Raw genomic sequence first — 60,948 nt, 5'->3', positions numbered from 1 at the left:
TGAACTGAACAGAGAATTCTCAACAGAAGAAGTTAAAATGGCCAAAAGATACTTAAGGTCATGCTCAACCTTCTTAGCGATCAGAGAAATGCAAATCAAAACAACTTTGAGATATCATCTTACACCTGTCAGAATGGTACATATATATTTCTAAGTACATATATGTACCCTGCTCAGTTTGTGTACTGTTGCCAAGATTATTTTGAAACATGGGTTCTGGGGACCTTACTCTGGTCTTCATGCAGCAAGCATGTATCGACTCAAGCCCTGTGCCTGAGCTTTGAACTCCCTGGGGCAGCATTGGGTACACAAAGTTCATATTTGATTGATTGTAGTTATAAGCCTGGAAACATGAATGGAAGGTGAAGCTACTTCTGTTCTTCCCTGAGGTGCAGTTCTGCATGGAACTGACTTATAAATCAGGATTCAGCCAGTTTCCTTTTCCTGTGATGTGGGGGATGGAACTAAAGGCCACCGCAACATCTGACCACCAGAGCTGCACCCAGCCTGGACTCCCCTTCAGCTCTAGAACCCCGATACCTCTCTCTTGTTACAGTTTTATCATTTCAGAGAAGTTATGTAAGTGTGCTTTAGTGTGATTGTAGTGCTCCATGTGGGAGGTGTGGAAACTGTGTACTCATGTGTGGCTGTAGTGCTCCACATGGGAGGCGTGGAAACTCTGTGTCCTCTAGTGTGGCTGTAGTGCTCCACACAGGAGGTGTGGAAACTCTGTGTACTCGTGTGTGGCTGTAGTGCTCCACGTGGGAGGTATGGAAACTCTGTGTACTGGAGCACGATTGTAGTGCTTCACATGGGAGGCTGAGTCAGGAGGACAGTGAGTGTGGGCCCCATATGCAAAACAAAGAGCTTATTTCAACTTACAGTTTTTAGTACGTCAGGTGGGAACTCAAGTCAGGAACATGGAGGAGGGGGTTGATACATAGGCCATGGAGTAGTGCTGTTTACTGGCTTGCTCCTCATGACTTGTTCAGCCTACTTTCTTTTTTTTCTTCAAGATACAATATATTTTATTAACAGTTCCTAAGAATGGAATATAAGATTTCTATAAAAATTATCAGTTGTTCCAACAATCCAAGTCTGTTTTTTAGAAAAATTTTAATAAAAACCTTTTTAATGTGAGAGATTATGCATACTAGATGATTCAAATTAAATGTTCACGAAAAATATATGGGGCATGCCTTCTTAAAGAACCCAGGATCACCAGTCCAGAGATAGCACAGTGGTCTGGACCTTCTCGCATTAACCATCAATCAAGAACATTCACTACAGACTTGCCTGCAGACAGTTTGATGAAGACATTTTCTCAGCTGAGGTTTCTCTTCCCAGATGGCTCCATCTTGTGTTAAGTTGACCAAAAAAAGTAGTACAGCAATTGTTTTATTTTCTCAGTGTACACACACGTGAGAATGCACATGTGCACGTATGCATGTGCACACACACACACACACACACGGTCAAACTGTCTGTCGAGCACTAACCAAGAAGTTTAGTATACTGAATAAACATTAAGTGTTTGATTCTGGATCTCTAAAGTTAAATGCAGGATTTAAAAGCTGATTTTATTCATGTATTTCTTTTCTTCTGTGGTCAGGTCTTCTGCAGATGTCCACTGTTGCTGTCGTTGCCATGGTGATGTTGTATCTGGCAGCAACATTTCATGAAGCTCTCCCCCGCATTCCAGCTCTTTCGTTCTTTCTGTCCCCTCATCTGAATGTTCCCTGGGTGTTGGGATAGAGATATGACATACGTGTCCTGTCTTGGGTTGAGTGTTTATCATTCATTTATTCTTAGTGCTCCAGCCTGATATGAGTCTATGAAGTACATATCAAATGCTGTTGTTTCTATGCCTCACTAGATAGGACACGAATGTTAGTTCATAACTCTCTCTCCTTAGCGCATGCAGGTGCCGTGTGGCTTGTTCACACACGTGGCTTCACACAGCATTCTTCCCTAGTGGTTCTGTCGGGAACTATGTGACTGAATTCCATGTTCAAATTGTTAAGCAACTTCTTGAGAACTTAATATTTCAAAAAACAATTTAAATGATTACCACAGAGGGAGGTTTTTTGCGATATTTTCCAGTGTGTCTGGAGAGATTAATCCATAGAAGAAGCTTCTAGGTCAAACAGCATGTGGAGTATAAACTGGCTCAGGCACCGGCTTGCTGTGGCCTGCAAAGGTGAGACTGGGCTTAAATATTCCTAATGGGGCCCTGAAGTCTAGAAATGGAACTGAGCAGATGCCACTTTTGGCTCTTTTTGTTTATGAGACAGGGTCTCTCTGTCACTCAAAATAGCCTTTAATGGCTATGTAGCCCAGGACCCACTAGTATTGTAAGAGACCGCCTTTTTGTTCCTGACTGCTCAGCCCCAAAATAACCACATAGAAACTGTATTAATTAAATCACTGTTTGGCCTATTACCTCTAGCTTCTTTTTGGCTATCTCTTACATCTTAGTTTAACCCATTTCTATTAATCTGTGTATTGCCACATGGCTGTGGCTTACAGGCAAGGTTCCATTCAGTGTCTATCTCTGGGGGAGCTACATGGATTCTGTCTGACTCCACCTTCTTCCTCCTAGAATTCAGTTCAGTCTTCCCCACCTACCTCTATACTGGCCTATCACAGGCCCAAGACAGATTCTTTATTAACCAATGGTATACACAGCTTACAGAGGAGAATCCCATATCACCTCCCATTTTCCGTCTAAATAAAAAGGAAGGTTTTAATTTCAACATAGTAAAATTATGTATAACAAAACAGGTATCAAGCAAGAATTATAGTTACAATATTTATATCTACTTTATCTTTTATCTTAACTGAGGGAAACTATAACTACCGATTCTTCAACTACATCAAGACTCCAGAAGGACATAATATTACCTAAGCAAACATGAAGTGCATTGTAAGCAACTTCCAAAACTCTAGAATTGACAGAGACATCTCCCTGCCTGGACAGTCACCCAAAGTTCTTCTGTACCATTGGGGCATCCATCTTCAGCCTACAGGCCCATAGTATCCAGCAGAGTTTTCCATGAAGCAGGAAATTTCAAAGACAGTTCAGCCTATATTGACAGTTTGTCAGTTACTTTCTTCTGTGTCCTGTAGAATGTCTGGCAGTCTCTTTCATGAAGCAGGAATCCCAAAGGACTCTTTCCCCTATAGGCCAGTTAAGCAGTCATTTTTCTGTGTGTCCTGCAAGTCCAGTTTATACATCATAATATCAAGCAGTCCAGGCAGAGCAGTTTCTTGCCCAAATGGCGAACAAACTCCATGAAGAACCTCTTTGATGCCCATCTTTCTCTTGAAGTAATTGGTGCTGCCAGGAGCAGCTGTGTCTCACTGTCATGAAAAGTCCTAAGTTCGTAAAACATTTTAAATGCCATATTTCATAGGTCTTTGAAAGGTTTGAAGATTATCTATCTAACTGAAATATATCTCTATATATCTAGAAAACCTAACATGACTACAAAGCTTGACTAGTATAGATGATTATCTATTAACATATTTCTTAATTATACATTACATTTTTTTGAGACAGGCTTTCTCTGTAGCTTTGGAACCTGTCCTGGAACTAGCTCTGGTAGACCAGGCTGGCCTCGGACTTACAGAAATCTGCCTGCCTCTGCCTCCTAGTGCTGGGATTAAAGGTGTGCGCCACCACCGTGCGGCTTACATTACATTTTTTTTTTTGATTTTTTTGAGACAGGGTTTCTCCGTAGCTTTTGGTTCCTGTCCTGGAACTAGCTCTTGTAGACCAGGCTGGCCTCGAACTCACAGAGATCCACCTGTCTCTGCCTCCCGAGTGCTGGGATTAAAGGACCACCGCCCGGCTTACATTACATTTTTAAATGAGCTACACAAACACAATACCTCAATCAAGAACAGAAATATACATATAACAAAACTGGCCTAAAATTTGTATCAATAGACCAAGATCTACACCAATGCAAACCTCTATAGCACACTAGCCCCAGTATTCTGTGTCCTGTGATTTCAGAACTATGATACCACACTTAGTAGCTTTTCCTTCTGCCCCATCCTCAACCTTCTCTCCTAGTGCTAAAGATGACATAGGTTATTTTGATAACTAGAGAAGGGGAGGAGCAGGAGCAGGAGAATATGGAGGAGGAGTGGGGGAGGGAGAGGAGTAGAAGAAGGATGGGAGTGAGAAGGGGAAGAGCAGGGAGAGAAAGGGGAGGAGGAGGATCAGGAAGGGGAGGAGTTGGGAAGAAGGGAGGAAGGAGGAGAAGAAAAAAGAGGTATGGGAGGAGCAAGAAGAGGAGGAACCTAGGGAGGAGGAGGAGTGGGGGTGGAAAAGGAGCAGGGGAAAGAGCAGGGGGAAGAGCAGGAGGAAGAGGGACAGAAGGAGCCAGGGGAGGAGGAAAAGGAGGAGTGGGAGGGGTGAAAACATTAGGAAATGTTTCTTTGCAGAGTGCAGCTATGAGTATCTCCCTTGTGCTGGAGCAAGTACCCATGCAGACTGAGATCAGCAGAGAGGAGACATCAGCCCTGGGCACTATCATGCTGGAGACTTTGGAAAGTGCCATGTTGGCCACACTTCTGACACCCTCTGGAAACGTCAGAGAGACCATTTGGACAGAAAACCTAGGTACTGCATAGCCTTGGGGGCCAGGCTGATTTTCAGGGACAGCATAGTTGGATTCTCATGACTTTCACCAACATGCCAAACCTCTAATGCACAGCAAGGCAGGTCCATATATTAGTGACATTGACAATTTATCAATCACTTGGCCAGGATTAGAGAGGACACCAAGTGTGTGTCCTTAATACATTCAATGCACATTTGTGGGATGTCTACTATATGATTTAAGATGTGATAATCATTTTCTTGTTTAGCTATTTCCAGTTTTCCCTGCCAAGATAATGGTGGATTATACTCCTTGATGTGGTATTAGGAAGGAATTTGTGACTATCACAAATTTTCGAATATTCTTTTCCTTTCCCTTAGTGACTGAGCATCTTAGCACCACAGCCATTCCACCCTCTCGTGTCTTAGAGTAAAAATAGGGTGCAAATAAATTCATGAAGGACCCAAAGAATTATCGAGAAATATGTGTTATTTTTAATCCTGGAAGACTTGGGGGCTCTTTGTTACCGCACCATGGCTCATCCTTCTCTGACTGATACATGCTTGATTGCTGACCACTTGGGGATATTGGATGCCACTGATCTTTGTATGCACTTCTCACTCCAGTTATCCGTTCTTGTGTTGGTCAGTCCCATGGATATCAGAAATTCTTTTTTAATCACTGCTCTGATTCAGGCATAAGAATGTAGGTAGTATTTTATCAGCTTTAGGAATTTAGACATCTGATATATGTGATATAGATAAAATGTTATCAAGAATAAATCCCATAGACTGAGGAAATTATGAACTAAGATATTCTATGTAGTGTAATCAGGGACTATGACCAGGGCAGTGTGGTGGCAAATTGTGACTGACAAAGCACTTTCTTGGTGTATCTTCCATGGCATCTCTCGAGGTGTCTTGGTTTGTGGGAAGGCAGTGGGCGGGTCAGGCCCCCTTGGAGTGAGGGTGGGGCTGTATAGCAGCTGACGGTGCCCATTGGTTCAAACAGGAGAAGGAAGGGGCAGTTTGCAGGCATGGGCTTTCTCACTCTTTCCCTTTGACTCCCGACTTCCACAATGGCTCAAACCCTTGAAGCCAGTGTTTCTTGCTTTAAACTGGTTCTCTCAGAAATCCTTCACTTGGCTAACACAGGATGGATATCAGGGACAGGAGGAAGGTGGGGTGTGGAGGAGCTGGGGGTGCTAGTGCTTCTCTTGAACTGAGGTGGCTAGGTTTGGGTTTCCATTCCTAGAGGTGGCATTCCAATCACAGCTCCATGTGGGTAGGTGGCTAAAAAGCCTCAAGCAAACAGCTTTTTTCAGAAATCGGTGCCCCACAAATGAAGCATGATTAATAAAAACTCAGAGAGAGGAATTGGGGTTCAATCTGAAGATCCCAAAAGCAAAATAGCAGGCCACTGGCTCTTACCTCTACCTCACTCTGAAGTGGCGATCCTGCCTCCAGGAATCTCAGAATGAGACTGAGACTAAGAGCTGTTTCTTTCCATTTTATAATCTTCTCTAGGACTAGGATTAAAGGTGTGCACCACTGGAATTGAAGGCATGTACCACCCAGTTTCTATGGCAACTAATGTTACTACTGGGATTAAAGGTGTGTGTTACCACTGCCTGGTCTGTAAGGCTGACCAGTGGGTCTCTTTCACTCTGTAATCCTCGGCAAGTTTTGTTTATTAAAATACAAATAAATGCCCCTCATTAAACAACAATGTACATACAGGAAGTCCAATTTATTCAGCTCACTCCGTACCCCTGACTGGCCTCAAATTCATTGAGAGCTGCATGCTTCAGCCTCCTGCATCCCGAGATTAAAGACACACACCACCACACTTTCAAGATGAGTGATTTCCAAAATAGCTGAAGCTGTAAGGAGCAGTCAAGAGGTCAGTGTGACTGAAGCAGAGTGGGCAGTGGTGGTTTTGTAGGAGAAAGACTCATGGAAAAGGAGGGAGAAAGTACTGAAAGTTTTGTTGAAGTGAGATGTTGGGCAGCACTGGAGAATTTGGGGGTAGGGATGGCATTTACTCACTCTGGCATTGGTACTGACTTTTGATGCTATTGGTGTATCAGTCAGCTTTCTGTTACTGCAACAAATTCCTGAGATACATCAACTTTATAATGGAAAGGTTTGATTATGGCACATGTTTTCAGAGGTTTTATCCATGGTTGGTTTGGGTCTGTGGAAACACAGCACATTATGGAAGAGTGTAGATTGAAGAGGCATCTCACTTCATGGTTATGGGAACGAGTGGGAGAGAAAGGGTGAGCACAAGAGTAATAGTTCTCTAAGGGATGCCAGTAATGACCTAACTTTGTCCCAGGCTCCCAGCTTAAGATTTCCACCACTTATTACTGGTGTCACGAATGGGGGACCAAGCCTTCAATGTAAGTATTCTTAGGGGGAAATTCCACAATCAAATTATTGCAGCTGACTTCAACTCTATTGCTCTCTGATGCATCCCCTTAAAATATGATTGCTCCCCTCTCTTTGTCTTCATGTGTGTGCAGGTATGAATGTGTATATGTGCATGCAAGTAAAGGCCAGAATACATGTTAGGCTTTAATTTTTCTCAGGCGCTCTGTATGTTTCTTTGAAGCAGGATCTCTCCCTGCCCTGAAACTCACTGTATGCTTAAGATGGCCAATAGGCCCTAGTGCCATTTGCAAGTGTGTACCGCCATCTCTGCATGTCTCTTATTTGAGGCTTCTGGGAACGGAACCCAAGTTTCCATGATTGTGAGGTGAGCGCTATGCCTACTGAGCTATGGTCCCAAATGGGAAAAACCCCTTCTGAAGTTACAGCGAGGCTTCTCACTACTTTGTTATAAAACCTGCATAATACAGATGAATGAATTGTTCTGTGCTGTTTAAGCTTACTGAGCCAGCTGTGGAGGTGGGATGGGATCCCCTTCAGACTCAAACATGTTTGGGATAGGTTGCCCTCCAGCACCCTTTGTCCAGGATGGTCCCCCAACTCTGCGAGAAGGGAAATTGAGAATTAAAAGAACAAGAAAAAATTAGCCCAAGTAGAAATACCATGTCTCTAGAACAGAAAGAGTTACTGCTACAGTGTCTTGAATATGGCTGGGTTGGGGTGTAGCATTCTCAGGCACCTCCCATGGTGGAAGCATCAATTACTGTTCAGCCGGTGATAGAAAGATGTCTGTGGTAGAGATGGCCAGGGGACACTCTCACCCAGGAGAAGATGCCCCCCATGGTACCCTGTGCTATTCAAGACTGGGACTGGCTGTTTAGTTCTCAGACCTGCTGGTGCGGACGTATCCGATCTGGTCTCTACTGTTCCACTCTTTGTTTTATCATTTTATGTCTGTTTGCTGTGCACTTCGTAAGCGAACTGACTCAAAGCCCAAATCACAGCTACGGTGAATTGTCCTACAAACGTAAGACTTCCCATCATCCATCAGGACTCAAGAGTTTCCCTACAATGAACTTGTTTTCCATGGTTTCTTTTGCTTTCAACTATATATTTGTGTATTTTCTTTTTTAAAGATCTACTTTTCATTATTTTATTTTATTTTTTTGATTTTTTTTTATTGAAAAAAAATTTTTTCTGCTTCCTCCCCGCCTCCCATTTCCCTCCCCCTCCTCCCGCCCCTCTCCCCTCCCCCCACTCCTCTTTTCCTCCCTCTCCAGTCCCAAGAGTAGTCAGGGTTCCCTGCCTGTGGAAAGTTCAAGGTCCTCCCCCCTCCATCCAGGTCTAGTAAGGTGACCATCCAAACTGTCTAGGCTCCCACAAAGCCAGAACATGAAGTAGGATCAAAACCCCGTGCCATTGTCCTTGGCCTCTCATCAGCTCTCATTGTCCGCCATGTTCAGAGAGTCCGGTTTTATCCCATGCTTTTTCAGTCACAGTCCAGCTGGCCTTGGTGAGCTCCCAATAGATCGGCCCCCTTTTCATTATTTTAAATTATGTGTCTTGGTGTGTCTATTTGTGGGTATGTACATGTGAGTGCAGGTGCCTGTGAAGGCCAGAAGAGGGCACTGGATCCCCTGGAGATGCAGGTGGTTCAGGGAACTGACCCTGGGTCCCATGAAAGAGCAGCAAGTGATCTTCATCACTGAACCACGCCACCAGTCCCTGTGCATCTTCGCTGGGCAGAAATCAAATTCAAGATAGATATACTTTCTGCATGTCTTAACAAAAACACTCCGTTTTCCTTTTAGACATCGAAAGCAGAGTTATCAATGAAGAATGCAATGATGAGAATGTCTCCTTTAACTTGAAAGCCAGAGGTGATGAGATGAATGTTAGCTGTTTCATCATTGAGGAATCAGAATCCACAGGTACAGTCATCCTGAGCACCAAGGTAGTGGAGCATCAGTCCACCTGCCCTACAAATCATCCATAGTCTTGCAAGGCAGATATGGATGGTGGAGAACAGATGACAGGAGAGGCAGGGATAGCACTATGCACTCAGAGTTTTCTACATGGCAGGAATTTCGAACATTAAGGGCATGACATGGAGCATGGTGCTGTCTCCACCCAGTAGAGTGTGGCCACCAGCCATGTGGGACTCTTGATCTCTTGAGCTGTGGTGAGCCCTCAATCTGGATCATTCTACTGTGAAGCATTCCACTGAGTTCTAAAATTTGATTTTTTGGGGGATCCTCTTTTCTATCATATCACTGTGATGCTGCCAGTGTTTCGTTTATTGACTGTGTCTTTTGTGGTCAGTCTGCCTTTCTTATTTTATCCAGCTGTTTATTTGTATCCTGTTTGGATTCATTGAGTTTATCTGTGTCCTCTTTGACTTTTGTTAAATATTGTTTTACATTTAATGTTTTAAATTTTTAATTGAATTTTACTGAGCTCTACATTTTTCTCTGCTCCCCTTCCTGCCTCTCTTCCCCCTTCAATTATTTTTTGTTGAGAATATTGTGTTTACATACAATGCATTTTGATAAAATCCAGCCATCATTTTCTCCTTTCCAATCCCTTCCCTGCCTCCCACTATTTCCCTTTCTTAACTGTACATTTTTTAAACCCACCAAATTTACTTCATGCTTCCTGTAAGTGCAAGGGTGTAGGTTCATCTGTGAAGATGGGTAGCTTCTCAAGGTACGCATCCATGAAGACAATGACTCTCCAGTAGCCATCAGCTGCAAACAGTTCCTCAGCAGGGGTGGGACTCCATGAGTCTCTCTACATCTAGGATGGGATTTCAGTCTGGCTTGGTCTATGTATGCAGCCATAGCTGCTAAGAGAGTTCATGTGCATCATCTCTGACATGTCTGGAAGATGCTGGCTTTCTGTGGGTGTTCCTTCTCTCTGACTCCTATAATCTCCCTGCCTCCTCGGCTAGGCAGATTCCTGAACTGTGAGGAAAGGGAGGTAATACTGATGTCCCGCTTACAGTTGAGCACTGATGCTCTCATATTTTTGCATTGTTTGTTTGAGATTTCACCCCCTTCACCCCTACTGTCCTCTGCTGTGGAATTGGTAATTTTTGGATTAGCCTCGAGTTTTTCCATCTTTTATGTATTACTAGATTGTTATTTGCACATCCAGGATTAGGTCACAGCAGGGCAAAGAAATGAATAAATGGAAGATAGATAGACAGAGATAGACAGTATACAGATATAGATAGATAGATAATAGATAGATAGATGATAGATAAATAGATAGATGGACAGACAGTAAACATCAGATTGATTCTCAAAAGACTCAGCAGATATTAACTGGGCATACACCACTTAGGCAACCAACTGCGTTTCTCAATCAAGAATGTTCCAGGCAGAGTGGGGTCCCTTAGAGGAGGCTTCCAAGTCAAAGAAAAAATAGCAACACCTAGAAATGACATCACCAAAGTGAACACCCACATTAGGCAGGGACTCACTAGGGAAGTTGAGGCACAATACTGGACTTCCCAACACAGTTCTGTTCTCTTGGGTGGGCCTCCCAACTTTTGGCTTCTCTTTCCTACTTTAGATAGACGCTTCCACATCATAGGATAAACAGAGCAACTTCTGTTGAAAAATGCACACATCTAAATAAAAGAAGAAAAATTAGAGAATAGATAAAAGAAAATTCCACAAATGCAGAGTTAAGGAGTTATTGGGTAAGGGCACATGTCACCAAGCCTGACCACCTGAGTTCATTCCCCAGGACCTACAAAAGAGAGAGTTGACTTCCACATGCTAGTCTCTGACACATACCTCATGGCCTACTCCCACTGTGAGCAGTGGACTCACACCGTAGCAAAAGCATTCAAAGATAAGGGGATGGCATAAAATAGAAATGAAATTCAAACAGAAGTACAAACAATAACAGGAAGAGTGGTTAATGGGACAGCCTTGTGTTGGGGATGTCCTTGCCCGTGTGGAATGTAGCTTCAGGTTCTGCACCTACGAGCATCTTGGTTTCTTTCCCAAGTTGTGTGGTTGATGTCAGTCTGGGAGCCTACATGAATCTCTTTTCCCTTGTCCAGCTCTAGGCTGTTTCTGCAAAACTAGACGGTGTAGTTTGTGAACCTGTCAGTAGCAGATTTTCTGTTTTTTATGGGGGTAGGGACAGTGCCTTATGTAGTTTTAGATGTCCTAGAACTACCTCAAGGAGATCCTCCTGCCTCTGCCTCCTAAGTGCTGGATTAAAGGCCTGTGCCACTATGCCTGGCTTTACATATTTAAGAACTTTTTGTTTCATGTCAAAAATTCCAGAATGGGGAGAGACCGCCAGGTGAGGAGCTATTAGCAGCTGGGGAAGGAACGTCAGTTTGCTTCAGGATGTGGCCCTGGGTAGAGTGCCCAGGACCCATCAGATGGCCGTATACTCGGGCAGTATAAGCTGATTCTATGGGTTGGAATATCTCCCTCTCCCCTGTCTTTCCTTCCTCTCCCTTTCTCACCCCTTCCTCCAAGTCTTGCTTTTGTGACTTAAAATCCATGCTTTTGTGACTTAAAATCTGTGCTTTCTAGATTTAATTACTCACTTCTCACAGCCTAGTATCATCTGGGAAGAGTTAATGAGAGACTGACTAGGTCAGGATGGCCCGTGCCTGTGTCTGTGGGGGTTTGTCTTACATTAGTTGATTGGGAAGACCCAGTTGTGGGTGGCACTGATCCATGGACTGTGGAAGAACAGAGAAGCAAGCTGAGCAGTTCAGAGAGCAAGCAGGCTAAAACGTGCACTCTCTCTTTGCTCTTGACTATGAATTCAGTGTGACTAACTACTTGAATACCTGCTCTGACAAATTTTTAGAGAATAGTGGATTTATTAAGACAACAGTAAGTAGATTAAATTAGACAGATAGAGGCAGAGGGAGAGACAGAGAACCTTTTAAACATCTTTTCCATCCATCTCTCCATCCGTCCGTCCATCCATCCATCTACTTGTGACAGTATATTCGTATATGAACATATCAAGGCACAAAATGACAGTTGGAGACAACTTTTGGGAGTCAGTTCAGTTCCCTTCTTCACTGTGTGGGGGAATTTATGGAACTTAGGTCTTCAGGCTTGGTGACAAACACCTTCCTCTGATGAGACATCTTTCCAGTCCAGGTGTCTTTACAATGACTGTGTATGTTATCCGGTGGCTTCTAAGTTACATTGATCAATGGCATAATTTGCAAAACAATGTATTTTGTATGGCACTAGGTAGTGAGCAGGAGGCCTCACACACATGAACAAGCTCTCTATTGCTGAGTCCCCAGTCCTGTCGCAAGACTTACAGATGAGGCAAATCTAAACTTAAGCACACTTTAAAATTTAAGAAAAATCATGAGGTCTGCTCCATCCACTTCTTGGAAACTACTCTCCTTTGTACACAAAGTCTCTTGGTTTCACAAGCTTCCCTGTTTATATCGGGGATGAATGAGGAGTGTGGATGGGATTCATTTCCTTTCTCATGCCTCAGTTGATCTGCAAGTTCTCTGGTATTTCAACCTTAGAGTAAATCGGGGAGAGTCTGTCTATGTGCATGTCATATGTGTTGCCTGTGTGTGCACATGTTGCCTGTGCTCACATGTTGACCATGTGCCTGTTGTGCTCATGTGCCATCTATATTATCAACAGAACAAGCAATTCTATTTTGTTTTATTTTGGGGACATACAGGGACCACAGGAGTGGCTTTTGTCTCCTTTGCAAACATGGAATCGGTTTTAGATGAACGCTTCTTCGAAGATGGTCTGGCCTCCTGGAAGCTGAAGATGAATTCCCGTGTTGTTGGTGGCATTGTGACAGAGGAGAAGAAGGAGGGCTTCTCCAAGACTGTTGTCTACACTCTCCAGCACATCCAGGTTTGTGCAGCATCTACTGAGACCCCTGTCTGTCTACCAAGGAGTCCTGCCACCCCAGCTGTGATGGCACCTGTTTAAGAAACAAGTGATGGTTTTGTTTTGAAACAATGACATATTTGGGTGAAGGAAATGCATTTCCATTTCTTCTTTACTAAGGGAGATCCTGTGTACCCTCTTCCAAGTTTTCTTAGTGGTGACACAGTTCAACTACTGATACAAAAAGTGTTCATGCTCATGTAGATGAATTTGTACAGGTATGTATGAGTGTGTGTGTGTGTGTGTGTGCACTCATGCTCACATATACACAGTCTTGAGCACACGTGGGCGCTAAAGATGATTGTTAGGTGTCTTTATTTCTCTCATTTTATTCTTAAAGATTTACATTTATTATTTACAATTGTGTGTGTGTGTGTGTGTGTGTGCGTATGTGCATACACGTGCAGGTACCCATTGAGTCCAGAGGCATCAGGTTCCACGGAGCTGGAGTTACAAGTGGTTGTGAACCACCTAATATAGATACTAGGAACTCAACTGAGCTCCTCTGGAAGAGCAGGAAGTGTTATTAACCACTGAGCAATCTCTCCAGCCTCCTCTCAACCTTACTTTTTGAGGCCAGATCAGTCAGTAAACCCAGAATTTGTTGACTGAGTCAGGCTATCTGATCAGCAAACCTCGTGGAAACTCTTATCTCTGCTTCCCAAGGCTATAGGCCTATGATTCCACTCTCAGCTTTTATTATGTCCATGATGGGGATTAGAACTCAGTTCCTCATGCATGCACAGCAAGCACTTCTATCTGCTGAGCTATTTCCCCAGCTCTGAAAGGAATTTCCTTGTAACACTAACAGTGTGGTCTAACACCAGATAGAGCAGCACTACAAACTGAAATACAGCCAGTTTTCCATTCCCTGGAAGTTCTGGCTTGAGTTGGTCACACTGAATCCATCCTGGTGAAGTTCTCAGGTGACTGGGACCTCTGATCTTTCAGCCAAAGCAGAAGTCTGAGGGGCCCATCTGTGTCTCTTGGAACCCTAATGTGGAGGATGGGAGATGGACACGCTCAGGCTGTGAGATCACCAAAGCATCTGAGACATACACAGAGTGCAGCTGTAACCGGATGGCAAACTTGGCCATCATCATGGCTTCTCAGGAGCTCACAGTGAGTATTGGCAACTGTTCAGGCTTCCCTGAGTATCTTGACTGAAACTTAATAGGGATGTGTTGATAAAACATCAGTGTTTTCTCCCCATAGTCTTGAGTATTGCATAAAGTAACCACAGAGGGAGAAAGATGTGTGTTGTAGCCCCATGATAGAGGAATTAATGATGTGGTTAAAGCTATGGAACTAAAATACAAAGTCAGATGTAATAGCCCTGCCTTGGTCAGGCTTTCTAAGAGGGACAGGACAGGATAATGATCATGTGTTAGTGGAGCTGTATTATATATTGGTTTGCATGGTATGACCTATGCATTCTACATATTGCTGCCTTCACACTGGAGAGGCCAAGAACTCAGTAAACACTCAGGCCAAGAAGTTGGATATCAGCCTGGCACTAACATTCTGAAGGATATTTGGAGAACTCTGGGTTTCTGTCCACATTGGAAACCTGAAAAATCTGGGCTTTGGTATAATCCAAGGAACACAGCAGCAACAACAATGTCAGAACAGATAAACTTGCCAGCAAGATGTGAAGAAAATGAAATAAAAAGCAAAGCTCTTCCCGAAGACCTCCTTTTTTTTTTGGAGTGCCAACCAGATCTAGGTTGGGTCTTTCACATAGCCTGATCAATAACATTTGTCATGGGTGTGCCCAACAGATGACCATTTGTTGGATTTCAGATTTAACTACCTTGACCATCAAGATGAGCTGTCACAGACTCATACAGGCATACCCAATATATTTCACAGGTTTTGCTCTATGAGCACTTACTTTATGCTGTGACTTTCTGTTCGAAGCTAATTGTTTATTGGTCAAGTTCATGGATAGAAGATTGATGCTTAGTGGCATGCATAATCATGGAATTAGTAAGTGGTGGAGATGGTACCTGAACCTTGAGAAAGCTTTGTTCCCAAATTCTCTTTGTTCTAAACTGTAGACATCAACCACAAATTGAGTTGTAGGAATTTCTGGATACTAGCAAAGGCTGATGATATTCTGACACCCCCCAGTATTCATCCCTCCCCAGAGAATTCTCTGTACTCTGTTCACTAGAAAGATCATCTACAAACTACAGTTCCTAGAATCTCTTGCCATTGAGGTCCTGGATGTAGAGTCTCCATTGAGATATATCCACGGGAGGGACCAAAAAGTGAGCACAGCTGAGTGCATTGACTTAATAGAGAGGGGAGGTGTCTTAACTGTTATGGAAAATGCCCTTGATTGATAAAATATGATTGAGGGTGATGTAGTTATCTAATTATGCTTTATCAATAAAACTTAGGAGTCAGATATCAGGGTAAGTACCTAAATGATGAAGGAAGTGATGGAGAAGGCACCAGTGACTTCCTATTTCTTCAATTCCTCTATCCAAAAGAACTGAGACCCCCCTCTAAGCCCTGCCTCACTACTACCTATCTCCCTAGCTGTTCTCAGTCCTCCAAAACGTCTATGGCTAATTTTGGTCAGCTAGTGGCTAGCTCTACCCTCTGATTCAAAGCAAGCCTTATTGTCAGAATGCAGTCAAAATATCACACATTTCCCCTTTTTGTTTAAATATAAAGGAAAGGCTATAACTCTAACATAATAAAACTATACAAAAAGAACAATTACCAGGTAAGAATTGCATTTACAATGTCCAGTCCATTTGCATTTGGCAAATTCAGAGAAAATACTCTGATATCCTATGTTGATGAATCCAAAGTTTTGTACCTAATTTACTTTCTATCCTAAATTGTATTACCAACCCAAAACTATCCTTTTATGTCTCAAACTTAGACACTTTACACCTCTTTCTGTAGGGCTGGGTTTGTGGATACATATTGTTTAAATCTGTTTTTGTCATGGAATGTCTTGTTTTCTCCATCGATGGTGATTGAAAGCTTTTCTGGGTATCATAGTCTTGGCTTGCATCCGTGGTCTCTTGGTATCTGTAGCATGTCAGCCCAGGACCTTCTGACTTACAATGGAAACTGAGTAGTTGAGTGTAATTTTGATAGGTCTAATTTTGTATGTTACTTGACCTTTTTCTTTTGCAGCTCTTAGTATTCTTTCTTTATTCGGCATGTTTTGCATTTTGATTATTATATGTCAAGGGGATTTTTTTGATCCAATCTGTTTGGTATTATGTAAGCATCTTGTACCTCCATAGGGATATCCTTCTTTAGGTTGGGAAAGTTTTTGTCTATGATTTTGTTAAATATATTTTCTGTGCCTTTGTGCTGAAGATCTTCTTCTATCCCTATTATTTTTTAGGTTTAGTCTTTTCATGGTGTCCAAGATTTCATGGAAGTATTTTTTGGATTTAATGTTTTTTTTTTTTTGATCAATGAGTCTATTTCTTTGTTTGTTTGTTTTGTTTTTTGCTTTTCGAGACAGGGTTTCTCTGTGGTTTTGGAGCCTGTCCTGGAACTAGCTCTTGTAGACCAGGCTGGTCTCGAACTCACAGAGATCCGCCTGCCTCTGCCTCCCAAGTGCTGGGATTAAAGGCGTGCGCCACCACCGCCCGGCCTAATGAGTCTATTTCTTATACAGTATCTTCAACACCCGAGATTCTTTCTTCTATCTCTTGTATTCTGTTGGTTATTCTTGTCTTGTGGTTCCTATTCATTTACTCATATTTTCCATACCCAGAATTCCCTCGGTTGTGTTTTCTTTATTACCTCTGTTTCAGTGTTGCAGTCTTTAACTGTTCGATTTACCTGTTTGTTTGTTTGCTTGGTTTTCTTGGGTTTGTTTGTGGGATTTATTAATTTCTTCCATTTTTTTGTTTCTTTTTCTTTTCTTTTCTTTTTTTTTTTTTTCGAGACAGGGTTTCTCTGTGGCTTTGGAGCCTGTCCTGGAACTAGCTCTTGTAGACCAGGCTGGCCTCGAACTCACAGAGATTCACCTGCCTCTGCCTCCCGAGTGCTGGGATTAAAGGTGTGTGCCACCACCGCCCGGCTAATTTTTTGTTTCTTTTCCTCCATTTCTTTAAGGGAATTTTTCATTTCCTCTTTAAAGGTCTCCGTAATTTTCATAAAGTTACATTTAAAGTCACTTTTTCCCACTTCTTCTGTGTTAGGATGATCAATTTTTCCTGTTGTGTGACCACTGGATTCTGGTGGTACCATGTTGATCTTTAGATTGTCTAATGAATTCTTGCATTGGCGCCTACCCATCTCTTCCTTCAAATGAGTCCACGGGTGTCTTTTCATCTTGGTCCAACCCCTGCAGTAGTTGTCAGAGTGTTTGGGAATTTTCTTGGTCTGTTATACTGTCAATATCTGTGTCACAAGAAACCTCTGAGGTCTCTCTAAGCCTGCTCTCTTAGTCTTTTCTCCTGGTTTGCTCTCTTGGTCCTCTCCTCTTAGTCCCCTCAGTATTGGAGTAAGCTGTGTTTGAGTTCCACCAAAGTTGCAGGACGATACGTGAGTTTGGGGCAGGATAGGGCTAGTAGTTTGTAGGGTCTTGGGGATGGGGTGGGATAAATGCAGGAGCCTACCTGCAGGAAACTCTCCTGCTGGCTGGCTAGAAAAGCTCAGGGGGTTGGAGGAGGGGCTCAGGGTTACATCCTACTTTGGAGGTCCTAGAGAGTGGGGTGTCCCACTGGGTAGTTGTCACTCATCTCTTAAGTCCCCTCAGTATTGGAGCAAGCTGTGTTTCTTATTTGTATTTTCTTTATTGCCCCATTTCAGTTTTCAAGTCTTGAACTGTTTGCTTCATTTGTTTGATTGTTTTTCTATGGTGTTTGTTTGCTTTCTTTAAGAGATTTATTGGTTTCTTCTAATTTTTTGTTTGCCTTTTCCTCCATTTTTTAAACGAAGTTTTTCATTTTCTTTTTAAGGGTCTCTATCATCTTCATAAAGTTATATTTAAGGTCGGTTTCTTCTGATTTTCCTGGGTTAGGATGTTCAGGTCTTCCTGTTTTATGACCACTGGGTTCTGGTGTTGCCATGTTGTTTTTTAGGGTGCAGAATGTATTCCTGCAATGGCATCTACCCATCTCTTCCTCCAACTGGTATTGGAAGTGTCTTTGTCCCTTGGTCCAATCCTCACAGGTGGTGTCTATGTCTCAGGGTTCCTCTCTTGGACTGATCATTGCAATTGCTATCTGTGTCTTAGGTAGTTGCTCTTGGTCTGTTCAGTGCAGTTGCTCTCTGTGTCTCAGGGAGCTGGTGAGGTCTCCATGGATGGGTGGGATTTGGAGCAAAGTAGGACTTGTAGATTACAGGATCTGATTGATGGGTGTGTTTGGAGCAGCCAGCATGCAGATGACTTGCCTACTGACAAACTAGTGAAGCTGAGGTGGGTGGAGGAGCAGCCCAGGGTTTTGACCCAGTTCCTAGGGCCTAGAGACTGGACTGACCACCTAGGGAGCTGGCCACTCACCTCTTGGTCTGCTCTGTGCAGACACAGTCTGTGCCTTAGAGAGCTGCCAAGTTCACTGTAAATGGGTGAGTTTGGGGGCAGAATGGGATTTGTAGCTTACAGGGTCTGATCAATGTGGGAGTGGAGCAGCCTACCTGCAGGAGGCTTACCTGATGCCTGGGTAGTGATGCTGAGGCAGGTAAGGGAGTGGCCCTGGGTTTTGCCTCAGGGCCTAGAGACTGGGATGTCCAGCTTGGGAGCTGGCCACTCACCTCTTGGTCTGCTTTGTGCATTTGCAGTCTGTACATCAGAGGTCCTCTGAGGTCACTGGGCATGGGTGGGTTTGTGGGTGGAGTAGGACTTGTAGCTCACAGGGTCTGTTCTATGTGGGGTTAGAGCTGTTTACCTGCAGGAAGCTTGACTCCTGGAAGGCTAGTGAAGCTGAGGCAGGTTGGGGAGGGGCCTGGGTTTTGCCCCAGGGCCTAGGGCCTAGAGACTGGACTGACTAGTTGGGGAGTTGTTCTCTCACCTCTTGATCCACTCTGTGCCTATCAAATTTTGTTATCAATAAAAAAATCAGGAGTCAGATATGGGAACATGAATGATCAGAGCAGCGGTGGAGAAGCCACCAGTGACCTCCTATCTCTTCAATTCCTGCATCCAAAAAGAATGAGATCCTTTCTAAATCCTGCCTTACCACTTCCCGCCTCTCTATCTGTTCTTAGTCCACTAAACTCTATGGTTATTGTTGTCAAGTAGTGACTAGCTCCACCCTCTGATTCAAAGCAAGCTTTATTGTCAGAATGTGATCAAAATATCACGCAACAGAAGGGCTCTTCCCTACAACAGAGGTACCAAGTCCCTTGTAGAGGACTGTGGGGCTGAGGACTTGCAGTGGGATGATAATAATGTTCCCTTTCAGATTCTGTGGGAGTCATGTTTTTGATTTTGGATAAGCCACTTAGCCTATCTGAGTGGAACCCAGCTCCCATGTAAAGCAGCAAGAAGAAAAAAAAAAAACTAACACACAGGTAACATGATAAGATACATTTATAAGTACTAAGATTATTTATTGTGATTCTATAGAAATGGCCATAAAAAGCAGCCACAGGCTGAAGAGATGGCTGAGTCTGATGAGTGCTTGCCTTGAGACAGGAATATCTGAGTTCATTTCCTAGCACCCATGTCAAAAGTCAGGGGTGGTGACACAGGCTTGGAATCTCCTCAGTGGTGAGAGACAGAGACAATGGACCCCCAGGACTCACTGGTAATCTAGGCTCGTCCAGTCAGTGAGCTCCAGGCTGATGAAACTCCCTGTGGATGATATTCCTTATTGTGACAGCACAGGCTGTCCTCTGGTCTCCATGTGCCTGTGTGAACTTGTACACCTGCACCTGCACATACAATGTATACACACGTGTACACGTGCACACAAAACAAGACAGTTATCTTTATGCTCCTTCTTTTAGTGATTAGCAAGCTGAGGTATTTACGTCTTATCAAAAATTTTTATACCTGTGAGCTTGCAAAATTATGGGCAATTTTCTTTTTTTTTTTTTTTTCTTTTTTTTTATTTATTTTTATTCTTTTTTAATTAAAATTTCCACCTGCTCCCCATTTCCCTCCCCTCCTCCCAAATATTGCCCTCCCCCCACTTCCCTCCCCCTATCCCCACTCCTCTTCTTGGGCAATTTTCTTAACAGTGTATGACAACATTGTGTAGAGGACCCTGACTGGCAATATCTTTAACACACAGAAGGCACCAGGAATTTTATAACTACACATTAATGAATAGTATGACTGTTAGTTTCATTCTAAGCTGAAATGTTTCAGATATCAGCATCTTGGGTAGTGTTCAACCCCAGAGGAAGAAACTGCTTCACATATTTTGAGTGATGAAGGAGATATAGGAGTTTCATGATTCCCTCCCCTCACAGCTCAGTTCAAAGGGCCTAGAAATTGCTAGGGTCATGTATCCTCAGTCTCTAGGCAATGGTGGGGCTAAAGAGTTAGGGTGTAGAGTCTGGCCACAGCTTGCCCATACCTACAGATGGTTGGTAAATTCCTCTTTTTCTACGTTCTCAAATGTCCATATTCCTTGCAGAATCAATACTACATCCAGGATTTCTACAGCAAGCAATTATGGGAATTGTAGTTTGTGGATGTTCTCTCCAGTATGGAAGGCCAACAAACACTGGGGGTGGGTAGTGAGTACTCAGAGATGCTATTGGATTTTTCAGAGTTTCCTGGATAACATTCAGATTATTTTGACTCTAGGGGACAGAAACATTGGGACTCTCCTCCCAGTTCAGGTCTGAATAAGGTGCTCTCTTCTTTCTTTCTGGGGTTGAGGATGAATTTCAGTTCTACTGTGAGGCCAACAATGATTTTCCTTCCTGCTAGATGTAATTCTCCTTGTACGTCATCAGTCACGTGGGTACAGTCATCTCCCTGGTGTGCCTCACCTTAGCCATAGCCACCTTCCTGCTGTGCAGTGCTGTTCAGAACCAGAACACCTACATGCACCTGCACCTTTGTGTGTATCTCTTCCTGGCCAAATTTCTCTTCCTAATGGGTGTAGACAAGACGGACATCCAGGTTAGTGACCCTGTGTTCCAATGCAGCTGCACCATCTTCCCATTTTCCTCTCCTCATCACTATCTAGTCCCCCCCCCCACCCCAGGGCCACTGCCAGTGTCCTGGTTTTCTTTCTGTTGATGTGATAAATACCATGACCAAAAGCAACTTGAGCAGGACAGGGCTTACTCCAGCCTATATTTGATGTCACAGTTCACTGTTTAGAGAATCCAAGAGAGGAAGCAGAGGCCATGGAGGAAAGCTGCTTGCTGGCTTGTTTCTCCTGGCGTACCCAGTCTTCTTTCTTGTACAACTCAGGGCCACCACCCCAGCGATAGTATTGCCCACAATGATTTCCCATCTCAATGCCTCTCACTGTTGCCTACAGGTCAGTCTTATCAAAGTTCCATCACTCCAGTTGAATTTCATTTCTGTCAAGTTGACAGGAAGCTAACCACCATAGTCAGTTTCTCACTGGGTTGACTTCTAGTGACAGTTGTCAGTTTCAAATCAGCTCCTTGATCATGCTATGAATTATTTTGTTTCTTTCTATTGTTCTATTTTTCTTTCTTCTTGTATGTGTCATATGCATGCATGAATGCGTGTTTGCGTGTGTGTGAACACAAGAGTGCATGTGAACTTGGTGTAATGACTCAACCTCAATCACTCTTCCACATTTCCTACTGAGGTGAAGTCTCTCAACCAATCCAGAGCTGGACAATGTGAATAGTATCACTAGCAGGCTTCCTCCCAGAGCTGGAATTGCAGGTGTGCCAGTATGCCCAGTTAGGGCTTATACAGACTCTGGAGATCTGAACTCTGGCCCAGCCCTCACACTCATGTAGCAAGTACTTTAGAAACAGAGGTATCTCACTACCCCTGCTTCCAAATATTGTGCATTATATATTATTTATTTGGGTGTGTATTTGAATGTGTGCACACATGCACATGTCATGGAATACATAGGACAACTTGTAGGAGTTGGTTCTCTCCTTCCATGTGATCAATATTGGGAGCAAGTGCATTGATCAGCTGAGCCATCATTTTGGCCTGACCTTGCTTTTTTGAGACAGGGTCTCTCATTGGTCTGGAACTAAGCAAGTAGGCTCAGCTGGCTAGTTGTAATCCTCAGGCAGCCCCTGTCTCTGTTCCCTACTAGGTGACCACAGGTGTGCAGCCTGGCTCATATCAGGGTGCTGGAAATGGATTTTCTCACTGTGGTGCATGGATTGGGGGAAATACTTTACTGGCTGATGACAAACTAAATCAGGTTCCACATGGGTCCAGTTGGTGAACAAATGTGCATAGTGCTTCCAGAGCACAGATGAAAGGTTATTTACAGGAGTCTGGGGGACTAACAAACAGCTGCATCACTGCATATGTCCCACACCATCATGGATGATGTCTTCATGGAAGCTGCATCATAGAGCCCCTCCCTCCCTTAACCTCTTTCCTTTGCTTATGTACACTAACTTCTAGGGTGACATTCAGCTGAGGGAAACCTGGAGTAAGTAGCACCTGGAGTCCCAGGTTGCTTTCTTTTCTTCCTCTTTCATTAGCTCCATCACCATAGACCTTTCTCTTTTTGTTGCCATGGCTACCTGGCTTGGGTATTCACTATTCCATCATGGTGAAGGAGTGACTACATTATGCTCAGAAAAAAAGAGGCTGGATTGTTTGAGGAACCCCAGTTGAGGCCATCCCACACTTGTTCTTGTCCCTCAACCTTCTGCCCATGTTGGAGGATTCTGAAATGCAGACTTCTCCCCTGCAGACGGCCTGTGCCATCATTGCGGGATTCCTGCACTATCTTTTCCTTGCCTGCTTCTTCTGGATGCTGGTGGAGGCAGTAATGTTCTTCCTGATGGTGAGAAACCTGAAGGTGGTGAATTATTTCAGCTCTCGAAACATCAAGATGCTGCCCTCTGTGCCTTTGGCTATGGGCTTCCAGGCCTGGTTGTCGTGATCTCTGCCAGCGTACAGCCCCAGGGCTTTGGGATGCATAGTATGTGAGTGTCATTTTCTTCTTTTTGAAGATCTTGCTCCAGGCTTTGTGATGATGGCTGTACTAGCTACCTTAATGGTTTCTATGGCAAAGTACCCAAAATAATAATGAAATCAAGGTATAAAGGTTTTACTTAAGAACATTTGAAGGGGAACAGTCTATCATGGCAGAGAAATCAGGGCAGGAACTCAAGGTAGGAACCTGGAGTCAGGGACTAGGGAGACATGATGCTCTCTGGCATGCTTATAGCCATGCTCATTGAGCTGCATTTTATAGCCCAGGGTCACCTGCCTTGAGATAGTGCTGCTCATGGTGGGCTAGGACCTCCTGTATTAATTAGCATTGGAAAATAACCCACACTCATAGCCACAGGCCAATCTAATGGCGGCAATCCCTCAACTGGGATTCCCTTTTCCAAGGTGACTCTAGTTTGTACCGAGTTAACAAACTTTAATGGGCACAACATTCAAATCACAAAAAACCTTATGAAGCCACTAAGAACAGTCATTCTAGCAGTGATGTTACCGATTGACCAGATGGAAACCCTTCACTCTACCCTGAAGGATAATGTGTATAGACAAGGAGAAACTTTCCAGGGTGGAAGGTGTGGGCCCTTGGATGTTCAAGGCTGATGCAGATACCTATAGCTCTAAACCTCAGGAGCTAGGCATCTACAGGTCCAGGGTATAAAAGTCAGAGATTTGAGGCTCAAAGTACTCAGGTTGGAGGCATTATAGTTTCATTTCTCTTGTTCTGACAAAAGGCAACGCAGGAGCGAATAGGATTTATTTTAGCTTGTAGTTCCAGGAGATAGTCCATCATTATGGGGAAGCTAAAAAGCAACATCAAACAGCTGGTCACATGACATCCACAGTGAAGAACAGAGAAATAAGCATGCTCACTTGCTTGTTCTCAGTTACATTTCTCCAGTTACATGGTTTAGGATCCCCAGAATATTGAATGGTTCTGCTTGCAGTGGGATGGGTCTTTCCACAACAATTAAATTACTTCCAATTGACCATGCTGATCTCCATCTTCCCAATGAGGACATCTCAACTTTCATGTCATTTTTGGGTACCCCAATGAGTTTAATTGGGGTTACTTATAACTCTATAAGTTATATGGGTGAGGGATTATTTCTAGGAGTGTGGGTAACTTGCCAGAAACTGCACCACTGAAGAAAGTGTCTCTGTCTCTGTCTCTCTCTCTCCAAGCAACTAATAGCTGCCTACAGATCCTCAGGGAGAGGTAGGGGCTTGTGGTGTACTAAGTTAGCTGTGTTCGCATGAGGGCGTATGCTTGGCTGGTAGTCCATTTCTCAAGGAAGCTGGGGTTCCCAGGAGGTGTGTAATAGCTGTCAATCATATAGTCAACTCAACATGGACACCAATATTTAAACTTATTAAAATATTAAAACGAACCCTTGTAATTGGGGCTTATTATGAATACTAAATGCTGGCTTAATAGCATTTACACTACTCTAACAATGTTCAACTCTTGCTGAGCCATAGGAAGGGGTAGTTTTGTTGGTATCATGGCCACCAAATTGTTCACTACATAGAGGACTCAAAAGTGTGTGAATTTAACTTTCCAGGAAGAGATTATCTAGTTGGGCTATTTTTACTGTTTTCCTAAATGCATAAATAAAACCTGCTCAGACTGCACAGTGCTACTTGTATGCTTGCTTTCAGGACTCGCCATTTAATATTGGATAACCAATTGGTGTGCTCTTTCCTGGAGACTACATCTCCCGCATTTAGCCTTCCTTAGTTGACAGCAGTTCTTTGTGTAGGGGTGAGATCTGGTGGAATTTCCCCCATAGGAAGCCTATGATCCACAACAATGATGCCAGGCAGTATAACCCTACATGCATAACAGTGGTCTCCACACCTTGGTAGTAACCAACAGTTCTCCAAGACCTGTTCTGGACTTAGGACCTGCCCAACAAGAGAGAAATCATGCCTGGTACTAGAACTTTTGTCAGTTTCCTAAAGGCTAGTGAAGTCTCAGATATTGAAGAATAACCAGTACTTTACTAAATCAGCATAATTTCTAACCATATTCTAAATATTTGTCCTTTTGTACACAGATAAATATAATCCTTACTCCTCCTCAAGGAAACCTAAAAACTTACAATAGACAGAACCATTATAGAAAAACCACAACCAATCAAAATGCAGAGTTGTGGGGCCTAGTCCCAACTGAAACATCTACAAAACACTCCTGCACCTAAGGCTCAGGGAACACTGAAGAAGAGGGGGTGGAAAGCTGATAAGACCCTAGTATATTTCTTAGTCAGAAGTGGTGGGTAATCAGCTCTCACTGGAGGAAATGTTGGATGTGTGGTTTGAGTAACAAAGTGTACTAGTGGAGTGCCGCATGGAGGAAGAAAGTTCTGTGAAAGTTATGAACCAGTCGTCAGCCTGAACTCCATTCTAGGTGAAGGTCTCAGGAGTATTTGCCCATGGTATATCTTGGCCCATTTGACACTGGTGTGCCCCACCCCACCAGCAGTGCTTCCATATGCATCTCACCCTGCAGTGTTCTGCAGAAGGCACAATTGCCAGGTTGGTGTGGTGAGACAAATGCTCATGCCTCCTGTGTTTTCCTCTACAGCTGTTGGCTGAATAGAGAGACTGGGTTCATCTGGAGTTTCCTGGGGCCAGTCTTCATGATCATCACGGTAAGGAAAACTGTGTTCAAGGACATTTTGGGAACAAGGAAAGCCAAAGTTAGGAACTGTCACCACACTGCAAAGTCTACTACTCTCAACACTCATATGATTCTTGGTTCTTGAGATTTCGCCCAGGTGGGTGTGATTTCTCTGTCTGTCACTTTTCAATCATGCTTAGGTAAGAAACATCTAGAAGGAACAACAACCCTTCTTATTCATGCTTTGTGTTTTAGGGGAGAAATAGATCCATCAGTCTCTTCTAGGTCTAGATACTGAATGGAAGATAAGGTAAAAAGAATTTAAATACACTTATGATATACAAGCAGGAAGATATCTGTCAGTCTGATGTCAACTTGGTCTACATACAGATTAAGTTTTAGACCAGCTAGGGCTACATTGCAAAATAGAAAGACACTGACCCAAAAGAAAAATAAGGAAGATAAGGAACAAAGTGATGAACAATGGTCATGATTAGAAAAACAGAATTGAGAAATTTTAAGAAAAAAGCAGAAACCTAGTGATATTTGCAGATCCTGAGTACTGTTTTGGCTCCCTTACTGTTGCTGCAGTAAAATGTGTGCAAAAGGTTATCAAGGAGAAAAGGGTTTATTTCAGTCTTCAGATCTATTCTGGCTGGGTTTATGACAATTTGACACATGCTAGAGTCACCTAAAAGGAGGGAGCCTCCATCGAGAAAATGCCTCCATATGATCCTGCTGTAGAATATTTTCTTAATTAGTGATTGATAGGGAAGGCCCACCCCATTGTGGATAGGGTCTTTCCTGGACTGATGGTCCTGAGTTCTATAAGAAAGAAGACTGAGCAAGACGGAGGAGCAAGCCAGTAAGCAGCACCCCCATGGCCTCTGCATCAGCTGCTGCTTCCAGGTTGCTGTGTTGTTTGAGTTCCTGCCCTGACTTCCTTCAAAGATGAACAGGGATGTGGAAGTATAAGTCAAATAAACCCTTTCCTCTGCTACTTGCTTCCTGGCCATGGTGTTTCCTTTCAGCAATAGGAACTTTAAGACAAGGCCATAGTCCATCATTGAAGGAAGTCAAGGTGGGAATGCAAGGAGGCACTTGAAATAGAAGCCTGAAAAGCATTGCCATTTGCTGGTCCAGGTGTGGACTCCTGCTTAGCTTGCTTTCTCAAACATGCCAGGACCATCTGCTGTCAGAATGGTATCTCCCACCCTGGGATGGGCCCCTACAGAAGATAGCAATCAAGACAGTGACGCTCAGACATAGCCACAGGCCAGTCCGACCCAGGCAGCTCCTCAGCTGACACTCTCTCCTGTGGTGACTGTAGACTGTGTTACACTGGCTGTCAAAGTCAAATGTGGCAAACATTATCTCTTCTACTTGCCTTCCATTAAGCCTCTACTTCTTATGAAGTTGTGTTTCTGCTGTCACCCCTGGTTCTTTTTCCTCGAGTCATTGATATCTGATTCCAGATCACAGAACGACTATCCATGATTCTGGATTGGCAGAATTAATGTAGTAAAATGGCTGGGTTTTATTATCAAAAGTAATCTATATATTCAGTGAAATTTCCATAAAATACTTCACAGGTCTATAAAAACCACCCAATAATTTACATAGAACTATAAGACATCAGAAATAACCAAATAAGTCATCAGGAGATGATGACTGGAGTTGTCACAATACCTGACCTCAAATTATAGTGCAGTTGAGGCTGGAGAGATGGCTGCTCTTCCAGAGGTCCCAGGTTCAATTCCCAGAACCCACATGGCAGCTCACATCTGTCTGTAACTTTAGTTTCAGGGCTCTGACACCCTCACATTGACATTGATGCAGGTAAAATAATAATGAACAAGAAACAAAACTAAATTAAATTATATTGCAGAGTCACAGTGACAAAGGCAGCCAGATACTGCTAAACAGCAGACCTCACATACACACACACGCATAAACATGTATGTTTGCATATATGTATATTACAACAACTAACAAAAAAGGCCATGAATTTGAAAGTGAGCAAGGAGGGACTGAAGGGAGGAAATGGAAGGAGAAAATGATTACAATTATAGTGGACCCCCCCCCCAATATACCATTACCAAAGAAACTTAAGGGAGAAAGGACTTATTTGGCTCACAGTTCCAAGTTACAGCCAATCATTGTGAAAAATCAAGACCACAGGAAGTCAAACAACTAGTCACATCACACCCACAGTCGAGACCAATGAGCAATGAGCTCATGCATACTGTGCTCAGTTCAGTTTCTCCACTCTCATATATACACAAGCCTCTGCCTAGGGAATAGTGCCACCCACAGTGGCCGAGTCTTCCCTCTAGTCAAGATACTTCCCACATGTATACTTAGAGATCACCCTTAAACAGTCTCTTACAGGTGTTCCTGGAGGTTTGCCTCCTAGGTGTTGACAATTAATACCATCAAACCACTTTGAGGAGGCTGGGAAAAATCCTTTGAAGAGAATCAACCAACTCTCTTGTGTCATAATCTATAAGATCAACCTTGGCTTCAATTCTAATTTAATGGTGGAAATAAAAAACCATGGGAACAACAAAGACAATTGTTTTATTGTAATACGGGAGGTGTAATAATGTTACAGTGTGGACTCAGGAGCAGGCTGGGAGAGGGACCAGTTTCACTGCATAAGAAGTGTGTTTTGGATGCTGTAGCATGGAGAAGCACCAGGTCAACTAAGTACAAGTGGGGTGTCTCAGTTGGGAGTGATGATGGCTTTCTGATACTCATCCTAAACTGGAAGCAGAGACATCAGTAGGGAAGTCATCTGTAACTGATTCAGTCCTAGTCATTTGGATCTGACAAATCCGGGATTGAAGTCTGGCATCCTGGATGGGTTACTGGAAGCCAGATTTCTAAGTTAGATTGGTTATGATCAGTCTGTGTGTCTGGTCTACCTACCCTCTGCTTGACCTTGCAGATCAACTCTGTTCTCCTCACCTGGACCCTGTGGGTACTAAGGCAGAAGCTCTGTAGCGTCAGCTCAGAAGTCTCAGAACTTAAGGACACCAGGTACAGCCTCTTTCTGACTTTTGTCCCTTTGTCTTCCTTCTTCTGAAAGAGCCTCACCAGTCACTTTTCTGTATATATCGTGTGCCTATGCAGGTACATGCATGCTATGACACACATGTAGGGGTCAGAGGACACCTTGGTATTTTTTCCATCTTGTGTGAGATAGAGTTGCTTGTAGTTCATCACTGTGTATGCTGGGACATCTGGCTCAATCCTCCTGTCTGTTTCTCCCTTCTCAACACAAGGGTATGGGGATTACAGATTACACACTTTGCACTTGACTTTGTGTGGGTCCTCAGGATTTGAACTGAGGTCCTCACATTTGTGCACCAAGCAGCAATTTACCCATTTAGCCACCTGCCGGACTGTGATCACCTTTTGTATATTCATGGTATTCAAGTGATGGGGCTTGTACAGAATAGCAGACTCCAGGTGTCAAACTGCCTATTCCATCAATGCCATTTATGTTTTGTGTGACATTGCATTGGGTACACACCTTCACAAAGCTCAGTTTCTTCATCTGTAGGAAAAGAATAGTGATATGCTTTTCTTTAGGTTGGTAATAAGCATTGCCACAATTGCTGGGAACATCAAGCCTTCTATAGATTGTCAATACATTCAGTGTGAGCACATGCACATGAAAACATGGACATACACGCACAATGCATACACATAAAACATGGACATATATGCATAATGCACACATGCATACATGCTCATACAGATACACATGAAAATATGGGCATTGTCATAGGGTTTTAATTTCTGTGTAGAGACACCATGACCACAGTAACTCTTATAAAGGAAAACATTTAATTGAGGTGGCGTGTTGAGAGGTTTCTGTCCTGCCTGGTCCTTCAGCTGTTTAGTTCCAAAGAAACACACAAAGGTCTACATTAATAATAAACTGGTTGGCCTATTAGCTCAAGCTTCTTACTAACTAACTCTTACATCTTAAATTAATCCATAATTCTTGTCTGTGTTAGCCATGTGGTTTGGTACCTTTATGTCAGTGAGACATTCTCATCTTGCTTCCTCTGCATTTAGGTGATGACTGCAGACCAAGCCTTTCCTCTTCCCAGAATTCTCCTGCCAATACTTCCTGCCTGGCAACTGGCCAATCAGCATTTTACTAAACCAGTACAAGTGACAAAACTTTACAGAATACAAGACCATTGTCCCACAGTAGTGGCGGCTTACAGTTTCAGAGGTTTAGTTCATTATCATCATGGTGGGGAGCATGGAGGTGTGTAGGCAGAAATGGCACTGGAGAAGGAGCTACTACATATTAATCCCGCAGGCAACAGGAAGTAGACTGTGACACTGGAAGTAGCTTGAGCATAGGAGAACTGAAAGCCCACCCCCACATTGACACACATCCTCCAACAAGGCTATATCTACTCCAACAAATTCACACATCCCAATACTACCACAGCCATTGTGGGCTATTTTCTTTCAAACCAACACAGATATGCACACACATGTACACCAACATGGATGTATGCATACATGAACACACATTCTTACACACATGAACTCATGCATGCATACATACTTACAAATGCACACATGAACATAGACAAACATGGACATATGCACAAATATAAGTGTGGATACATGCACATATACATGCAAATAATAAAACATGCACACACATACTCCCACACCCAAGTATACATATACATGCACAACATGCACACACTCTCATGAGCACACATGTACAAACCCATACACTCAAATGTAAATATGCGATGCACATTCACACATGCATTTTCAGCCACACACAAGCACATATATGCGTACAAAATGCACATCCACCCACATGCATGCACACATGAACATACACATGCATACATGCATTCATATACACATGTACACACACCACACACACATGCATACACAGAGATACACACACACCACACAGAAAAGTGAGAAAACACTAATATTTTTAAATGTCTGTCTATTTTGAGACAGATTCTCCTATAGGACAAGCAGGTCTGAAATCCATGATTCTTGGGTGCTAGGGTTACAGGGAGTCATATGGTCTGGCCTGGAATCTCTTTCTCTGGCTAGGGAGACAGTGTGAGCCCCTGAATCATGTGGAAAGTGTGAGGTACAGAGAAGGTGAGTGTCTCACACATGTCTGAAAATTAGTGAATGACGCACTGATTCCCTGATTGGCCCTGAGCCTGGTCCATGCTCAGCACAGCAGGTGGGACTCACTCTCCTTCTCTTTTCCTTCACACTGTTGTCACCCTCATATTACAAAACAGCTCCGACTTTACTTGTTCTCTGTCTCTCTCCTCCTCCATCTGTCTCTCCCAATCCTGCCTTGATATCTAAATAAATTCACATAATAAATGGCATTTGCCTAGATTTTTATTTATTATGAAGTTCATAGGATTTGCCCACATTTGTCAGCTATCAGTGCCTCATGCCTTTTTATGGCAGCATTGAATGGTCATGCTCCATTTTCTTTATTCTACATTTATCTGTTTTATTCTACAGTATGGCCATTAACCATATTGCCATGTCTGATATACCTTATATTTACCTATAATTATTATATTCATTTATATATTGAGGAATATTTGGCTATTGTCTTCCTCAGGAAGGTGAAAAGAGAATAAGTACTTTGCATGTACAGTGTTTCTTTTATTATGTGTGTACATTTCATTTTTAAGATAATAAAAGGATTTGGAACTACATAGTAGTGATGGTCGCATGATGTGTGAGTATACTCAAGTCACAGAATCACAGTTTGTGTTCTCAAAATGGTGAATTTTGCCTGAATGAAAGAAGGAACTCTTAGTATTTTATAACCATGGATTTAGCTTTCATATAATGATGTCTAAGGGTCTGGACAATGGGCTCTTATAGCCATTCACTGCTAAACTAAAATCTATTCAATACACACACCCACAATTTTTTAATCCATATGTATCTTTGGACAACAGCATTTTAGTTGCCCATAGAACTTGATTTTTTCATCCTGTGTCATCAAATTTCACTCTGTCTGCATCCCCAGCATGGTGCTGAGCCAGTTGATGTCATCCTCAGACAGTGCTAGGTGTTTCCATGGAGACCATACCGACTCTTAGGACAATTCCTTCTGTACACAGTAGCTTCCAGGTTGCTTACCTTCAAGGCTGTTGCCCAGATCTTTGTCTTGGGCTGTTCCTGGGTGCTGGGCATTTTCCAGATTGACTCAATGGCAAGCACCATGGCGTACCTGTTAACCATTATCAACAGCCTGCAGGGGGCCTTCATCTTCCTCATTCATTGTCTGCTCAACCGCCAGGTATGGGGATGCTCATTTTCACCTTCCTCTCTGCATAGAACCATCCACTTCCTATGTCTGAAGCAGACCCACTTTCTTATCTAGAATGCTGTGTTGTGTATGCATGTGTGTTGTATGTACTTGTGTGTATGTGCATGTAATTGTGTGTTGTACATGTGTATTCATACATGTGCTCTTGTTTTCCTGGAGACTAGAGACTGACATCGGTGTCTTTCTCCATCATTTCCACCTCTCCTCTAGTACTTTATTTAAATTGATATGTGCATGTGTGTGACCTCCTCTTGGAGAAATTTGACCAAAAGAAAACCAAACGGTGAATTCTCCACTTCCCTGTGTGTGCTTCCTGTCTGTCTTCAGTCCATGGTCTGTGGTCTGCCTGACCTACATGTGCTTGTGTGTGTTGTCTATATGTTGTGCCTCTGTCTAACAAAGGGATCATTCTGTGTTTATTGTACAGCACACACACACACACACACACACACACACACACACACACACACCAGCATGGAAAAAGTCAAGGAATTACTTATAGAAGTCTTTCATGGAGTTTTATAAGGGGAGTAATTACTTTACTGACCACAGCTGACCTAGGAGAGCACACACTCAGAACTGCTGATCTTATCGACCTGTATCTATGTGGTTTTTTCCACATTTAGAAAATGTTTTCAAGTCCAAATGGATTAAAGACCTCAATATCAGTCCAAACACACCGAACCTGATAGAAGAGAAAGTGGGAAGTACTCTACAACACATGGGCACAGGAGAACACTTCCTACGTATAACCCCAGCAGCACAAACACTAAGGACATCATTGAATAAATGGGACCTCCTGAGGCTGAGAAGCTTCTGTAAAGCAAAGGACACTGTCACTAAGACAGAAAGGCAACCCACTGACTGGGAGAAGATCTTCACCAACCCCGCAACTGACAAAGGTCTGATATCCAAAATATACAAAGAACTCAAGAAGTTAGACCGTAAAAGGCTAATCAATCCAATTATAAAATGGGGCACTGAGCTGAACAGAGACTTTTCAACAGAAGAAGTTCAAATGGCCAAAAGACACTTAAGATCGTGCTCAACTTCCTTAGCAATCAGGGAAATGCAAATCAAGACAACATTAAGATACCATCTTACACCTGTCAGAATGGCTAAAATCAAAAACACCAATGATAGCCTCTGCTGAGAGGTTGTGGGAGAAAGGGGGGCACTCTCATCCATTGCTGGTGGAATGCAAACTGTGTGCAACCACTTTGGAAAGCAGTGTGGCGGTTTTCTCAGGAAAGTCGGGTTCAACCTACCTCTCGACCCAGCAATACCACTATTGGGAATATACCCAAGAGATGCCCAAACATACAACAAAAGTATATGCTCAACTATGTTCATTAGCAGCATTGTTTGTAATAGCCAGAACCTGGAAACAACCTAGATGTCCTTCAATGGAAGAATGGATGAAGAAAGTATGGAATATATACATATTAGAGTACTACTCAGCAGTAAAAAACAATGACTTCTTGAATTTTGCATACAAATGGACGGAAATTGAAAACACTATCCTGAGTGAGGTAAGCCAGACCCAAAAAGAGGAACTTGGGATGTACTCACTCATATTTGGTTTCTAGCCATAAATAAAGGACATTGAGACTATAATTCGTGATTCTAGAGAAGCTAAATAAGAAGGTGAACCCAAAGAAAAACATATAAGCATCCCCCTGAATATTAACCTTCATCAGGCGATGAAAGAAGACAGAGACAGAGACCAACATTGGAGCACTGGACTGAAGTCTCATGATCCAAAGGAGGAACAGAAGGAGAGTGAGCACGAGCAAGGAACTCAGGACTGCGGAGGGGTGCACCCACACACTGAGGCAATGGGGATGTTCTATCGGGAACTCACCAAGGCCAGCTGGCGGGGACTGAAAAAGCATGGGACAAAACCGGTCTCGCTGAACATAATGGACAATGAGGACTACTGAGAACTGAAGAACAATGGCAATGGGTTCTTGATCCTATTGCACGTAATGGCTTTGTGGGAGCCCAGGTAGTTTGGATGCTCACCTTAATAGACCTGGATGGAGGTGGGTGGTCCTTGGACCTCCCACAGGGCAGAGAAACCTGCTTGCTCTTTGGGCTGAGGAGGAAGGAAGACTTGATTTGGGGGAGGGGGAGGGGAATGGGAGGTGGTGTCGGGGAAGAGGCAGAAATCTTTAATAATTAAATAAATTAATTAATAAAAAAAAAGAAAATTAAAAAAAATGTATCATAACAAAAATAAAAAAGAAAATGTTTGTTTTTCTTCAGATTATAATTCATCCTGTTTGCTGTTCTCAGCAAATGATCACCACAACACACACACACAACACAACACAACACACAAACACACTATTCTAGGAAAAGGGGAGAACACATAATTTACGATTAAAGCTATGTCTTTGGCTTAGATTTTTTAAAAATGATAACACGGACAATCCAAGACTCAGCAAGGTTAGGCACATTGTCCTCTTAAAGGCAGCATAGAATTAGGCAGGCTTGGCAATGGTAGGGGAGGGTTGAACACACAGTCTTAGATGATTTCAAGGTAAAATTATTACCCTAGTTGGAAGGTTTGGGAAAAGGTCAAGGTCTCCTAAGGCAGAGGGTATTTACAGAAGAATGTTGTCATCATACCTATGCACATGAGCGTAGTGTCTGCAGCAAACAGAGGAGGGCACTGGATCACTTAGAGATGGAGTTGTGGGTGTTTGGGAGCCTCCTGTCATAGGTGTTTACAACCAAACTCGGTCCATCTGCAAGAACAAGGCACACTCTTAACCACTGCGTCTTCTCTCTAGCTCTTCTAGCTTGTCCTTTGAGACAAGGTCTCTTACTGGGTCTCGAACATCAGTTGAGCTAGGCTTGTCAGTCAAGGCCCAGCAAGCATCTTTCTGTCTCTGCCTCCATGTTGATTCCACTCTGAATTTTCTCTATTTTTGACAATTTCATACAAGCACACAATAAACTAGGTTCATATCCCACTCCAATTCTTCCCCCAGATTCTTACATATTCTTCTGAACATGTTATTCAACCAACTTCATGCTTCATGACTTGAAAAACCCTACTAGTCTAGTTAGCGTTTCCATATATGCATGGGTGTGGGGACAATCCACTGGATCACATCCCCAGAGAAGGAAAATTTTCTCTGTCTCAGAAATGATCAACTAGCAATCATTTCTCAGTAAGGGGAGGGGCCTGTAGGTCTTTTTCCCAAATCCATGCTATGATGTGGCCGGCGTTGATCTAGTACAGGCACTGGCAGTTGCTGTGAGTCCATGAGTGTGATAGCCTTGTCATTTCTGGAAGACTGCATTCACAGCACCCTCCTCCAGCTCTTACATTCTTTTTACCTTATCTTCCATGTGTTCCCTGTCCTTGGTGTGTTGGGTGATGTTGTGTCCTGTTTAGGGCTGAGCACCATACTCAGCTTTTTTATGTCGGTGCTGGAGATCCAAACCCAAGATCTCATGTTGTGCAGCAAACTTACTGACTGGCCCCAATACCAGCCTTATTTTCCTTGCTTTGTTGTGTCTCCCTCTCAGGTACGGGATGAATATAGGAAAGTCATCACCAGGAAGACTGAATCTAGCTCCCATTCCCAGACTTCAGGGATCTTACTGACATCTATGCAACCCATTTCCAAGATGGTGAGGGAATGACTATGTGTTTCCCACTGATGTTGACTGGAAGGGGCACATTTGCTCAGCAAACTCAACAGTGTCCAGTACTGCTGGCTGCTAAGTGTGCTCATGCACAACCTGATGGATGGGGATATTAGAGCAGGATGCCTAGATTTACACCCACCTTCTATGACTTATTAGCTGTGCAAACTAACAAGGTGAGATCTATTGGTGCAAAGACAACATACATGTTAAGGATTTTGTCCTAGCCAATGACCTATGAGGCTATCAAGGAGATGTTCTTACTGGTTTAATAGGATGTAATAATTTGCATTCTCAGGATCTGTGGCCAGCCCTTGCTGCCAGGTAACAGATAGGTGGATTAGTCAAAGAAGGTGTCTCGGCTACTTTTTTCTTGTTGCTGGAACAAAATACGTGACAGAAGCAGCTCAAGGAAGGGGGTGTTTATTCTGTCACAGTTCAAGAGTACAGTGCATTATGGAAAATAAATCATAGTAGCAGGAGCATAGGCAACTGGTCACACGGTATCCGAGTTAGGAAAGAAAGAATGAACTGCAGTGTTTGGCTCACGTTCTCACGTTTCTCCTCCAGCCCATGGAAAGGGTCCACCACATGTAGAGTGGGCCTTCCAGTCTCAGTTAATGCAATCTGGATGGTGCATCTCAGGCACAGCCAGAGATTTGTCTCCTGAGTGATTCTAGAATCTGTCATGTTGACAGTCAATGTTAACCATCACAGACGGTATGCACACAGTGGGGTTTTATTCTGCCACCCAAAGGAAATGGGATAATTTTTTCTGAAACATGGTTAGATTGGGTATCATTCTGTTAAGTGAAATAATCCAGAAACAGAAGTACAAATAATCACACGCTGTCTGTCATACATGGAATTCAGGTTAATAAGTGACACAAAATTAAAACTATAACCATTTGGGAGGAAACGATGACCAGTGGGAGTGGAGACTGGTGAAGAACAGGAACAGGCACGTGTGTGATCAAAGTACATGATATGTGTGAATGAAACCATGACAGAGAAACACATTGTTCTGTTCAATACACTAATAAGGACAGAGCGAATACACGCTTACCCCATATATGCACACACACACACTATTTGCTGTATTAAGTGGATTTTGTGTCACTTTTTACCTTATCTTCACACTGTGACTTCTCTATTCACTTAGTGCATATGAATGCTGTGCCATATGGGTCTGTCATAGCTTCACTTTCTGTGGCTCTGACAGAAGACCTTGAAGAAAGCAACTCAGTGGAGAAAGAGTTCATTTTTATCTCACTTCTAGATAATAGTTCATCTTTAGGGACATCATCGGCAGTAGGCCTCATGAAATAGGTCACATTATATCCACAGTCAGGAGCAGAGAGCCATAAACTAAAGCATGTATGCAAGTGCTCAGCATACTCTGTCCACCCTTACAGTTTAGAAACACCTTCCATGGATCAGTACCACTGATGGTAGGTGGCTATTTCCACATCAGTTAATATAGTCAAGGTATAACCATAGGCCAACCTGATCTGAAAATACCACACTGAGCCTCTCTTTCCAGGTGACTCCAGATTGCGTCAAGCTGAAAGATAAAATTAGACATCACAACTTTCCTATTGCTTAGTAGTGTACCACTGATAAATTGCCTATGGTCTAGTAAATCACCAACCCACCATCCTAAAGATCCTCACACAAATAACTAGTTAAACTCAAGAATCACGAAGAAGGAAAAACATGAATAAAATTTCAGTGTTTATACTTGTAGTCTGCTTCTATTGATCTCTGTGTACATGTGAGACTGATGCCCCTGCAGACAAGATATTAAGGATAATTTTTGGGTCAATATGTTTGATTGATGAAGAGGTAGTTGTCTTTTGTGTTTTTCAGGGTTAACATCATTTCTTGCCTTTAAATATACAATGGAGCAACAGTCTGAGGAGATTTCAGGAGCCTATTTTTTAATCGCTTCTCTGGCTTATGGAAATTCAAGATCTCACAAGTGGAGGAACTTTCTTGTTAACTCAAAGCATGGTTGGATGGGACCAAAATGACAAGGGCTTCATGCAGCAAGGAGAAACATGAGTTACTGCCCCAAATTAGTTTGCCTTCGTGCTCTACAGCTGTGAAGCTCCACATGTTTCGAAAAGAGCACGTCCCACTTCAGTGGCACAAATGCTACCATTTTCCTGTCTCCTATGTCGTTAGTTGTGGAACTTCAGGCATTTTTATCTGACATCTATCATGTATTGGGCATAGAATAGCTCTCAATAAATGATTTGGTTGTCTTTCTGAGAAACTTACCTATCTGTTATTTTCTCTTTGTCAATTTCATAGATATATGCATTGATCAGTATCCACCCTAATCCCTCCAACTTCTCTGGGCAAACCAATGTGTTACCTCTTACCTGTACATCCTATTTCTTGTAACACAATGAGTCCAGCTAGTGCTTCTGCCTGCTGGGATGTGGATGGTCATGTTGATATTGTGGCTGATCATGTGCAGTAAGCACAGCTGCTGTGAATTCTTAAGTACACTGGCCATGCCCTGCCCAGAAGACACTGGTTCACATCCCTCCTTCCCATCCTCCATCACAAACATTCTTTCTATCTCCTCTTCCATGTTGTTCCCTGAGTTATAGGTTTCATATAATTCTCTTACTCAGGGTCAAGCATTCAATAGTCATTTCTCTCAGAACTTGAACAAGTTAAGAGTCTCTGCATCTTCCTGATTTGAAGAAATGATCAGGAAAACCATAATGGAACTATCATCATTGGTTAAGAAGTTTTTAGAAAAGGTTGCATGTGACAGCTTGCCAATACCATCCTAAATGAGCAAAAATCAAAGTATCCTCTTTAAGATCAGGGAAACTAAGCATGTACATTCTTTCCACTCTTCAATGTTATGCTTAAAGTCTTAGAGCTCTAAGACAAGGGGAGATAAAGGAAGTTGGGGAAAGATGTCAAGTGTCATACATATACACATGACAGGAGTCTGTACACAAGAGACCCTTAAGTCCACCCCAAATCTCTTAAAGCTGACATTCAGCAAAGTAGAAGGACATAAAATCAACACATACAATGAGCAGCATTCCTATAACCCAGTTACAGACACACTAGACAAAACTTCAGAGGAATATTGAAAAGCAAAACATTTATTTGAGAAAAGATTTTTAGAAGCACTATGGATGCTGTAGAGTGACAGGCAGCAGCATATTGGGGGCTCTACAGTGTGTGGCTGAAGACTGACTGCTGTACCCACAGAATGTGCTTGCAGCCAGGCCACCTCTGGGTCAGCTATGCAGGTTAGAAGACAAGAATATAGAAAATCAACTAATGTTAGTTCTAGGAACCAAATCGTGTTGTTTTGGGAATTTTCATTGTTCAACAAAAATGAATGAGCTTTACAAAATGGTGAGACTGTGACCATTTATAATTCCAGAAACTTTTTCATGACTTGAGCAGAATTCTTCAATAATGTCTTTCAAGTGTTGAAGGTGTGAAAGAGGTGAAAATTCAAATGAGGTTATCGATTTTAAATTAAAACCTATAGAAACCAAATAACCACATGAAGGAAGAGACCTACTCCTATCCATGCTGTGTTACCGCTCTCAACAGAAAGGTATCCTGGTAGTCAGAAGCCAAAGAATGCCTATAGCTCAGAGAGAACCGTATCCTAGCAGCCAGAAGCCAAGGAAAACCTCTAAGTGTTATGTCTCTAAAGGGAAATGTATCCTGGCAGTTGGAGGCCAAGGGATACCTACAGCTCTGAAAGGAAAGGTATCCCCACAGAAGTCTTACAGCTCTGTTCCAGAGTGGGGGGACCGTCTCCCCAGCAAAGTGTTAAAGTCCTTGTTCCCGGAAAGGTTTCCCTGATGCCAGTCTAACAACCTGGTTCCTGCATGAGTGGTTTCTTGAGCAGGGTGGTCACAGTTCTGTTCTTTGCTCTGGAGAGATGTTTGCTCTAGCAGGGGAGGGTTTCCCAGCCGGATTATCATAGCTCTGCTCCACTCTGCTCAGCTTCCTTGGAGTGTAAAAATTGTTACAGTTCTACTCCCCTCTGCTCCACTGTGCTCTGTCCAGAGCCATTACAGCTCTGTTGGGCTCTGGCAAAAGTTGTTACATCTCTACTCTACTCTGTTTTGGTGAAAGAAAATTGTTACAACAAACCTCACTCAAGAGACTTTTTGAGATGGAGGAATACAGGAGAGTGATTTCCTCTGCCAGGAAAGAAAAAGGCAGCCCCAAACTGAACAGGTAAAAGGTTTATATAGAGTTTTTTAGGGGATAAACATTCCAAAGTGAAGATTTTCAGGGTGGGGACTGGTAGGATCGCGTTTCTTGAGCTTGGAATGAGCTCAGAGATTGGTTGGATTTCATGCTTTGGGTTTGGTTTTCATGCTTAGGGATTGGTTGGATTTCAATTTCTGAATGGGTTAGCGGCAGGGTGTGTTTCCTTGGCTCTGGTCTCAGGTCTAGGGTGTTCTTTCACCAGCCTCTTTTACCATACATCCCCCCATTTTTTGTTTATAATTAATCAACAAGGGCTTGGAATGGGCTTTCATTATCATTAGACTTCTTCCTGTTGAACGGGGCCATTTAGGTTCCTGGGCAATCCTTATTTTTTGTCAGGATGTAACTGGATAGTTCAGGTCTCTGTCTCCATTCCTATGGATTGGTAAACCTGTAATAGAAACTGGTTAAAAGTCTGGTTTATAAAGCTTTTGGATCTGATGTTGAAGAAATTTAGACAAGAAGTTTATGAGGCAGAGTACAATCAGTGAGATTAAGAAATAGAAGAGAAGAGGGGTTAAGATGGGTAGCATCCAGTCCCATATCTGACTATCAGTGAGCCACTTGCCAGAGGTTTCAAGCTGTTTGTTTTTGAAGATCCATCTGGAGTTGTTGGATCTTGTGCTTCACTCTACCTAGTTGGTTAACATAGAAACAACATCCCTCCCTGAGGAAGAGACAAAGACCATCTCTCTCTACTGTGAGTTAATCTAATTCTCTCCTATTTTGTAGTACTATGCTGGCTAGAGAGTCTACTTAACCTAAAGGGTAAGGATACTTTGAGCCATGTTTATAAACCTGGGTGAATTGCAAGGAAAACTGATGGTAAATAGCTAGGAAGTAGCAAGTCCCACTGCTCAGTGGTGACCCCATCAGTTATTCCCAGGGCTGCTAGAACGGGTCTGACCTGAATTTGTTATACCACGCTGCTATGAACCTAGTGATGAGAACTGGCAAGGGCTCTTTACTGGGTACCACACCTAATTCAGGAAAAAGGAATACCAGGGCATACATCCCAGACCACTTAGCAGGTAGGTTCCAACAAACATGAATGTCACAGCAAATCGAGTCATTGTGAATGTTTGGACAGAGGGGCTGGGTGGTAGTACTATGGGTTATGGTATTATTGCAGTCTGTGGAATCCGGGGTCCACAGGTGTGTTCCTGAGGAGTTAAAGCAGTCTGTGGAACTGAATAGAGAGATATGAAAGAGATAAGGTGGTAGTGATATTTGGCTCCAGGCAGTAAGGTGAAGTAATCTAGTAAAATAATGGAGGCCACAACTGGTGGTTTTGTGTTTGACATTGGAGGGACACACAGCCAGCATTCTCCAAAGTGGTCACTGTCAATATTATTCAATAGCTGATATGCAAAGATTAAGGTCTCAAACAAGAGATGGTGTGGCAAGGAGGTGGGGATCAATATTGTCAAAGAGGGTGATATTAGAGATGCAAGAACTTTCGAGAAGCTTTGAACCATTTCTACTGTGTCTATATGTAGGGTTTGAGAGAGTAGCACGTGCACCTACCACTCTTGTGACGACCAGCTTCAGCAGCCCAGAGATAGAAGGAAAGCCACAGAGTCAATGGATTAATCACCCAATTTGATTTTGTATCTGAGCAAGTAAAAGTTGATTATCTGGGTCTTGTTCAAAAGGGGAAATAAACACACAGACATAAACACACACACCATCATCTTTTTTATCTCATTTCTTTTCTTATATATATCCAGGTATATCCAGATGTTTCTCTTCTTTCACTCTTTTTTTTTTTTTTTTTTGGTTTTTCGAGACAGGGTTTCTCTGTGGCTTTGGAGCCTGTCCTGGAACTAGCTCTTGTAGACCAGGCTGGTCTCAAACTCACAGAGATCCGCCTGCCTCTGCCTCCCGAGTGCTGGGATTAAAGGCGTGCGCCACCACCGCCCGGCTTCTTTCACTCTTGATGTTTTCCTTCTAACCAATTTAATTTTTTTCCTTTACAGCTTATATATCCCAGCAATTTTTTTCAACCAGTTAAAAAATTATCATGTGGTTACAAGAAATCTCTAAGTGAATGATTATCCTGAATTCAAATAAAAAGCAACATGTTTTCCATATCCCTTACAGGGTTGAACCTTTTCTGTATTAAAGGTGAAAAACAAGTTGTCCCAAGTGACCACATACATTGGCACCCAAGCAAATTGTTATAGATTATCAGAGTCTAAGCAAGCTTTCTCAGCTAGTTCTTTTGTTGGCAGGATGCATTTTGTGCTTACAATGGCAGGATCAATTATTATTTTAGCATTCATCTCAAAAGCTAATCTTATAAAAAATGATCCTACAAGTTTTTTTATTTATTTATTTTTTAAATTGAAAAAATTTCCGCCTACTCCCTGCCCCCCATTTCCCTCCCCCTCCTCCCACTCCTCTCCTCCTCTCCCCCCCCCGCTCCTCTCCCCCTCCCCCCACTCCATTCCCCCTCCCTCTCCAGTCTGAAGAGCAGTCCTGATTCCCTGCCCTGTGGGAAGTCCAAGGTCCTCCCCCCTCCATCCAGGTCCAGTAAGGTGAGCATCCAAACAGGCTAGGCTTCCACAAAGCCAGTTCATGTATTAGGATCGAAATCTAGTGCCACTGTCCTTGGCTTCTCATCAGCCCTCATTGTCCGCCATGTACAGAGAGTCCGGTTTTATCTCATTCTTTTTCAGTCCCAGTCCAGCTGGCCTTGGTGGGCTCCCAATAGATCAGAACCACTGTCACAGTGGGTGGGTTCACCCCTCGTGGTCCTGACTTCCTTGCTCATGTTATCCCTCCTTCTGCTTTTCATCTTGGCCTTGGGAGCTCAGTCCGGTGTTCCAACGTCCAAAGGACATTGAGCATATAATTTGTGATCCTAGAGAAGCTAAATAAGAAGGTGAACCTAAATCTATGAGGCAATTTGAAGCTCACTAAGAATGATTTTGCTTTTTTTTTAGTTTTTTTGTGTTCTGTAATGCATAATGTGACATGCCCCCTACCTCTCTATCTCCTGTGCTCCAGTCTATGACAGTTGTTCACCCAGTGGAAAACATGGGGAAAACGTTCCTACTTTCACTTTATAACCAAGACCTTGTGGAAAATCCAGAAGTTCAGAATGTCAGAATCCACATGCAATTTTTCTAAATGATTCTAGGTTCCTGATTCTCCACTAGGATTTGAATTGCATGTTCTTCAGTATGTGGTTCAGCTAAGAAGGATGCATGTCTGATTATGGACATGACCATTTGTTAAAAGAAAGAAAAATGGAATTATGTCATGTTCACTTTTTCATTAATGTGTTTTTCAACATGAAACATGGTTATATGCTGGTAAGAGTAACAAATGAACGATTACAGTGAATTAACCAAACTATCCTTACATTATGTGAACAGAGTGTTCAGATAAGTCTCTGGTTCACTATGCATTCAAATGGTTTTCAGTGTGATCACCAAAGTTTGTGATGATTCTTTTCAACTATGCACCTGACACAATCTAAAATATCTTGGGAGAGAAGTCCCAGTGAAGAGTTACCTAGATTAATTTGGCCTCTGAGAGATTATGTAACTTGGGTTAACTGGGGCACAAAGACCCACCATGACTTTAAATAGAATCATTTAATGAACTGGGCCTGGACAGAATATATTGGAATGAGCCTCTTGATCAATAGGATCTATGGAATAACCCACTGGTCTCTTCTCTTCACTGTTGATGGTGATGTGACAAGCTGTTTCAATCAGTTCTGAGTTCCTTGGGATAATGGACTGTAAACTGGAAATGTGAGCCACATAATTCTTTTCTCACTTAAGTAGCTTCAATCCACATATTTTATTTTAGAAAAAGGAAATAAACAGTGTTTATAGCAGATATCGTTCTGTGAGATAATTTAAATACTCTACATTATTTAGGATCCTGAAATGACAGGTTCTCCTCGTTCATATTTAGAAACTTTGTGGGAAGAGTTTAGGGTTTTTCTGTTGAGAACATTACAAGGGCAGGACACTGATGGCTTTTTGAACAAAATTTTTTGCCCTTGGTTCTTAAGTATTTCCTATTATGACATTGGCACCTAAATTATGATTTTCACCCAGGTCTACATGCTTGAGTCAAATAGTAAAACAGTCTATAAAATTTCTCTTTAGAAGAAGAATCCCAAGACTCCTTTTTAGAGTACTTGAAGGGCCATTTAATTACATTCCCTTGGTAACAATTTGTACCATCTCAACAAAAAGTCATTACCTTCCAGGGAGGTAATTTCATTTCCCTACATTTTTTATTGCTTGCATGTCTCCGTGTTACATAAGCAGCATGCACAGCATTGTGTACATGGTAACTGGCTTTGCTCATGGTTGTATCAACATGGTACCAAGGTAACCAACCATTTCAAGGAACCTCTTAATGAACAATTTTCTACTGGAAGCATCAGAGAGTGGACAGATAAAATAAATCTCCCACGATCTTGCAAGGAAAATATCTTCTGGAATTTTGGAAGGGGTGACTGTCTTTACAAAATCTTTGAAAGTACAAAATCTTGTCACGGTGTTGTGATAAAATGAGAGTCCCTTGAAATGAGTCAAGAACGAAATGTCTCATAAAAATAACGATTTCCCATTGAGAAGTGGTGACTAAGATTCTCCATGTGAGTATCTATTCTAAAATGTTGAAGTATGTACTTAGTGTTGAGTCAATGTTACCATACATGATCATAATCTCTGCTGAGTTCTTCACAACTGGGCTAATGTAGACATGCTCGTCTTTTGTGGAGAATATCCAAATAACTGGAATCATTTCCAATAAGACAACACAAGCTCTTTTTCTTTCCTTCTCTGGTGTCAGTTCAGAGGCAAACTAAGCACCATTCCCTTCTTCTGAGATGACCAGCCCCACCCAATTCCATCTGAAATAGACCATCAATGAGATCATACATAAGGCCAGAGAAGAGTCCTTGGTGGCCATCTGATACAGAGAAGAAAACTTCAAAGGGTCATTCAAATTTGTGTCAAAAGTTCGAAAACCATCTAAAGAAAAGAGAACAGGGAGTGACACGAAGGAGGAGGTTCCAGAATTTGCAGACTCGAAGAATTGGAAATAGTAGCTTAAAGCTCTAGAAAGTCAGACTTGTATTTAAAGCTAACTCCAACATCTTGAGCTCATTCCAGAAACTGACATGAAATATTCACTTCTGTCATAAATAATTGTCTGCATGTCTTGCCCTTCAGGTATACTTCACAAAAGATATGTGGATATCCCAATAAATCCCAGAGTATGTAGCTTTAAAGACAATGTATTTCTTAGTTTCTGCAGCACATCTATCCAAGTCCTCTGGCTTTCATGGTTTCCATAGAGAAGTCAGGAGTAATTCTGATAGGCTTCCCTTTATATGTTACTTGACCTTTGATCTTTGCATCTCTTAATATTCTTTCTTTATTCTGTATGTTTCATGTTTTGATTATTATATGGCGAGGAGATTTTTTTTAGTCCAGTCTATTTGGTGTTCTGTATGCTTCTTGTACCTTCATAGGAATAGCCTTCTTTAGGTTGGGAAAGCTTTCTTCTATGATTTTGTTGAATATATTTTCTGAGCCTTTGAGCTGTAATTCTTCTCCTACTTCTACCCCTATTATTCTTATGTTTGGTCTTTTCATGGTGTCCCAGATTTCCTGGATGTTTTGTATTAAGAATTTGTTGCATTTGCTGTTTTCTTTGATCAGTGAGTTTATTTCGTCTATAGTATCTTCAGTCTGAGATTATTTCTTCTATCTCTTGTATTCTGTTGGTTATACTCATATCTGTAGTTTCTGTTCATATACCCAGATTATTCATATCCTACCATCTCTCAGTTTGTGTTTTCTTCATTGCCTCCATTTCAGTTTTCAAGTCTTGAACTGTTTCCATTACATGTTTGATTGCTTTCTCTTGGGTATCTTTGAGGGATTTATTTTTTTCTAACTTTTTGTTAGTCTTCTCATCCATTTTTAAAGGAGTTTTCTACATCCTGTTTAATGGTCTTTAACATTTTCATAATGTTACATTTAAAGTCTATTTCTTCTACGTCTTCTGGATTAGGGTATTCAAATCTTCATGTTGTATGTTCGCTGGATTCTGATGTTATCATGTTGCTCTTCATATTGTTGGAGGAATTCTTGTATTGGCACCTCCCCATTGCTTCCTTCAAATGCTGTTAGGAGAGTCTTGGAGGCTTGGTCCAATCTTTGCTGTGGCTACCTGTGTACTTGGTGGTTTTCCTTGGTCTTCCCTCTCTTAGGTCCCCTCGCACTGGAGTTGTCTCTCAGATCCTCTCCACCCTAAAGAAGGCTGTGGTGGTGGATCTAAGGACCCACCAAATGGGTAGAAGTGCTTTGGGGCAAGCTGGGATGGGATAAATAGAGAAAGGCAGTAGCCAGGGAGATGCACTGCAGAATGGCCAGGAAGTTTAAGGGATTGGGGGGTACCTGTGCTCCATTCCTAGGGTGTCCAGCCGGCCAGTCCGGTACTCACTTACCCATCACGATGGAACTTCTGCTACAGGAGCAGGGCCACTTGCTTACCAGGGACCTTGCAGACAAAAGGGAAGGCTTTCTGGGTGCAGGCTCAGTGGAACAAAGAAACTCCTGCAGCAGTTGCACTCACTACTTTGTCCCCAGACGCTTAGCCCCTAATCAGACTGAGTTGGGGGATCCTATGACCCTGCAGATGGAAAGGGGTGCTTGGGGGGAAGCTAGGGTGGGATAAGAAAAGAAAGGAAGTAGCTGGGGAAAATCCCCAATTGAATGGCCAGAAAGTTTAGGGGATTGGAAGGTGCCTGTGCTCCCTTTCCGGGGCATCAGGGTGGCCGGTCAGGCACACCCTCATCCCTCAGGATGGATCTTCTGGTACAGGATCAGGGTCACTTGCTGACCAGGGACTCCACAGACAAGCAAACTGAAAAATAAAAATCACATGATCATCTCATTAGATGTTGAAAAAGTATTTGACAAAATTCAACACCCCTTTATGATAAAGGTCTTGGAGAGGTTAGGGATACAAAGGCCATATCTAAATATAATAAAAGCAATATACAGCAAGCCAACAGCTAATATCAAATTAAATGGAGAGAAACTCAAAGCCATTCCACTAAAATCAGGAACAAGACAAGGCTGTCCACTCTCTCCATATCTCTTCAACATAGTGCCTGAAGTTCTAGCAATAGCAATAAGACAACATAAGAAGATCAGGAAGATCAGGGAGATTCGAATCGGAAAGGAAAAAGTCAAACTTCATTATTTGCAGATGATATGATAGTGTACATCAGTGACCCCAAATCTCTACTAGAGAACTCCTACAGCTGATAAACACCTTTGGTAATGTGGCAGGATACAAGATCAACTCAAAAAAATCAGTAGCCCTTTTATACACGAGGGATAGAGAAGCAGAGAGGGAAATCGGAGAAACATCACCTTTCACAATAGCCACAAATCACATAAAATATCTTGGGGTAACTCTAACTAAGGAAGTGAAAGATCTATTTGACAAGAACTTTAAGACTTTGAAAAAAGAAATTGAAGAAGACCCCAGGAAATGGAAGGATCTCCCATGCTCTTAGGTGGGTAGGATCAACATAGTAAAAATTGCAATTCTACCAAAGGCAATCTATAAATTCAATGCAATCCCAATCAAAATCCCAAAAAAATTCTTCACAGACCTTGAGAGAACAATAATCAACTTTGTAGGGACATAGCCCCACCCATTGGGGGCGTGTTCACCTCGGGCTAATGTTTACGTATAAATCTGCAGGGCGTGAGCCCAGCAGCCCTTTTCTTTTGCTCCGCTTTTCCTGTTCTCCGCGGGAACCTGTGGTCCTGTAAGTCTATTTCCTTATTAAAGCTGTATATATCTATATAATCTGTCTACATTCATTTACGCCACCACACAACTTTATTTGGAAAAACAAAAAAAAATTCTAGGATAGCCCAGAACAATCCTATACAATAAAGGAACTTCCAGAGGCATTACCATTCCTGACTTCAAACTCTATTACAGAGCTACAGTAATGAAAACAGCTTGATATTGGCATAAAAACAGAGATGTCGACCAATGGAATCAAATTGAAGACCCAGATATTAACCCACAAACCTATTAACACCTGATTTTCGACAAACGAGCTAAAAGCATACAATGGAAAAAAGAAAGCATCTTCAACAAACGGTGCCGGAATAACTGGATGTCAACTTGTAGACGAACGAAAATAGATCCATATCTATCACCATGCACAAAACTCAAGTCCAAATGGATTAAAGACCTCAATATAAAACTGACCACACTGAACCGATAGAAGAGAAAGTGGGAAGTAGACTGCAACACATGGGTGCATGAGACCACTACCTACGTATAACCCCAGTAGCACAGACAATAAGAGCAACACTGAATAAATGGGACCTCCTGAAACTGAGAAGCTTCTGTGAAGATGGAGGAAGGGCAGATATAGGAGCAAGGAAGAAGATAAATACATTAAGGGATACATTTTAGGGTTGGCAAGAGACTTTTCTCTAGAGGGGATCACAGGTGTCCATGGGGATTGCCCCAGCTAGGTCCTTGGTCAGCAGAGGAGAGGGTGCCTGAACTGTCCTTGCCCCACTATCACAGTGATGATTAACTCGAATATCACCATAAAATCTTTATCCGGCGACTGATGGAGATAGAGATAGAGACCCTCATCAGAGCAACAGACTGAGATCCCAAGTCCGGTTGAAGAGCAGAAGGAGGGAGAAGATGAGAATGGAAGTCAGGACCATGAGGGGTTGGTCTACCCACTGAGACAGCGGGACTGATCTAATGGGAGCTACCAGATCCAGCTGGACCAAGACTGAAAGAGTATGTGATCAAACCGGACTCTCTGAACGAGGCTGACAATGGGGGCTGACTGAGAATGCACTGGGACTGGTTTCTATTGCATATACTGGCTTTTGGGGACCCTAGTCTATTTGGATGCACAGCTTCCTAGGCCTGGATGTAGGAAGTAGGGCCTTGGACTCCCCACAGGGCAGGGTTCCCTGCCTGCTCTTAACTCCTTAAAGGGGAGGGAGGAGGGTAAGTGGGGGAGAAGGAGGGGAATGGGAGGAGGGGAGGAAGTGTAAATTTTTGAAAGGAAAAATAAACAGCAACAACAACATAAAAACTACATATTTCCAAAGATTGTTTAGTTGCTCGTGTGGATGTGTGTTCATGAAATGTATCTGGAAAAGTTTGTATATGTGTACACTTGTGTATATGCCTATGAAGGCTATAAGAGGAAAATGTGTGTTCTCTATATTTCTCAATGTATTCTTCTTGAGGCAAGTCTTCATTCTTTATCTGCTGTGATGTCATGAGGACATGTGTGGTGCTTTCAATCCCCTATCGTCATGATGCACAGCATGCATGCTTGCCTCCTGCATCATAATCTAGACACAGACTATATAATTTGAATTATGTGCAAATGGAGTCTTCTCCTTTGTACTTTTTCTTGATAATCAAATGTTGGCATTAAGGAGAATTTTTTGTTTGTTCCCATTTATACAATATCACCTGTGGTTATTTATAAAGTGCCAGAAATGTGCCAATTAGGGAAGAAATTTCCAATGTTGCTCGTGTAATTGCAGCCATAGATTTTTCCTGTTTTCTGCAGGTGTAGTTCAGGATGGTTTGTTCTCTGTGAGCCAGAAGTGAAAAGTAAAATATGTCCCTTGATGATCTGGCCCGGAAGTGTAGATACCATATCCCAGAGACACATTAGGTAAAAGAAAGACATTCCTTTTGATCTCCTCAATGGCAAAATTCAAGGCTACTGTAAATTGGTAGTGGTTGGTATTGATTCTGTGTAGGATAACTAGCTATCATTACAAAACAATCTTCAATTACCATTGTCTTATAAATGAATACAGTAACTGTCACACACTAAATGAAAGCTTACCCTTACATTTCCCATGTTGAAACCACATCTTGTTATTTGATGGTGTTACAATATAAGATCAATTGGAGGTCAGTAGAATGGGTCGTGATCATATTTAACAGTTTATTTGGAGATTACTGCATTTTAATATTAGAAAAATTATTCATAAATTTCCTGTATGAGTATAGAGCAAGAAGACCATCTTCTATTCATGAAGCAGGCAGTCACTACATGATTGTCACAAGGCTTTATCTTGCAATGCCTATCCTTCTTAAAAGTGATAAATGTATTTTGTGTGATTCTAGGGATGGGGAATATTTTTGCTATGGGGAGTCAGAGTGAACTAAGACTTTCTAAGAAACCCTTATGAAAGGAGAGAAGGACATACAGTTCTACATCCTTGTCCAAGGTTGCACTTGGCTGGAGCCAGTGCAACAGGTAAGTCAAACTTGAGTTTCCTGGCCAGGTCTTCTGCATGAATTGTGGTTACCATTCCCAAGGCTTTTGGTTCTGAGACTTCCTGTGTTTTCTTTGGCAACATTGTCTACCTTAGTTCTCTGCTTTCTGTGCTCCCTTTTCCACTTCAGAAAGACTATAGGATTCTGTACTTTTTCACAGACTTGTTAGGCTTAAGTCGTCAGTTTATTCAAAAATTTCAGCTCCCAGTTATTGCTTTTGTCATTTGTATTTCTCATCCTCATCCCTTGACACCTTGCCATTTTTGACCATTTTTGTTTCTAATTTTTTTCTGGTTCATGTCAATATGTTGTATTGTATATGATACATGCACATATATATGCACATGTGTGTATGTATGTGTTGTGTGTATATATGTGGTGTCTACATGTGAATATGGTATATGTATGCATATACAGTGTATAAGTGTGAATGTATTAGTGTGAGTTTGTGAATGTATGCATGTGTGAAATATCCAGATATGTTCACAAGCAGAGGTCAGAGGTGAAAGCAAGGCATCTTTTTCTATCAGTGTCTTAAAATAAGGTTGGTCCTTCGGTGAACTTGAAGCTTGTATTTTCAGCTACCCTGTTTACCCAGGAAATTCTTGGTTTGCTCTGCTTTCAAAGCACAGGCACATGCAATTGTACAGTGTTTTACAGTGGGCTTTAGAGACTCTAACTCATGCTTTTCCAGAGTATGTTCCCCACTGACCCATTTTTCCAGCTTGAAGACAAGGTTGAACAAGGATCAACTCAGGATCAAGTTACTCTACTTGTGGAGATGTCTGGCTCACAAATACTTCATATTATAAATAAGGAAAATAACACAAATTTTCTCTCACTCTTTTTGTCTCTTTAACTTTGTTTTTAAGTTATGTCACGGCATAGCATTCAATATAGAAATGATCAGATTTTTGCTTTGTTTTATAATAAGTATGCCATTCAGATTATAATTTGGAGTTTTAGGTGTATTCTAACTTCCTTACATCCTTTTGCCCACATGTGTTTTGTTGGTATCTGCAATATACTATCTGACTCTCACATATAATTTGGCATTTCATGTGGTCAGGATATACTCAGATCTGGCATTCCCATGTTATTCTATAGTCTATAGGTAGCCAAGGTATTTATTTGCACTAACTGTGATTTTGAATGTACTTGTTTACCATATTTTACTTTGAGATTTTCATATATTTAATTGTGTATTTAAATTAATTAATATTATTATATATGTACATGGATGGTATAATGTATGCCCACATATATACTGGATGCACACCTGTGAATATTCATGAAGAGGATAGAGGGGGTCATCTTGTGCCCTGTTTGCTCACTCTGCACCTTATTCCCATGACATAGACTCCAGCTGAACCTGGACCTCCTCTGGCATCCAGTCAGACTCAGCCACCTTGACTCTCTGTCTCACAGTGCGGGAGTTGCAGGTGCATATCAAGGACACCAAACTTTAACCTGGGTGCAGGGGATAGGAACTCAGGTCTCATAACTGATGGAGAAGTGGAAGCCATGGAACCAGCTGTACCATCCACTTGTAGTGTAGCTTCACTAGCCCTCTGCCATCCACATGCGGTTGCACTGCCAGTCTGGATAAATGACACCGTCTGCAGCATGCTCAGTGGTTGTTTCATTTTTTTCTCTCCTCGAATGACTTAGTTTTCTTTTTTTAAATATTTATATATTATTATGTATACAATAATCTGTCTGCATGTATGTTTGCAGGCCAGAAGAGGGCACCAGATCTCATTACAGATGGTTGTGAGCCACCATGTGGTTGCTGGGAATTGAACTCAGGACCTTTGGAAGAGCAGGCAATGCTCTTAACCACTGAGCCATCTCTCCAGCCCCTGACTTAGTTTTCATGTTCCATATATCATTTTATATTTTTCATTCTAGCCTTTTTAAATAGTTTACCTTTTGTGGATTCCTAGTCTTAATATTCTAGATCTATATTTTCTTGTCTGTTAAACTTTGGTTGTCATCATTCACTTCTGATTTAGTATCCAACACTGAAATACTTTTGTTTCCTTTAATTTTGAATTAGATATAACTACAGCATTCCCCCTTTTCTTTTTTCCCCAGATTTCCCTCTATTCCCCTCCTTGTTCTTTTAATGTATTGCCTTTTATTTATCTTTTAATCTAAGTTTTTAAAAGAAAACTAACTATCATATTTCATTTTACATACCAATCCTAGTTCCTATTCCCTCCCCTTGTCCCATTCCCTCCACCTACACTTGTCCCATTCCGACCACCTACACTGTGAAAACATCACCGCATCCACTCCTCAGAGAGGGTAAGGAACATTGCTTTGTGGAAGGTCCAAGACCCTCTCCCTACTCTATCTAGGCTGAGCAAGGTATCCATCCAAAGAGAATGGGTTCCCAAAAAGCCAGTACATGCAACAGGGATAAATCCTGGTGCCACTGCCAGTGGCCCCACAATCTGGCCCAGCCATACAATTATCACCCACATTCAGAGGGTCTACTTTTGTCATATGCTTGTTTCTTTCCTGTCTGGCTGGAATTGGTGTGCTCCCATTAGCTCAGCTGAACTGTTTCAGTGGATGTACCCATCATGGTCTTGACCTCTTTGTTCATATTCTCACGTCTCACCTTCTTAAGCTGGTCTTTGGGAGCTCAGCCCAGTGCTCCGCTGTGGGTCTCCACCTGTTTCCATCAGTTGTTGGATGAAGGTTCTATGATGACACTGAAGATATTCATCAATCTGACTACAAAGCAAGGCCAGATCAGGCACCCTCTCCTCTATTACTTAGGGTCATCGCTGGGGTCATCTTGTGGATTCCTGGGAATTTCCCTAGTGTCAGGTTTCTTGTTATTCCCACAATGGCTCCCTGAATCAAAATATTCCTTTCCTTGCTCTCATCTTTGTCTTCCTCCTTCTCAACTATCACATTCCTTCAAGTTCTCCTCCCCGTTCCATTCTTCCCTCCTCTTCCCCTTCCATTCTCCTTTCTCCCTACACCCCATACTCCCAATTTTGTGAGGTGATCCTATCTATTTCCCCTTTCTAAGGTGGATCTATGTATGTTTTTCTTAGAATTCACCTTGTTACTTAGCTTCTCTGGGATCATGGACTATAGACACATTATCCTTTGCTTTACAGTTAATATCCACTTATGAGTATATACCATGTCCATCTTTCTGAGTATGGGTTACCTCACTCAGGATGGTTTTTTCCAGTTCCATATATTTGCTTGCTAATATCAAGATGTGGTTACTTTTTACCCTTGAGTAGTACTCCATGGTGTAAATGTACCACATTTTTCTTACCCATTCTTTGGTTGAGGGGCATCTGATTTTTTCCAGGTTTTGGAAATAAACAAATAATGTGGCTATGAATATAGTTGAACAAATGTCCTTATAGTATGGTTGAGCATCCTTTGGGTATATGCCCAAGAGTGGTATTGTTGTGTCTTGAGGTATGTTGATTCCCAATTTTCTGATAAACCACCATACTGATTTCCAATGTGGTTGTACAGGATTGCATTCCCACAATCAATGGAGGAATGGTCCCCTGAGTCCATATCCTCTCCAGCATAATCTATCATTAGTGTGTTTGATCTTAGCCATTCTTACAGGTGTAAGATGGCATCTCAGAGTTGTTTTGATTTGCATTTCTCTCATGGCTAAGGATGTTGAACCTTTCCTTAAATGTCTTATAGCCATTTAAGATTCTTCCGAGAATTCTGTGTACTTCTGTACCCCATTTTTAATTGAATTATTTATCTTACATGTGGTTCCAAGCTTTGAATTTTCAGATAAATGTTTTTAATTTGGAGTGTCTGTAAAACTCAAAGCATGAAATGGATCATAGTGGAGAACAGGCCTGGAGGGAAGTGGGATAGCAGAGGAAATGCACTGTGGAAGGGGTAAGGAAACCTTGCAAGTGGAAAGTTTTCATCAGCGATGGGAGAAGCATGGTGGTGGGGAAAGGGTTAACCAAAATTAAGTATGGAGGAAAAAATCCTTTTGGAAAAATACTACATTTGAAGTCCTTTAAAACCATTTTAGGGGCTGGTTAAATAGTTTAGCATGTAAAGGTGCTTGCTGCCAGCCATATGCTGTTGAGTTTGATGTTGGGAAACCACACGGTAGAAGGTAAGAAAATGATCCATAAAATGATGCTCTGACCTCTACGCATGGACCATGGCTTACCACCAAGCCTAATGAATGGAGTTGCATCCTTGGAAGCCTAAGTAAAGCAACTGAATGAAGGAGCCCTGCATGCATGGGTAAAGTTAGTCCCAAAGACTAAGTTGACTAAACAAATGTTCCAATACTCTGAGATAGTGTAATCTGATGTGAAGAAAGGGGGCTCCTGTCAAACATTACAGGTTGCTGCCAATGTCCTCACTATACATGAGAAATAGATTGTTGGACGATTCTGAACACACTAAACTCTTGGGATATAGGACATTTAAAGGTCATGTTATATTTGTGCTGGCCAGTTTCTATGCAAGCTACTGGATGAGGAAAGTTCGCCATGATTCTACCCATCTGTAAATGGAGCAGCGGGCTAATTCCTGCCACCCGGCTAGCTTTACACCTGAAATAATTACATGGAAACTGTATTCTTTTTTTTTTTTGTATTGAAGCTTTTAATTATTCTTTTATCAATAAAAAACCCAGGAGTCAGATACGGGGTGAAAACATGACTGATCAGAGAAGTGTTGGAGAAATAACCAATGACCTCCTCTCTCTCTCCTTCCTTAAGGGCCTGGCCTCTTTCTAAGCCACTCGCTACTACTTCCTGTATCTCTACATGTCCTGGGTCCTCCAAAACCTCTATAGCTAATTTTGGTCAGCTACTTAGTAGCCAGCTCTGCCCTCTGACTCAAGGTAAACTTTATAGTCAGTCTCAGGAGTTTCAGAGTGCAATCAAAATATTTCATACCGTTTCCCCCTTTTTGTCTAAATAAAAAGGAGAGGTTTTACCTCTAACACAGTAAAACAATATACAATAAGTACAGTTATCATAACTGAATTACATTCACAATGTTCAGTCCATTTACATTTGGCAAATTTAGAGAAAATGCTCTATTATCTATCCTATCTTAGTGAGTCCTAAGATTTTTTTGTTTTGTTTTGTTTTTTATTTTTTTTATTTTTTTATTATTATTTTTTATTTTATATTAATTAATTTATTTAATTATTAAAGATTTCTGCCTCTTCCCCGACACCACCTCCCATTCCCTCCCCCTCCCCCAATCAAGTCTTCCTCCCTCCTCAGCCCAAAGAGCAAGCAGGTTTCTCTGCCCTGTGGGAGGTTCAAGGACCACCCACCTCCATCCAGGTCTATTAAGGTGAGCATCCAAACTACCTGGGCTCCCACAAAGCCATTATGTGCAATAGGAACAAGAACCCATTGCCATTGTTCTTCAGTTCTCAGTAGTCCTCATTGTCCATTATGTTCAGCGAGACCGGTTTTGTCCCATGCTTTTTCAGACCCCGGCCAGCTGGCCTTGGTGAGTTCCCGATAGAACATCCCCATTGCCTCAGTGTGTGGGTGCACCCCTCGCGGTCCTGAGTTCCTTGCTCGTGCTCACTCTCCTTCTGCTCCTCCTTTGGATCGTGAGACTTCAGTCCAGTGCTCCAATGTTGGTCTCTGTCTCTGTCTTCTTTCATCGCCTGATGAAGGTTAATATTCAGGAGGATGCTTATATGTTTTTCTTTGGGTTCACCTTCTTATTTAGCTTCTCTAGATTCATGAATTATAGTCTCAATGTCCTTTATTTATGGCTAGAAACCAAATATGAGTGAGTACATCCCATGTTCCTCTTTTTGGGTCTGGCTTAACTCCTCAGGATAGTGTTTTCTATTTCTGTCCATTTGTATGCAAAATTCAAGAAGTCATTGTTTTTTACTGCTGAGTAGTACTCTAATATGTATATATTCCATACTTTCTTCATCCATTCTTCCATTGAAGGACATCTAGGTTGTTTCCAGGTTCTGGCTATTACAAACAATGCTGCTATGAACATAGTTGAGCATATACTTTTGTTGTATGTTTGGGCATCTCTTGGGTATATTCCCAATAGTGGTATTGCTGGGTCGAGAGGTAGGTTGAACCCGACTTTCCTGAGAAACCGCCACACTGCTTTCCAAAGTGGTTGCACAAGTTTGCATTCCCACCAGCAATGGATGAGAGTGCCCCTTTCTCCACAACCTCTCCAGCAGAGGCTATCATTGGTGTTTTTGATTTTAGCCATTCTGACAGGTGTAAGATGGTATCTTAATGTTGTCTTGATTTGCATTTCCCTGATTGCTAAGGAAGTTGAGCACGATCTTAAGTGTCTTTTGGCCATTTGAACTTCTTCTGTTGAAAAGTCTCTGTTCAGCTCAGTGCCCCATTTTATAATTGGATTGATTAACCTTTTACGGTCTAATTTCTTGAGTTCTTTGTATATTTTGGATATCAGACCTTTGTCAGTTGCGGGGTTGGTGAAGATCTTCTCCCAGTCAGTGGGTTGCCTTTCTGTCTTAGTGACAGTGTCCTTTGCTTTACAGAAGCTTCTCAGTCTCAGGAGGTCCCATTTATTCAATGATGTCCTTAGTGTTTGTGCTGCTGGGGTTATACGTAGGAAGTGTTCTCCTGTGCCCATGTGTTGTAGAGTACTTCCCACTTTCTCTTCTATCAGGTTCAGTGTGTTTGGACTGATATTGAGGTCTTTAATCCATTTGGACTTGAGTTTTGTGCATGGTGATAGATATGGATCTATTTTCATTCTTCTACAGATTGACTTCCAGTTCTGCCAGCACAATTTGTTGAAGATGCTCTCTTTTTTCCATTGTATACTTTTAGCTCCTTTATCGAAAATCAGGTGTTCATAGGTTTGTGGGCTAAAGTCAGGGTCTTCTATTCTATTCCATTGGTCGACTTCTCTGTTTTTATGCCAGTACCAAGCCGTTTTCAGTACTGTAGCTCTGTAATAGAGTTTGAAGTCAGGGATGGTAATGCCTCCAGACGATCCTTTATTGTATAAGATTGTTTTGGCTATCCTGGGTTTTTTGTTTTTCCATATAAAGTTGATTATTGTCTTCTCCAGATCTGTGAAGAATTTTGATGGGATTTTGATGGGGATTGCGTTGAATCTATAGATTGCTTTTGGTAGAATTGCCATTTTTACTATGTTGATCCTCCCAATCCAAGAGCAAGGGAGGTCCTTCCATTTTTTGGTGTCCTCTTCAATTTCTTTCTTCAAAGACTTAAAGTTCTTGCCAAATAGATCTTTCACTTCCTTGGTCAGAGTTACCCCAAGGTATTTTATGCTATTTGTGGCTATCGTGAAAGGTGATGCTTCTCTGATTTCCCTCTCTGCTTCCTTATCCTTAGTGTATAGGAAGGCAACTGATTTTTTGGAGTTGATTTTGTAACCTGCCACATTACCAAAGGTGTTTATCAGCTGTAGGAGTTCTTTGGTAGAGTTTTTGGGGTCGCTTATGTATACTATCATATCATCTGCAAATAATGAAAGCTTAACTTCTTCCTTTCCAATATGGATCCCCTTGATCCCCTTATGTTGTCTTATTGCTATTGCTAGAACTTCAAGCACTATATTGAAGAGGTATGGAGAGAGTGGACATCCTTGTCGTGTTCCTGATTTTAGTGGGATGGCTTTGAGTTTTTCTCCATTTAATTTAATGTTAGCTGTCAGCTTGCTGTAAATAGCTTTTATTATATTTAGGTATGACCCTTGTATCCCTAATCTCTCCAAGACCTTTATCATAAAGGAGTGTTGAATTTTGTCGAATGCTTTTTCAGCATCTAATGAAATGATCATATAGTTTTTTTCTTTCAGTTTATTTATATGGTTGATTACATTGATAGATTTTCGTATGTTGAACCAGCCCTGCATCTCTGGAATGAAGCCTACTTGATCATAATGGATAACTTTTCTAATGTGTTCTTGGATTCGGTTTGCCAGTATTTTATTGAGAATTTTTGCGTCGATGTTCATGAGTGAGATAGGCCTGTAATTCTCTTTCTTGGTTGGGTCTTTGTGTGGTTTTGGTATCAGGGTAACTGTAGTTTCATAAAAGGAATTTGGCAATGACTCTTCTGTTTCTATATTGTGAAATACATTAAGAAGTATAGGTATTAGCTCTTCTTGGAAGTTCTGGTAGAATTCTGCATTGAAACCATCTGGTCCTGGGCTTTTTTTGGGAGATTTTTGATAACTGTTTCTAATTCTTCGCGACTAACAGGTCTATTTAGATCGTTCACCTGGTCTTGGTTTAGGTTTGGTATATGGTACTTATCTAAAAAAGTGTCCATTTCTTTTGCATTTTCCAGTTTTGTGGCATACAGGCTTTTGTAGTAAGATCTAATGATTCTCTGAATTTCCTCTGTGTCTGTGGTTATGTCCCCCTTTTCATTTCTGATCCTATTTATTTGCGTGTTCTCTCTCTGTCATTTCATTAGTTTGGATAGGGGTTTGTCAATCTTGTTGATTTTCTCCAAGAACCAACTTTTTGTTTCATTGATTCTTTGGACTGTTTTCTGTGTTTCTATTTTGTTGATTTCTGCCCTCAGTTTGATTATTTCCAGTCTTCTACTCCTCCTGGGCGCGTCTGCTTCTTTTTTTTTCTAGAGCTTTCAGGTGTGCCGTTAAGTCCCCAATGTATGCTTTCTCCGTTTTCTTTAAGTGGGCACTTAGTGCTATGAACTTTCCTCTTAGCCCTGCTTTCATCGTGTCCCATAGGTTTGAGTATGTTGTCTCTTTGTTTTCATTAAATTCAAGGAAGACTTTAATTTCTTTTTTAATTTCTTCCTTGACCCAGGTGTGGTTCAGTAGTTGACTGTTCAGTTTCCATGAGTTTGTCAGCTTTCTGGGGGTAGCATTGTTGGTGCCTTCTAACTTTCATCCGTGGTGATCTGATGAGACACAGGTGGACACTGATATTTTTTTGTATCTGTGGAGGTTTCCTTTGTTTCCAAGTATGTGGTCAATTTTCGAGAAGGTTCCATGAGCTGCAGAGAAGAAGGTGTATTCTTTCCTATTTGGGTGGTGTGTTCTATAGATGTCTGTTTAGTCCATTTGATTCATTACCTCCAACAATTCTCTTAATTCTCTATTAGTTTTCTGTCTGATTGACCTGTCCATTGGTGAGAGAGGTGTGTTGAAGTCTCCTACTACTAGTGTGTGTGATTTGATGTCTGCCTTGAGTTTTAGCAGTATTTCTTTTACATAAGTGGGTGCTTTTAATTTAGGGGCATAGATATTCAGGATTGAGACTTCATCCTGCTGAATTGTTCCTGTTATGAGTATAAAGTGTCCCTCTCGATCTCTTCTGATTGATTTTAGTTTGAAGTCAGTTTTGTTAGAAATTAGTATGGCCACACCTGATTTTTTCTTAGGACCATTTGCTTAAAAAACCTTTTCCCAACCCTTTACTCTGAGTAGATGCCTGTCTTTGTGGTTGAGAGGAGTTTCTTGCAAACAGCAGACTGTTGGATCCTGTTTTCGTATCCAATCTCTTAGCCTGTGCCTTTTTATTGGTGAATTGAGACCATTAATATTAAGTGATATTAATGACCAGTGGTTGTTAACTCCGGTTATTCTTATTGCTTTTGGTAGAAGAGTTTGTGTGTCTCCCTTCTTTGAGTTGTGCTGTTGAAGGGTCGCTAGATGCCTGGGTTATTGTAGGCAGTGTTGGCAATGTTGGATTCCTTGGGTTGTGATTTTCCTTCTATTACTTTCTGTAGGGCTGGATTTGTGGCAACGTATTGTTTAAATTTGTTCTTATCCTGGAATGTCTTGTTTTCTCCATTGATAGTGAACGATAGCTTGGCTGGGTATAGTAGTTTGGGTTTGCATCCATTGTCTCTTAGTTTCTGTAGTACCTCTATCCAGGACCTTCTGGCTTTCATGGTTTCCATAGAGAAGTCAGGTGTAAGTCTGATTGGTTTACCTTTATAAGTTACTTGGCCTTTTTCCTTTGCAGCTCTTAATATTCTTTCTTTAATCTGTATATTTTGTGTTTTGATTATTATATGGCGAGGGGACGTTTTTTTTTTTTTTGATCCAGTCTGTTTGGTGTTGTGTATGCTTCTTGAATATTCAAAGGAATATCTTTCTTTATGTTGGGGAAGTTTTCTTCCATAATTTTGTTAAAAATGTTTTCTGGACCTTTGAGCTGTGCCTCTTCTCCTTTTTCTATCCCTATTATTCTTAGGTTTGGTTTTTTTATTGTGTCCCATATTTCCTGAATGTTTTGTGATGAGAATTTGTTGGTTTTGGTGTTTTCTTTGATCAGTCCGTTTATTTTCTCTATGGTGTCTTCAGAATCTGAGATTCTTTCTTCTATCTCTTGTATTCTATTGATTATGCTTGTTTCTGTAGTCTCTGCTCATTGACCTATATTTGCCATATCCAGCTGGTCCTCCGTTTGTGTTTTCTTCCTTGCTTCCATTTCAGTTTTCAATTCTTGGACTGTTTCCATTACCTGTTTGATCGTTTTTTCTTGGCTTCCCAGGGTATCATTTACTCATTTCTTCAAACTTTTTGTTGTACTTCTCATCCATTTCTATGAGGGCGTTTTTTACATGTTGTTTAAGGGACTCTATTGCTTTCAAAAAGTCAGTTTTTTCCTCTTCTCCTGTGTTAGGGTGTTCAAGT

General features: G+C 41.9%; 1 protein-coding gene across 1 annotated transcript; it reads left to right on the top strand.

Moving 5' to 3' along the window:
- Positions 1-2,151: 2,151 nt before the first annotated feature.
- Positions 2,152-37,562, top strand: LOC130875653 (adhesion G protein-coupled receptor E1-like). Its single transcript, XM_057771687.1, is given in 13 exon segments — positions 2,152-2,200; positions 4,439-4,633; positions 8,818-8,937; positions 12,707-12,891; positions 13,879-14,049; positions 20,801-20,995; positions 22,749-22,893; positions 22,896-22,983; positions 25,596-25,662; positions 28,582-28,673; positions 31,806-31,974; positions 35,548-35,652; positions 37,537-37,562. Coding segments are annotated over 13 exon segments (1,587 nt in total). The 3' UTR covers positions 37,543-37,562.
- The last annotated feature ends 23,386 nt before the right edge of the window (positions 37,563-60,948 follow it).

The sequence above is a fragment of the Chionomys nivalis genome, chromosome 6 (assembly GCF_950005125.1).
Source record: "Chionomys nivalis chromosome 6, mChiNiv1.1, whole genome shotgun sequence".
In the NCBI taxonomy this organism is placed as follows: domain Eukaryota; kingdom Metazoa; phylum Chordata; class Mammalia; order Rodentia; family Cricetidae; genus Chionomys; species Chionomys nivalis.
This window is presented reverse-complemented; position numbering and strand designations above follow the sequence as displayed.